Source organism: Nicotiana sylvestris, chromosome 9 (genome assembly GCF_000393655.2).
Source record: "Nicotiana sylvestris chromosome 9, ASM39365v2, whole genome shotgun sequence".
Lineage (NCBI taxonomy): Eukaryota > Viridiplantae > Streptophyta > Magnoliopsida > Solanales > Solanaceae > Nicotiana > Nicotiana sylvestris.
The window spans coordinates 104,472,745-104,544,833 of record NC_091065.1 but is presented as its reverse complement, the minus strand read 5'-3'; the positions used below and the strand labels follow the sequence as shown (position 1 = coordinate 104,544,833).

General features: G+C 40.8%; 1 pseudogene; it reads right to left on the bottom strand.

Moving 5' to 3' along the window:
* Window positions 1-22,368: 22,368 nt before the first annotated feature.
* On the bottom strand, window positions 22,369-65,216 carry LOC138877995 (uncharacterized; annotated as a pseudogene).
* Window positions 65,217-72,089: the final 6,873 nt, after the last annotated feature.

The window sequence follows — 72,089 nt, the reverse complement described above, 5'->3', positions numbered from 1 at the left end:
TTGCGACACGAAAATTCGTTAAGTTTTGAATGTATGTGTAAAGAGCCAAAAATCCACCTATTCTCCGCCCAATATGTCAAACATCTACAAGCGACTCTCCTTACCACAAGAAAGTGGAGATACGACTGACGTTTAATAAATGTCGTACAAAGCTGTTTAAATATAACAAATTTATTTACCGACATTTAATTTATATTTACATCAAATATCGTTAATTTTAATGTCGGTAATTTTCCAATATTTAAGTAAATGTCGGTAAGAAATTATGACACTTATTTTATGACATTTAGGTAAATGTCGATAAAACATTTACGATACTTATTTTACGACATCTAGGTAAATGTCAATAAGAAATTTATGACATTTAATTTACGATATTTAGGTAAATATAGGTAAGAATGTTATGACATTTAGTTCACGACATCTAGGAAATGTCACTTAAAATTTTCGACATTTAGATTAATGTTACTAAAAAATATGACATTTACATATGATCTTCACAAAATGTCATATTAAATTTTTGACATGTTGGTAAATGTTAATAAGAAAATTCGCAACATATACAAAATGTCGTATCCACTTTACGTAAATGTCATTAAAAATTATTGATATATCTTTTACAACATATCAAAATGTCACATTAAATGTTTGACATTTAAATTAATGTCAGGATCATATTTAATTAGAACGTAAATAATAATGCTCTGTTTAGTTTTATCATGAACACATTTACGTTCACAAATGTCAACTTTTATAACAAACATGAAATAAATGTAAAGCAAATATCTTTTTGTGATTACCCGATAGGTTATCTTATGATTTAAAACCAAATTTTGCGTTCCGAGGCCTTTGAAATCTCATTTTATCCCTTTTGGATTTGCTTGTGCAGTTCGGACATATTTCCGAAAAGCTTTTGTGTTGAAAGTTGATAAAAATAAGGATTTTTGCTTAAAAATTCATTTGAGTTGACTTCGGTCAACATTTTTGGTAAATGGACTCGGATTCGTATTTTGACAGTCCTGGTGGTCCGTATCGAAATATGGGACTTGGGAATATGCCCGGAATCGGATTCGGAGGTTCCTAGCTCGAGTTATGATTTTTTGGCAAAAATTGAAATCTGAAAAAATTATTGGTTTTTAAGAAATTTCTAATGTTTGATCTTGTTGGTATCAGTTCCGTATTTTGGTTCCGGAGCCCGGTACAAGTTCATTATAATATTTAAGACATATTTGTAAAATTTGGTGAGAAATTGGTTTGACGTGATTTAGACGTCCAGTTGTGAAAATAGAAATTTCAAAGTGTTCTTGAGAATTTCATTTGATTTGGTGCTAAATTCGTAGTTCTAAGTGTTATTTTGGCAATTTGATCGCGCGAGCAAATTCGTATGATATTATTAGACTTGTGTGCATATTTGTTTTGGAGCTCCGAGGACTCGGGTGAGCTTCGGATAGGCTACAGAGTGACTTGAACTTGGAAAAAAATTGATGTTGTAACTAAGGTTGTTGCAGGCCTCTGATATCGCAATTGCGAGATCAGGCATCACAATTGCGAGATCAGGCATCGCAATTGCAACCTCTGAGGGGTTGGCATTTGCGAGTTTCTCATCACAATTGCGAAGAGAAGTTGGGTCATACAGTCTTCGCAATTGCGAAGAATTCTTCTCATTTACAAAGTAAAGTTGGGAGGGGCAGTGATCGCAAATGCGGTCATTTTGTCATATTTGCGGAGATTCACGTTCACAATTGCGAAGGCAGCAAAGATGTGAAGGACCTCACGTTTGCGATGGTCCCTTCGCCTTTGCGAGCTTCGTAATTGCGAAGCTCAGGTTGCAAATGCAACATCTGCAGCTGATGAAAAGGAACTTAGACGGGATTTTTCTCCCATTCTTCAAATTTTCAAAACCTAAAACACAAGAGGCGATTTTTCAAAGAGCTTTTCTTTCCCAAATCATAGGTAAGTGATTCTAAACTAGTTTCTTTCAATCTTTCACTTCATTTTACAAGATTTCAACCTACAATCTAAGGTTTTTATGGTGGAATTGGGGATTTTTGGGTAGAAACTAAGAATTTGAAAATTTGGAGATTGAGACCTCAAATTGAGGTAGGATTCCAAAATCAATTACATATCCGGGCTCGGGGGTGAATGGTTAATCGAGTTTTGATTCAAATTTCGGGTTTAGACCAAGCGGTTCCGGGTGTTAACTTTTGTTGACTTTTTTCATAATGGCCTAAATTTAATTATTATTGATTGCGGGTGATTCCTAAGGCTTATTTTGAAATGTTTGATCGGTATTTGCTAGATATTATTGGTTCGGAAGCTAATTTGAAAGGCAAAGTTGCGATTGAGCTTTGAGTGGCCTTTGGAGTGAGGTAAGTGTTGTATCTAACCTTGACTTGAGGGAATTAGGAACCTTTGGACTTTGTGTTATGTGAATTCTATGTGAACGGTGTATGTACAAGGTGACGAGTGCTTATACGCCGCCGAATTATTTATTTTCTCTGATTTATCGTTTTTCATTAATTGTGTTTCCTCCTATCTTAATTGTTAGATGTTGTAAATGCTTTCCATGCTTAATTTCTACGTGTTAATCAATATTTTCTTTTGTTAATCACGTTATTTCTCTTCATAGTTTCCCCTAATCCCTGCTATTTGTTTAATTTAACATGTTTGTACCTTTTAGCTATAAATTGCTGGTTTGGTCTTGCTGTGTAGTATTATTTGTGTAGATTTTATATTGAACAAGATTCCTTTTCTTGGTTCAGTTTGGTATTTATTTATCGTAAAGGCCTTGTGATTTAGCCTATTGATTTGACTGTGTAGATTGACTTTTTGGTACTGATATGGTGGGATTGGGCTGCACGCCATAGCATGTGTAATGAAGGATGATTGACATAGTGGAATAAGGGTGAATATGTGTATACGGTATGATCGGGTTGCACGTCACAACAGGTGGAATAAGGGTGGATTGATATGGTGAAATATGGTAAATTATGATATTGATATTGATAAATAATGGGATCGGGTTACGTGCTGCAACAAATATATATATTATTTACTGTTATTAATATTGTTATGGTGGAATAAGGGAGGATTAAGTGTTGTCTAGTGGGATCGGGTTGCATGCCGCAACAACCTGTATGTTTCTATTTCTTAAGCTGCGTTGTTTTTCCGATATTTTTATTTGAGCTAGTAGAGATTGGTAATCTTGAATGACTTTGGTTTATTTTCGAACTTGTGGTTATCATTTCCTGTTGGCTGTTTAATTCTGTAAATTATTTCAAATATTTTGTCATTATTATAGACTATATACAGGTTTCAGTGTAGGTGACCTGCCTTAGCCTCATCACTACTTTGTCGAGGTTAGGCTCAGTATTTACCCGTACATGGGGTCCGTTGTACTGATAATGCACTCTGCACACTGTGCAGATTTTGGAGACGGTCCTAGCAACGGTTATTAGCTAGCTCAAATCGGACATTCACGGAGACTTGAGGTACGATTGTTCAGCACCCACAGCTCCTAGAGTCCCCATTCTCTATCTATTTAGTTGTGTACTTTCATTCGAACAATAAGTTATTTATTCTAGACCCTTATGTGTATTACTCTAGTAGTTTGTGTACTTGTGACACCAGGTTTAGGGAATGGTAATAGATATTTGGCTAGTTCAGCTTCTGCATTGTTACTTTAAATTTATTCAGTTACCCCAGTTCCTCTTTAATATCTAACTTAAACTGTTAAAAGAAGTAGATTGTTCTAACGTTGGCTTTCCTTGCAATGAAATGTTAGGCGCCATCACTGTCCCAATGGTGGGAATTTCGGGTCGTGACAGTTGGTATCAGAGCCCTAGGTTTTATAGGTCTCATGAGTTATGATCAAACTTAGTAGAGTCTGGCAGATCGGTACAGAGACGTTTCTACTTATCTTCCGGAGGCTATGGAGTTAGGAACTGTTTCACTATATTCTTCTATGTTGTGTGATTTTATTCTATCATTGCTGATTGAACTTTTCTATTTTTTTCTCACGCAGATGGCGAGAACGCATACCGCATTTTCAGCTGAGCAGCAGCCAGAGCCCCCAACAGCAGCTCCTATGAGGTGTAGGGGTCGAGGCTAAGGTCGTGCCAAAGGCTGAGGCAGGGGAAGAGCTCAGCCACGAGCTAGAGCAGCAGCACCTGCGGCGGAGCCTCACGTAGAGTTTAATGAGGAGGCTCTAGCCCAGACCGTTCCGGCAGGACCAACTCAGGTCCTAGAGGGGTTCATCGCCACCCCGGTACTTCAGGATACCTTGGTCTATCTAGTGGGCCTTATGGAGAGTGTGGCACATGCCGGCACATTTCTTGTAGCACTAACCGTCTCTCAGGCTGGGGGAGAAGCACAAACTCTTGCTACTCACACTCCGGAGCAGATGTCTCCTCAATTTCAGACTCCAGCAACTCAACCTTTTGGGGTAGTTTAGCCGGGTTTTGTGGCACAGACCGGTGATGGATCAACTATGTCCTCTGAGGCTTTATGGAGATTGGATAGGTTTACCAAGCTTTTTCTAGCTCACTTCAGCGGTGCATTTTCAGAGGATCCCCAGGACTATTTGGACAGCTATCATGAGGTGCTACGAATTATGGGATAGTGGAGACCAATGGGGTCGACTTTACTGCATTTCATTTGTTGGGTTCCGCCAAGAGATGGTGGAGGGATTATATGTTGACCAGACCAGCTGGGTCGCCTGCTCTTACTTAGGACCAGTTCTCTCAATTATTCCTTGAGAAGTTCCTTCCTATCACTTAGAGGGAGGGCTATTAGAGGTAGTTCGAGCGTCTTCAGCAGGGCTCTATGACTGTCACTCAGTACGAGACTCGATTTGTAGATTTGGTCCATCATTCTATTCTTCTGCTTCCTACTGGGAGAGAGAAAGAGAGAGAGAGAGAGAGAGAGAGAGAGGGTGATGAGGTTTATTGAGAGACATGCCCAACCTATCAGATTATAGATGGCTAAGGAGACTGGGAGTGAGATTTCTTCTCAGACGGCCGCCAATGTTGCCAGGAAAGTCGAGATGGTTCTATCCTAGGGATGAGGTTAGGGGTCTGACAAGAGACCTCGTCATTTTGGTAGGTTCAGTGGTGCCTCATGTAGAGGCAGGGGTACTTTTGGTAGAGGTCATCCTCCCAGGTCATATCAGTTAGCACTTCAGGTATCTCACAACACTTCAGGGAGTCATGGTCCTTATGTGCCTCATTCTTGCTAGCCAACCTACAATGCACCGTCAGCTCCTATCAGCGCACCTCTTTTTTAGAGTTATTACCATGGTCAGCCAGCCTATTTGGGTCAGTCTTAGTTTCAGCAGCCAAAGTACCAAGATGGATGTTTTGAGTGTGGTGGTTATGGGTATAATAGGAAGAATTGTAAGAGATTATTGGGTGGCACGCCACAGCAAAGTTCTCGTGCTATAATTCCGGCACCGGTTGCATCACCGCCCGCTCAGCCAGCCAGAGTTAGGTATCAGTGAGCTAGAGGTAGAGGTTAGGCTGCTAAAGGTAGAGGTCAGGCCGTTAGAGGTGGAGGCCAGCTATTAGGAGGCCATCCTAGAGATATGGTTCAGAGTGGTGCGGCGTAGCCCCGATCCTATGCTATTCTAGCCAGGCTTGAGGTTGTCTTCTAATGTGATTATCACAGGTACGGTTTTAGTTTGCAGTAGAGATGCCTCATTTCTATTTATCCAGGTTCTAAATATTCATACGTGTCGTCTTATTTTGCTTCATATTTGGTTATGCCTCGTGATTCTTTGAGTGCTTCTGTATATGTGTCCACCCTTGTGGCAGATTCTATTGTTGTAGATCGTGTCTATCGTTTGTGTGTGGTTACTATTAGAGGTCTTGAGACTAGTGTAGATCTTCTACTTCTCGATATGGTTGATTTTGATGTCATTTTGGGTATGGATTTGTTGTCACCTTATCATGATATATTGGATTGTCATGCCAAGACGGTAACTTTAGCATTGCTGGGGTTGCCTCGATTAGAGTGGAGGGGGGACCCTGGCCATTCTACTAGCAGGATTATCTCTTATATGAAGGCTCGACACATGGTCGAGAAGGGGTGTCTAGCTTATTTGGTATATGTTCGTGATTCTAGTGCGGAGGTTCCTTCTATGAATTATCTGCCCGTTGTTCGTGAGCTTCCTAAGGTATTTCCTGCAGATCTGTCGGGGATGCCACTCGATAGAGATATTGACTTCTGTATTGATTTGGCTTCGGGCACTCGACCCATTTCTATTCCGCCATACCGCATGGCCCCGCCTGAGTTGAAAGAATTGAAAGAGCAGTTGTAATATTTGCTTGATAAGGGCATTATTAGACCTAGTGTCTTGCCCTGGGGTGTGCCTGTGTTGTTTTTGAAGAAGAAGGATGGAACAATGAGGATTTGAATAGATTATCGGCAGTTGAACAAAGTCTCTATTAAGAACAAGTATCCATTGCCGAGGATTGATGATTTATTTGTTTAGCTTCAGGGTGCTAAATTGTTTTCGAAGATCGATTTGAGGTCTGACTACCATCAGTTAAGGATTAGGGCATCCAATGTCCCTAAGACAGCATTTCAGACTCGGTATTGGCATTATGAGTTTCTAGTGATGTCATTTGGGCTGACAAACGCCCCAACAACATTCATGGATTTGATGAACCGGGTGTTCAAGCCCTATCTGGATTCCTTTGTGATTGTCTTTATTGATGATATCTTGATCTACTCCCGCAGTCATGAGGAGTATGAGCAGTACCTTCGGATCGTTCTTCAAACTCTAAGAGACAACCACTTATATGCTAAGTTTTCAAAATGCGAGTTTTAGTAGAGTTCAGTTGCTTTCTTGGGTCACGTTGTATCAGTAGAGGGTATTCAGGTGGATCCTAAGAAGATTGAGGCAGTCAAGAACTGGCCTAGACCCACATCAGCTACGGAGATCCAGAGTTTCTTGGAATTGTCGGGCTATTATTGTCGGTTTGTGGAGGGGTTCTCATCTATAGTAGCCCTGTTGACCAGGTTGACCCAAAAGGATGCCCCGTTCAAATGGCTAGATGAGTGTGAGGGCTCAAGACTACTTTGACTATGGCGCCAGTGTTGGTGTTACCCACATGATCAGGGCCTTATATAGTATATTGTAATGCATATCATATTAGACTTGGTGTGGTATTGATGCAGGGTTGCAAGGTTATAGCATATGCCTCACAGCAGCTAAAGGTTCAAGAGAAGAATTACCATGTTCATGACTTAGAGTGGCAGCCATTGTTCATGCACAGAAGATTTAGAGGCACTACCTTTATGGCATGTTGTGTGAGGTGTTCACGGATCATCAGAATTTGCAGTATTTGTTCAAGCAAAAGGAGCTCAATTTGAGTCAAAGAGGATGGTTAGAGATATTGAAAGACTATGATATTACCATCTTTTATCATCCCAGGAAGGGCAATATGGTGGTCGATACTTAAAGTAGGTAAGTCAACTAATATGGGCAGTCTTGCGTACATTTTAGTAGGTGAGAGACCGCTTTCATTAGATGTTCAGGCTTTGGCCAATCAGTTCGTGAGGTTGGATGTTTCTGCACCCATTCGTGTTCTAGCTTGTATGGCCGCTCGGTTTTCATTGTTCGAGCATATCAGGGAGCGGTAGTATGATGACCCTCATTTTCTTGTCCTTAGGGACACGGTTAGGCACAGAGATGCCAAGCAGTTCATGGTTGGAGATGATGGGGTTTTGAGGATGCAGGGTCATGTTTGTGTGCCTAATGTGGATGGACTTCGTGAGTTGATTCTAAAGGAGGCCCACAGTTCCTGGTATTCTATTATCCGGGCGTCGCCAAGATGTATCAGGACTTGCGGCAACATTATTGGTGGAGGAGAATGAAGAAAGATATAGTAGCATATGTGGCTCGGTGTCTAAATTGACAGCAAGTAAAGTACGAGCATCAGAGACCTGGTAGTTTGCTTCAGAAGATAGAGATTCTTGAGTGGAAGTGGGAGCGTATCACTATGGATTTCGTTGTTGGACTCCCACAGACTCAGAGGAAGTTCGATGTAGTTTGGGTTATTGTGGAGAGACTGACCAAGTCAGCTCATTTCATTCTTGTGGCAGTTACCTATTCTTCATAGCAGTTGGCAGGGATTTATATCCGTGAGATCATTCATCTTCACGGTGTGCTCATGTCTATCATTTCTGATCGAGATACGCAGTTCACCTCGCATTTCTAGAGGGCAGTATAGCATGAGTTGGGCACACAAGTTGAGTTGAGTACAACATTTCACCCTCAAACGGACGAACAGTCCGAGCGCACTATTCAGATATTAGAGGATATGCTCCGCGCGTGTGTTATTGACTTCGAAGGCTCTTTGGATTAGTTCTTGCCATTTGTAGAGTTTTCTTACAACAACAGTTACCAGTCGAGCATTCAAATGGCCCTATATGAGGCATTATATGGTAAACTGTGTCGATCACCTATTGAATGGTTTGAGCCGGTGAAGGCTCGGTTATTGGGTAAAGATTTGGTAGAGGATTCCTTGGATAAGGTTAAGATCATTCAGGATAGACTTCACGCAGCTCAGTCCAGGCAGAAGAGTTATGCCGACAGTAAGGTCCGTGATGTTGCATTCATGGTCGGAGAGAGAGTGTTGCTCCGTGTGTCACCCATGAAAGGTGTAATAAGGTTTGGAAAGAAGGGCAAGTTGAGCCCTAGGTACATCGTGCCTTTTGAGATTCTTTGTCACGACCCGGTTCGCCCTCCGTGAACCATTGTGACGACACATAGTCTCTACGACTAGATAAGCCTAAATTGCGGAAGAAAAACCAAAATTTCCGTAAGTAAAACAATTTAAAACACGAATAAAGTAAAAATAGTGTTTAAATAGGCCGATCGACATACACCATGTTTAACTCTCAATACCAATACGTAAATCCAAGACCCGGAAACCCACGAATCACAAGCTAAGAAAATACTACATATCTCTAACTCCGGAATGTCTAATAAGAACAGAAAAATACAGAAGGGCTAAATACTAAAAGCAGGAATAGAAAGGGACTCCTCGGTCTGCGGATACGGTAGATGTACCTCGAAGTCTCTAAAACAGTTGCCTCCCTCAAGGATGGTAGGCCTGAGTAGCGGTACCAAGATCTGCACATGAAAAACATACGCAGAAGGGGCATGAGTACACCACAGTGGTACTCAGTAAGTGCCAAGTCTAACCTCGATCGGGTAGTGACAAGGAAAGTCAGGGCCTTACAGAGGTTAAATAAATAATAAGATGATAGGATAAGATAAATAGTACAATTGAGAATCTACAGTAAGAATCTACATAGGATAACAAGGAGTACAATAACAGAAACAGAAATAAAGGCAAACATCAGGAAGTATTACTCATAACAAGGATGATAGTCGAGGATCTCTTGGTATCCCGAGGATCTCATGGTATCCTCAATATATGCTTGGGATCTCTTGGTATCCCGAGGATCTCTTGGTATCCTCAATATACGTGCTAGGAATCTCTTGGTATCCCGCACCTCAGTTCAGATCATAAATACGTACAGGGGATCTCCCGGGATGCTGTCCTGTAGTCCCAAAGTAAAAACACACAGCAGCAACACAAGAATACCCAATTAAGCTAAATTTCGTACCAAGTAAACAACTAATTCTATCCTAACATGCTTCACGTAATGCAATTAAGGCAGTTTAAGCAAATAGGCAATTAAGTCAACTAAACATGCTTTTCTAAACTAGCAAAGAGCTCAATTTGCAAGTAGAATAAAACATGAAAAAGAACTCAATTGAAATACTTAAGGAAAAACCGGATTTTTCACTAATTAGCTCAAGTACGCGCTCGTCACCTCACGTACAAGGCATTTCAATTATCAAATATATCATATCCTAAGGCGAAGGTCCCCCCACAAGGTTCGACAAGCCACTTAACACAAACCGGCTCAATAATCAATCTGAAACCACGCTCTTGCCACGAGTACTCGACTCCAAATGGCCCAAGTCTATTCAATTCAATTGCATAATGTAAATAACACTTCAAGTAATTGATTCTACAATTAAATTCTAAACTAATACGCAAAATTATGTAAAATGTCCAAAATGCCCCTCGGGCCTACATCTTGGAATCGGGCAAAATTTATATTTCCAGAATTCTCACACTCTCACGAGTTCATTCATACCAAAAGCATCAAAATCGAACCTCAAATGTTCCCTCAAATCATCACTCAAAGGCCTCCAATTAGTCAAGCCCTAACCCCCCAATTACCACTGATTTTCCTTAATGTTTCATGCTTAAATTGATAAAAATCATTCCAATAACGAGTTTAGGGACCAAAGATCTTACCCCAATGAACTCCTCTGAAAGTCCCTCTTGAAAAGTGCTCCCCAAGCTTCTTCTCGTTTTGAAAAAGATGAAAAATGGCTAAATTTCACGAAGGCAAGAATTTATATGTTCTGCCCAGCGATTTCTGCATTTGCGGCCCTGGGACCGCAACTGTGGTCCCGCTTCTACGGAGCCTAGGTCGCATCTGCGACATTCACTTAAAGGGCCATTTTCCGCATCTGCGGTTACCATCCCGCAGGTGCGGTACTGCTTCTGCGGTGAACTACCCGCATCTGCGGTTCCTGAAGAGATAGCCAAATTTTGCTTCTGCAGTGCCGCACCTGCGGAACCCAAACCGCAGGTGCGGTTATGACAGAACCAGCAGCTGAAGCTGCAACTTAAATTCCAAAATCTTTTCGTCAACCATCCTAATTCATCTCGAGGCCTCCGGGACCTTAACCAAAGGCACCAACAAGTCACAAACCACTATCCAAACTTGTACCAATCCTTAAAACACCTAAAACAACATCGAAACTTTTGAATTAACCATGGATTCAAGCCTAAGAACTCCAAAATTCTCAAAATACACTTTCAATCAAAAAGTCTATTAAACCTTGTCCGAATGACATGAAATTTTGCACATACGTCACATTCAACACTACGGAGCTATTCCAACTTCCGAAATTTCATTCCGACCCTCGGATCAAAATCTCACTATCGGACCGGAAACTTCAAAAATTCAACTTTCGGTATTTGAAGCCTAAATTAGCTACGGACCTCCAAAACAAAATCCGAACACGCCCCTAAGCCCGAAATAAACTCGGGGAAAGCAATTAATAGGGGATCGGGGCGTTAATTCTTAAGACGATCGGTCGGGTCGTCACATCCTCCTACACTTAAACATATATTCATCCTCGAACGAGCATAGAGACATACCTGAAGTAGTGAAAATGAGGGTAACGGCTGCGCATATCCTGCTCGGTCTCCTAGATCGCCTCCTCGACCGGCTGACCCCACCACTGAACCTTTACTGATGCAATGTTCTTTGACCTCAGCTTTCTAACCTGCCTGTCCAATATTGCCACTGGATCCTCAACATAGGATAGATCCTTGTCCAATTAGACTGAGCTGAAATCCAACACGTGCAACGGATCACCGTGATACCTTCAGAGCATCGAAACATGGATTACCAGATGAACTCCGGCCAAGCTGGGAGGTAACGCAAGCTCATAAGCAACCTCCCCAATACGCCTCAATATCTCAAAAGGGCCAATAAACCTCGGACTCAACTTCCCTTTCTTCAAAAATCTCATAATGCCCTTCATAGGCGAAACCCGAAGCAGAACCCGCTCTCCAACCATATAGGAAACATCAAGAACCTTCCGGTCCACATAACTCTTCTGTCTGGACTGCGCTATATGGAGTCTATCCTGAATCACCTTAACCTTCTCCAAAGCATCCTGAACTAAGTCTGTGCCCAATAAGCTAGCCTCACCCGGCTCAAACCAGCCCACTGGGGATCTACACCACATACATATAAAGCCTCATACGGTGCCATCTGAATACTGGACTAATAGTTTTTGTTGTAAGCAAACTCCGCAAATGGAAAGAACTAATCCCAAGACCCTCCAAACCCGATCACACACGCACGGAGCATATCCTCAAGAATCTGAATAGTACATTTGGACTGTCCGTCCATCTGAGGGTGAAATATTGTACTCAACTCCACCTGAGTACCCAACTCATGCTGAACGGACCTCCACAACCATGATGTGAACTAAGTATCTCTGTCTGAAATAATGGAAACTAGAATACCATGCAGACGAACAATCTCCCGGATATAAATCTCTGCCAATCGCTCCAAGGAATAAGTAGTACGCACAAGAATGAAATGAGCGGACTTGGTCAGTCGATCCACAGTCACCCAAATAGCATCAAACTTTCTCAAGGTCTGTGGGAGGCCAACTATAAAGTCCATGGTGATCCGCTCCCACTTCCACTCTGGAATCTCTATCTGCTGAAGTAACCCACCCGGTCTCTAGTGCTCATACTTCACCTGCTGGCAGTTGAGACAACGAGCTACGAATCCAACTATATCTTTCTTCATCTGCCTCTACCAATAGTGCTATCTCAAATCCTGATACATCTTCGCGGCACTCAGATGGATGGAATACTGCGAACTATGGGCCTTCTCTAGAATCAATTCTCGAAGCCCATCAACATTGGGTACACAAATTCGACCCTGCATCCTCAATACCCCATCATCACCAATAGTCACATCTCAGGCATCGTCGTGCTGAAATTTGTCCTTGAGGACAAGAAAATGAGAGTCATCATACTGCCACTCCCTGATACGATCAAATAAGGAAGACCGAGAACCCACGCAAGCTAGAACCTGACTAGGCTCCGAAAGATCCAATCTCACAAACTCGTTGGCTAAGGCTTGAACATCCATTGCCATAGACCTCTCCAATGCTGGTAAATAAGCCAAACTACCAAAACTCTCTGCCCAGCGACTCAAAGCATCGGCCACCACATTGGCCTTGCCCGGGTAATACAAAATAGTGATGTCATAGTCCTTCAACAACTCTAACCACCTCCTCTGGTGCAAATTTAGATCCTTTTGCTTGATTAGGTGCTGCAAGCTCCGATGGTCAGTATAAATCTCACAAGGCACACCGTATAAGTAATGGCGCCAAATCTTCAAGGTGTGAACAATGGCAGCTAACTCAAGGTCGTGAACAGGGTAGTTCTTCTCATGTATCTTCAACTTTCTAGACGCGTAGGCAATCACCCTACCGTCCTGCATCAACACTGCTCCGAGGCCAACCCTCGAGGCATCACAATAGACCGTATAAGACCCTGAACATGTAGGCATTATCAAAATTGGGGTTGTGTTCAAAGCTGTCTTGAGCTTCTGAAAGCTCGCCTCACACTCCTCCGTCCACTGAAACACAACACCTTTCTAGGTCAACCTGGTCATAGGGGCTGAAATCGATGAAAACCCCTCCACAAAATGACGGTAGTAGCCCGCCAAACCAAGGAAATTGCGGATCTCGGAAGCTGAGGATGGTTTGGGCCAACTCTGCATGGCCTCTATCTTCTTCGGATCCACCTGAATACCCTCACTCGATACCACGTGGCCTAAGAATACCACTGAATCCAACCAAAACTCACATTTCAAGAACTTAGCATATAACTTCTTCTCCTTTAGAGTCTGAAGCATAGTCCTCGGGTGCTGCTCATGATCTTCTCGACTACGGGAATACAATAGAATATTATCAATAATGACAATGATGAACGAGTCAAGATACGGCCGAAACACACTATGCATCAAATGCATAAAGGCTGTTGGGGCATTGGTCAGCCCAAATGACATAACAAGGAAATCGTAATGACCATACCGAGTCCTGAAAGTAGTCTTCGGGAAATCCGGCTCCCGAATCTTCAACTGATGGTAACCTGAGCACAAGTCAATTTTAGAAAACACCCGTACGCCCTGAAGCTGGTCAAACAGATCATCAATACGAGGCAAAGGATAAAGGTTCTTCACTGTAACCTTGTTCAACTAGAGATAATTAATACACATACGCCTAGAACCATCCTTTTTCTTCACAAATAAGATAGGAGAACACCAAGGCGATACACTGGGCCGAATATAACCCTTATCAAGCAATTCTTGTAATTGATCCTTCAACACCTTCAACTCAAAAAGAGTTATATGATACGGAGGAATGGAAATGGGCTGAGTGCCAGGCAACAGATCAATGCCAAAATCAATATCTCTATCAGGTGGCATGCCCGGAAGGTCAGCTAGAAACACATTGGGAAAATCTCGTACTATTGGGACTGAATCAACTAAAGGGGTATCAATACTGACATCTCTCATATAAGCTAAATACGCATCACATCCCTTCTCAACCATACATTGAGCTTTAAGAAAAGAAATGACTTTACTGGGAGTGTGATCTAAAGTGCCCCTCCACTCAACACGCGGTACATCTTACATAGCCAATGTCACAGTTTTGGCGTGACAATCAAGAATAGAATAATGGGGCGACAACTAGTCCACGCCCAAGATAATATCAAAATCTACCATGCTGAGCAACAATAAATCAACTATGGTCTCAAAACCACTAAGAGCAACCAAACATAACCGATAGATGCGGTCCACAACAAGAGAATCTCCCACAGGAGTAGAAACATAAATAGGGGAACTTAAAGAATCCCGAGATACGCCGAAATATGGAGCAAATTAAGAAGAAACATAAGAGTAAGTAGAGCCTGGATCGAATAGAACTAATGCATCTCTATGACAAACTAATATAATACCTGTGATGACATAATCGAAGGCAACATGCTCGGTACGGGTAGGAAAGGCATAGTATCGGGCTTCGAATCCCCCTCTATGGTGACCTCTACCTCCCCGACCTCAGCCTCTAGCTGGCTGAGCAGGTGGGGTAGCAACTGGAGCTGTAATAATAGCCTGAGAACTCTGCGGGGCACGCTGTGGCTGAGAAGTCTATGGAGGTGCACTCCTTCCAAGTTTAGGGAAATCCCTCACCAAATGGCGTGTGTCACCACACTCAAAACAAACTCCGAGAGGATGTGACTGGCTCGGACCAGGTCTACTGGACTGACCTCTAAAAGCACCCCGCACAGGAGCCGCGCTAGATACTAGAGGTGCATAATAATGCTCCTGAGGTCTAGGAGGAGCTGGAGCACTACTGGCTGCTTGAAGAGCTGAATGAACAGGGCGAATCATATAATCCCTACCATGACAACCTGTTGTTGGGCACGGGCACTAGAGAAATAGCCCGACTCTCGAGACCTCTTGGCCTCCCTCTCCTCTCTCTCCCTAGCATGCATGCCCTCAATCCTCCTAGTAATGCTCACCACCCGCTGATAAGAAATATCCATCTCTAACTCACAAGCCATGCTAGACCTGATGCTGGGAATAAGGTCCTCAATAAATTGGCGAACCATCTCGCGAACAGTAGAAACCAAGGCTGGTGCATGCCTAGCCAAACTGGTGTAACGGACAGCATACTCTGAGACAGTCATAGCACCCTAGTGTAAATGCTCAAACTCGGTACACCATGTGTCCCTGAGGCTCTGAGGAACATACTCTCTCAGGAACAGATCTGAAAACTGAGTCCAAGTAAGTGAAGCAGCCTCATCCGGACTGTCTAACACATAGGTACGTCACCACTCATAGGCGGCTCCTTGAAGCTGGAAGGTAGTGAAGGAAACCCCGCTTGATCCTAATATACCCATGGTACGGAGAATGTGGTAACTCTTATCTAGAAATCCCAGAGCATCCTCTGATGCTAGACCGCTGAATATAGAAGGCTTGTACCTCTTGAACCTCTCAAGCCTCAGTTGCTCCTCCTCGGAAGTCGCTTCCCTTTCCTCGGGCTGAACTAGCACTGCAGGCGATACAAGAATAATCTCAGGTACCTACTCAACATGCACTCGCTGCTCAGGAGTGTGGGCGGCGGGAGTCTATGCTCCTCCCCTGGCCCGAGATATAGCTGCAGCAAGGGGAAGCAACCCTGCTTGAGCCAGAGTGGTGTACATGCTCATGAACTATGCCAAAGTCTCCTGAAGAGCTGGAGTAGTTATAGCAGTAGGCGTGTCAGGTGCTTGGATTACGGCTAGAACTACTGGTGGTACCTCGGCAGCAGCTCGCGCAGGTGCTCTGGCTACACCACGTGCGCATCCTCGGCCTCTACCCCGGCCCCAGCCTTTGACGGCTGCAGTAGAGGGCGCGGGTTCCTGATCATCTCGGGTAGCACGTGTCCTCACAATCTGTGAGAGAATAGAAGATAGAAGTTTATAATTCTGATGTCAAAATATCGCACGACAAGGAAATCAAATAAAGTGAAATTTTCCTAACAGTTACATAGCCTCTCGTAGATAAATACAGATGTTTTCGTACCGATCAACGAGACTCTAATAAACCGGCTTGTGATTCATGACTCCTATGAACCTAGAGCTCTGATACCAACTTGTCACGACCCTAGTTCGCCCTCCATGAACCATTGTGACGGCACATAGTCTCTACGACTAGGTAAGCCTAAATTGCGGAAGAAAAACCAAAATTTTCGTAAGTAAAACAATTTAAAACAGGAATAAAGTAAAAATAGTGTTTAAATAGGCCGCTCATCATACACCATGTTTAAATATCAATACCAATACGTAAATGCAAGACCCGGAAACCCACGAATCACAAGATAAGAAAATACTACATAGCTCTAACTCCGGAATGTTTACTAAGAACAGAAAAATACAGAAGGGCTAAATACTAAAAGCAGGAATAGAAATGGACTCCTCGGTCTGCGGATGCGGCAGATGTACCTCAAAGTCTCTAAAATACTCGCCTCCCTCAAGGATGGTAGGCCTGAATAGCGGTACTTGGATCTACACATGAAAAACATGCGTAAAAGGGGCATGAGTACACCACAGTGGTACTTAGTAAGTGCCAAGCCTAACCTTGGTCAGATAGTGACGAGGAAAGTCAGGGCCCTACTAAGGTTAAATAAATAATAAGATTACAGGATAAGATAAATAGTACAATTGAGAATCTACAGTAAGAAATAAAGGCAAACACCAGGAAGTATCACTCATAACAAGGATGATATCCGGGAATCTCTTGGTATCCTCAATATATTCTAGAGATCTCCTGGTATCATCAATATATGCTAGGGATCTCTTGGTATCCCGAGGATCTCTTGGTATCCTCAATATACGTGTCAGGGATCTCTTGGTATCCCGCACCTCAATTCAGATCATAAATATGTATAGGGGATATCTCGGGATGTCGTCCCGTAGTCCCAAAGTAAAAACACACAGCAGCAATACAAGAATACCCAATTAAGCTAAATTTCGTACCAAGTAAACAGTTAATTCTAGCCTAACATGCTTCACGTAATGCAATTAAGGCAGTTTAGGCAAATAGGCAATTAAGTCAACTAAACATGCTTTTCTAAACTAGCAACAGGCTAAATTCGCAAGTAGAATAAAACAGGAAAAAGAACTTAATTGAAATACTTAAGGAAAAACTGGACTTTTCAACAATTAGCTCAAATACGCGCTCGTTACCTCACATACAAGGCATTTCAATTATCAAATATAACATATCCTAAGGGGAAGGTCCCCCACACAAGGTTAGACAAGTCACTTACCTCGAACCGGCTCAATAATCAATCTGAAACCACGCTCTTGCCACGAGTACTCGACTCCAAATGGCCCAAATCTATTCAATTCAATTGCATAATGTAAATAACACTTCAAGTAACTGATTCTACAATTAAATTCTAAGCTAATACACAAAATTATGTAAAATGAACAAAACTCCCCTCGGGCCCACGTCTCGGAACTAGGCAAAATTTATATTTCCAGAATCCTCAAACTCTCACGAGTTCAGTCATACCAAAGCATCAAAATCGGACGTCAAATGGTCCCTCAAATCATCACTCAAAGGACTCCAATTAGTCAAGGCCTACCCCCCCCCCCAATTACCACTGATTTTCATTAATTTTTCATGCTTAAATTGATAAAAAAACATTCCAATAACGAGTTTAGGGAACAAAGACCTTACCCCAATGAACTCCTCTGAAAGTCTCTCTTGAAAAGTGCTCCCCAAGCTTCTTCCCGTTTTGAAAAAGATGAAAAATTGGCTAAATTTTGTGAAGGCAAGAATTTATATGTTTTGCCCAGCGATTTCCGCATTTGTGAGCCTAGGTCATATCTGCGACTTTCACTTAAAGGGCCATTTTCCACATTTTTGGTTACCCTACCGCAGGTGCGGTACCACTTCTACGGTGAACTACCCGCATCTGCGGTTCCTGAAGAAATGGCCAAATTCAACTTCTGCGGCGACTTAGCCGCTTCTGCAGTGCCGCACCTGCAGAGCCCAAATTGCAGGTGCGGTTATGGCAGAACCAGCAGCTGAAGCTGCAACTTAAATTCCAAAAGCTTTCCGTCAACCATCCGAATTCATTCCGAGGCCTCCGAGACCTCAACCAAAGGCACCAACAAGTCACAAACGGCTATCCAAACTTGTACCAATCCTTAAAACACCTAAAACAACATCGAAACCTCGAATTAACCTTGGATTCAAGCCTAAGAACTCCAAAATTCTCAAAATACGCTTTCGATCAAAAAGTCTATCAAACCTCGTCCGAATGACCTAAAATTTTGCTTACACGTCACATTCAAAACTACGGAGTTAGTCCAACATCCGGAATTCCATTCCAACCCTCAGATCAAAATCTCACTATCGGACCGGAAACTTCAAAAATTCAACTTTCGGCATTTCAAGCCTAAATTAGCTACGGACCTCCAAAACAAAATCCGAACACGCCCCTAAGCCCGAAATAAACTTGGGGAAAGCAGTTAATAGGGGATCGGGGCATTAATTCTTAAGACGACCGGTTGGGTCCTCACATTTTTTATCGAGTGGGAGAGGTGGCTTACAGACTTGCGTTGCCACTTGGTTTATCAGCAGGTCCATCTAGTATTCCATGTGTCCATGCTTCGGAAATATCACGGCGATCCATCTCACGTGTTAGACTTTAGCACTATCCAATTGGACAAGGATTTGACCTACGAGGAGGAGCTGGTAGATATTCTAGACCAACAGGTTCATCAGTTGAGATCGAAGAGTTTTCCTTCATTTCGAGTGTAGTGGAGAGGTCAGCCTACTGAGGTAGCTACCTGGGATTTCGAGTCCAATAAGCGGAGTAGATGTCCCCACCTTTTTCCCAGCTCATGTACTTTTCTATGTGCATTCGAGGATGAACGGTTGTTTTAGAGGTGGAGAATATGATGACCCGATAGGTCATCTTATGATTTTAAACCAAATTTCGTGTTCTGAGGCCTTTAAAACCTCATATTATCCCTCTTCGATTTGTGTGGACAGTCCGAACGTATTTTCAGAATACTTTTGTGTTGAAAGTTGATAAAAATAAGGATTTTTGCTTAAAACCTTCATTTCAGTTGTCTTCGGTCAATATTTTTGGTAAATGAACCTGGATTCATGTTTTGATAGTCTCGGTAGCTCCGTATCGAAATATGGGACCTGTGCATATGCCCGAAATCGGATTCGGAGGTCCCTAGCCGGAGTTATGAATTTTTTTAAAAAATGGAATCTTAAAAAATTATTGGTTTTTAAGAAATTGCTAATGTTTGATCTTGTTGGTATCGGGTCCGTATTTTAGTTCCGGAGAACAGTACAGGTTCATTATAATATGTAAGACATGTCTATGAAATTTGGTATTCGGACGTCCGGTTGTGAAAATAGAAATTTCAAAGTGTTCTTGAGAATTTCGTTTGATTTGGTACTAAATTCGTAGTTCTCGGTGTTATTTTGGCGATATAATCGTGCGAGAAAGTTCGTATGTTCTTTATAGACTTTTGTGCATGTTTGGTTTGGAGCCCCGAGGGCTCGAGTGAATTTCTGATAGGCTACAGAGTGATTTAAACTTAGAAAAAATTTGTTGGTGTAACTGAGGTTGTTGCAGGCCTCTGATCTCGTAATTGCAAGATCAGGCATCGCAATTGCAATCTCTGAGAGGTTGGTATTTGCGAGAATCTCATCGCAGATGCGAAGAGAAACTAGGCCATACAGACTTGCAATTGTGAAGAATTCTTCGCATTTGCGAAGTAAAGACGGGAGGGGCAGTGATCGCAAATGCGATCATTTTTTCGCATTTGCGGAGATTCAAGTTCGCAATTGCGAAGGAAACAGAGATGTGAAGGACCTCGCATTTGCGATGGTCCCTTTGTATTTGCGAGCTTCAATTGTGAAGCTCAAGTCGCAAATGCGACATCTGCAGCTGATGAAAAGGGACTTAGACAGGATTTTTCTCCCATTCTTCAAATTTTCAAAACCTAAAACAAAAGAGGCGATTTTTCAAAGATCTTTTCTTCCCCAAATCATACGTAAGGGATTGTAAACTAATTTCTTTCAATCTTTCACTTCATTTTACAGGATTTTATCCTAGAATCTAAGGTTTTCATGGTGGAATTAGAAATTTTTGGGTAGAAACTAGGGATTTCGAAATTTTGGGATTTAGACCTCAAATTGAGGTCAGATTCCAAAAGTAATTACATATCCGGGCTCGGGGTGAATGGGTAATCATGTTTTGGTTAGAATTTCAGGCTTGGACCAAATATGCCCGGGTGTTAACTTTTGTTGACTTTTTCAATAATAGCCTAAATTGAATGCTTATTGATCGTGGGTGATTTCTAAGTCTTATTTTGAAATATTTGGTTGGTAATTTACTAGATATTGTTGGTTCGAAGGCTAGTTTGAAAGGCAAAGCTGCGATTGAGCTTTGAGTGGCCTTTGGAGCAAGGTAAGTGTTGTTTCTAACTTGACTTGAGGGAATTATGAACCCTCGGACTGTGCTATGTGAATTCCATATGAGCGGTGTGTATGCAAGGTGACGAGTGTTTATACGCCGCCGAATTATTTATTTTTCCTGATTTATCATTTTTTCTTAATTGTTTTTCCTCCGATCTTAATTGTTAAATGATCTAAATGCTTTACATGCTTAATTGCTACATGTTAATCAATATTTTCTTTTGTTAATCATGTTAGCTCTTTTCATAGTTTTCCCTAATCCCTGATATTTGCTTAATTTGACTTGTTTGTACCTTTTAGTTGTAAACTGCTGGTTTGGTCTCGTTGTATAGTATTATTTGTGTAGATTCTATGTTGAACAACGTTCCTTTTCTTGGTTCAGTTTGTTATTTATTTATAATAAAGGCCTTGTGATTTAGCATAGTTATTTGACTGTGTACATTGACTGTTTGGTATTGGTATGGTGGGATCAAGCTGCACGCCGCAACAGGTGTAATAAGGGAGGAATGATATGATGGAATAAGGGTGATATATATATACAGTAAGATTGGATTGCACGCCGCAACATGTGGAATATGGGTGAATTGATATGGTGAAATAAGGATGAATTATGATATTTATATTGATATATGGTGGGATTGCGTTGCACGCGCAACAAATATATATATTATTTACTGTTATTAATAATGTTATGGTGGAATAAGGGAGGATTAACTGTTGTCTGGTGGGATCGGATTGCACGCTGCAACAACCTATATGTTTCTATTTCTTCAGCTGCATTGTTTTTTTGGTATTTTTATTTGAGCTGGTAGAGAATGGTAAGTTTGGGTGATAGTGGTTTATTTTCGAAGGTGTGATTATCATTTCCTATTGGCTATTTAATTCTTTACTGTATTTCAATTATTCTGTCATTATTATAGACTACGTACAGGTTTCAGCATAGGTGACCCGCCTTAGCCTCACCACTACTTCGTCGAGGTTAGGCTTGGCACTTACCAGTACATGGGGTCAGTTGTACTGATACTGTACTCTGAACACTATGCAGATTGTGAAGACGGTCCCAGCTGCGGTTATTAACGAGCTTGGATCGGACATTTGCGGAGACTTGAGGTCCGACTGTTCAGTGCCCGCAACTCCTGGAGTCTCTATCTTCTGGCTATTTAGTTGAGTACTTTCATTTGAATAGCTTGCTATTTATTCCAGACCCTTATGTGTATTGGTCTAGTAGTTCATGCACTCGTGACATCAGGTTCAGGAAATTGTAATAGATATTTGGTTAGTTCAGCTTCTTCATTGTTACTTTAAATTTATTCACTTACTTTAGTTCCACTTTAATATCTAATTTGATATGTTAAAAAGATTATATTATTCTAACGTTGGCTTGCCTAGCAAGTGAATTATTAGGCGTCATCACGGTCTTGATGGTGGAAATTCCGGATCGTGATACTTTTAATACTCTAACCAAAAAATAAAGTAGCAATATAAAATGTACTTAGTACATTATAGATAATATCAAATCAAATGATTTGTTTTCACATAAAACCCAAATCTAACTAAATCATAAAAGAAAATAACTTCAGCCTGTAATTACGTTAAGATCACTCCTAATTCGAATTAATTTCCTTAACTTCTAGACTAAATCTTATAAAACCAACTCTCCACAAGTCAAGCTTTTCATTGCCAGTAATTGACATGCATCACTTCCTTCAAAAATGTTGCACAAGAAGTCACAAAAAAAAAAGAATCATAACTTTATAATAAAGTGAATTCTTTCCTCCTCTAAAATAATTGGAATACCAAAAATAATAACCGATTAAGGTTCTAAAAGAGAAACAAATTGATAATGAATGCAATAATAGCAGCTGAAGAGAGAGATAAATAGATAACATAAAGCAAAAAATCTAACAAAGTGAACGCAACCGCCCAAACCCAACAACAACTAAAATAATATTATTTGGTTGTGGGGGAATGTGGGAGAGGGGAGAGTTGAATTTTAAAATATTAGTTTTGGTAAATGGTATAGTGAGTTGAAAACTAATGAATGTTATATAAGTTTTGCAAACTAACATGAAGGATTTCTCCCTTTGAAAAGAAAGAACAAAAATCTTGTAATTATTTCAAACTTACATGCTTCTTTTTCTTTGTGCCAACTTCACTAACTTCAGTTTTCTTGATTATATTATCCTGAGAAGAAAACTCTGGTAACTTCTCAATCAAATCCCTTTATAATATGTTTCATATTAGTAATAACAACTCCAAAATCACTCAAGATACTTCTATTAATTGCATTTGGAAGATGAGGTCGCTAAATAAGATAAAGTTAATTTGACTTCTATGCCAGGTAAAACAACCCATTAATTATCTCTTAAGTAAGAGATCAATTTATCTAGCTGAAATGAACTATACATCGATCAGAATATACCCTTCAAATTGTTTTACTCTCAAGCAGCACATAATAGCTACATATCCAAAAAAAGAGAAAAAGCAGACATTAGAATTTTAAACCTTATAAGAAATATGCAAGAGAAGAAACCAAATAACTTATAAATCAAACATCATATGATGCTAAAAAATAATCCAACATTCTATGTGAATAAAGAATACCTGAATCAAATATACGAGCAAAATTAAACTTGCAAAACTTACAGTGTGACCTATTTTATACGACCAATCAGCCGCACTCCAACCACAAATATAAGCAAATAACTTCTACATAATCCAATACAACATTTAATCCTTAAGCCCTTGGTAAAGTAATTTTTCTTTTCCATGGCAGAGATAAATCAAATTGTGCAACTAAATGTGGCAAACATAAACCACCTTTTAGATTTGATTGTTGCATTAGCTTCTTTAGGTCACAGGATTACATGGAATTGTCCTAAAAAAAGCTCCCTATAAATAAAAGTTACTTGAAATTAGAGGGAGATAAACCCATGTCCCTACAAAAGACCACCGAGTGAATAAGATGGACATAATTCAGTTGAGAAGAAGGGAAAAATGGTAAGGAATTGGCTAGAGAGAAACAATGAAGATGATAACCCAGTCTACTAAAACTAGATCCACTCTGACTTCCCCCTGCTGGCTTAAGGCCGACTGCTAGCCTCTATGATCATTACAACGCCACAAACTTTAGCCACTATCACTTACCACCTACGTTTATTACAGATTGAATTTTAATCAAATGCACATATGCAAGAAAAGGAGAAATATTCGGTCACTGTAAAGTTTTTACCAATAACTTAAATCGACTATATGTACTTAAAAAAGCATTGTTATTTTGAAATTATCGGAGCCCATCTGGTTAAAGTGCAACCAGCACAATTAAACCCTTAGCCAATAACTCCAATATAATGTAGACATATAAATGATTATAATTAAATCTTTCCCAAAATAGCACAAGCTACAAATCCAGGATTCTTTAAAATGGGAATGCAACTATCCCTGAACCCATGTGAGGTACATACCCAAAAAACATATACATAACTTTTTTAAGTTGAAATTAGACACGAACAGAAAGTAAAAGCAATAAACGAAGGCTACATCCATAGTAACATCAATTCGTAATTTATAGTTAAAAGGGTATAGTTAAAATGAGTTTATGAACTCACCTTCTTTGTGTGAACAACTGAAATATGTGATAGTGATAGTTGGTGATCGTCCATTGAGTTATTAGAAACCTCTTACAAAAGAGGAAGATTACTACAATTAAAAGAAAACTAAATTACAAGATTATCTTAAAAACAATAATTTTTTGCTAAAGAGCACAATATTTTTTACCTGCTCATTACCAAATAATTTCCTATTTGAGCCAATAGTAATACCCAAAGACTCTAGATATGCACCTATACCCAACTTTACTTTATTGTCTAAGTTTGCTTCCATATTCTTTGTTTCTTCAAATATTTTTTCCCCGTCGTTTTTATTTCTTCTTTTGCTTCAAATAACTTTTGCTCCTTCACTTCTATTTCTTCTTTTGCTTCAGACAAATTTTCTTCCATCTCAATTCTTATAGCGGAGGTAGATTTTTCAACTTCTATCTCAACCCTTCTATCAAATTTTCTTTGCTCGACCTGGGATCTTTTATATGCAGGGCCATAAACAAAATTTGGAGCTGCTCCTTTTCCTAGAGTTCGAACATTTTCATGAGTGTCTGGCCCCATAATGTCACGACCCAAATTTCATTATAGGTCATGATGGCGCCCAACATCATTATTAGGCAAGCCAACACTAATCAACTAGTGAATTCCCATTTTTTATTTAAGCAATCTGTCACGACACAAACCGATGGATCGCGACGGGTGACGAGTCCTACCTGTCGAATACCTTTAAGCATGCGTCTAAGATATAAACATGAATAAAATCTGCAGAACCAGTAGAATAGCGTACGTGAGGAAACCTGTCCAAAAGACATATATACATACACGTGCGAAATACGTAGGGCGAACCGACAAGGCTGCTATAGAAAACTACATATCCAAAACTAAAAGTCGGCAAGGCCACATACTATACGACCATACATATTGTCTACAGACCTCTAATAGAAATATAATTGTACAAAGATGGGACTAAGCCACATCATACCCATATATATATATATACACAAACATATCGTACCAAAATCAAAAACAACTCTGGATCAAGTGGAGCACGCTAATTCTCATTGATCAAGTGTCACGACCTCGATTCTCCCTCCATGAACCATCGTAATGGCACCTAGTCTCTACGACAAGGTAATCCTAAACTTGCGGAAGATAACCAAAACTTGCGAAAAATAACCAAAACTTGCGAAAGTAAAACAATTTAAAACAGAAATAAGGCAATAACAGTGTTAAATGTGCCGCTCGGCATACACCATATTCATATAGATCTCAAAACCAATATCTAAATCTAAGACCCGAAAACCCACGAGTCACAAGCTAAGAAAAAGAAATTAACTCTAACTCCGAAATTTGTCTAATAAGAACAAAAAGTACAGAAGGGCTAAATACAAAAAGGCAAGAATAAAAAGGGACTCCTCGGTCTGCAGACGCGGCAGATGTACCTCGAAGTCTCTAAGTAGTCGCCTCCCTCAAAGATGGTAGGTCTGAGTAGGAGTACCTGGACATACACATGAAAAATATGCGCAAAAGGGGCATGAGTAAACCAAAGCGGTACTCAGTAAGTGCCAAGTCTAACCTCAGTTGGGTAGTGACGAGGAAGGTCAGGGCCCTACTGAGATAAAATAAAGAATATGAGACATGACAGTATAAGATAAGTAGAACAGTTGAAAATCTACAATAAGAATCTACACAGGAAAATAAGGAATACAATAACGGAAACAGAAATAATGGCAAACACTAGGAAGCACCACTCATAACAAGTATAATAATTGGGGATCTCTTAGTATCCCGAGGATCTCTTAGTACCCCCAATATATGCCAGGGATATCTTGGTATCCCGAGGATCTCTCGGTATCCTCAATGTATGCTAGGGATCTCTTGGTATCCCGAGGATCTCTTGGTATCCTCAATATATGTTAGGGATCTCTTGGTATCCTCAATATATGTTAGGGATCTCTTGGTATCCTCAATATATGCTAGGGATCTCTTGGTATCCTCAATGTATGCTAGAGATATCTTGGTATCCTTAATATATGTGCCAGGGATCTCTTGATATCCCGCACCTCAGTCCAGATCATAAATACATACAGGAGATCTCCCGAGATGCCGTCCTGTTGTCCCAAAGTAAAAACACACAGCAACAACATAAGAATACCCAATTAACCTAAATTTCGTACCAAGTAAACAGTTAATCCTAGCCTACATACTTCACGTAATGCAAGTGAGGCAGTTTAAGCAAATAGACAATTAAGTCAACTAAACATGCTTTTCTAAACTAGCGACAAGCTAAATTCACAAGTAGAATAAAACAGGAAAAGAACTCAACTGAAATACTTAAGGAAAAAACCGGATTATCAACAATTAGCTCAAGTACGCGCTCGGCACCTCACGTACAAGACATTTCAATTATCAAATATATCATATCCTAAGGGGAAGGTCCCCCACACAAGGTTAGACAAGTCACTTACATCGAACCGGCTCAAAGTCAACTCGAAACCACTCTTTTGCCATGAGTACTCAACTACAATGGCCCAAATCTATTCAATTCAATCGCATAATGTAAATAACTCTTCAAGTAACTGATTTTACAATTAAATTCTAAGCTAATACACGAAATTATATAAAATGACCAAAACGCCCCTCGGGCCCATGTCTCGGAATCGGGTGAAATTTACATTTTTAGAAACCTCGTACTCTCACAAGTCTATACATAATTAGAACACTGAAATCTGAGTCCAAATGACCCCTCAAATCCTCACTTAATGTCCTCTTAAACTCAAGCGCTAATTAACCATTTTTCTCAAATTTCTCACCACTAATTAAGTCTTTAATCACATAAAAACGAGTTATGAAGTCAAGGATATTACCTCCAAGTGATTCCCCTTTGTTTTCCTCAAAAATCTCTCTTAAAAGTTTCAAACCAGGATGAAAATGGTGAAAGAATCACTCAAATTCGCGAAGGCAACTATTTATATGTTCTGCCCAGCGATTTTCGCATTTGCGTATGCGGAAACTACGTCGCATCTGCGACTTTCATTAAATGACCAGAAACCACATCTGTGATCACCCTTTTGCAGATGCGCTACCGCTTCTGCGGTATTCTTTCCGCATCTGCGGATCCTGAAAAAAGGACCAAAATTCGCTTCTGCGATCTCCTTAGCCGCTTCTGCGGTCCCCAAATCGCAAATGAGAAAATACCAGAAGCAGCAAAAACACAGCAGCTGCAACATTTCCTCAATTTCTTGTTAACCATCCGAAATCACCCCGAGGTCCCCGAAACCTCAACCAAAGGCATCAACATATCCTAAAACCTTATTCAAACGTATACCAATCTTCAAAAAAACTTCAAACAACATCAAAACACATCAGATTCAAGCCCAAGTTTCTAAAATCTTCCGAATTCTGCTTTTGATAAAAAAAACTCAATCAAACCACATCCGAATGACCTGAAATTTTTCACACACATCCCAAATGACACAATGGAACTACTGCAACTCTCGGTATTCCTTTCCATCCCTCGGATAAATATCTCGCTTTCGAACCAGAAACTTCAAAAATTCAACCTTCGGCATTTCAAGCCTAAATTATCTACGGACCTCCAAAATACAATCTGAACACACTTCTAACCCCAAAATCACCCAACGGAGCTGACGGAACCATTGATTTTCCATTCTGAGGTCGTCTTCACACTATTCTGACTACGATCAATTTTCTAACACTTAAGCTCTCATTTTGGGACTAAGTGTCCCATAACTCTCCGAACATAAAACCGAACATCCCGGCAAATCAAAATAGTAGAAATAAACTCGGGGAAAGCAGTTAATAGGGGATTGGGGCGTAAATTCTTGAGATGACCGGCCGGGTCGTCACATCCTCCTACACTTAAACTTTCATTCATCCTCAAACGAGCATAGAGACATACCTGAAGTAGTGAGAAGATGAGGGTAACGACTGTGCATATCCTACTCGGTCTCCCAGGTCGCCTCCTCGACCGGCTGGCCCCGCCATTGGACCTTCACTGATGCAATGTTCTTTGACCTCAGCTTTCTAACATGCCTGCCCAATATTGCCACTGGCTCCTCAATATAAGATAGATCCTTGTCCAACTAGACTGAACTGAAATCCAACACGTGCGATGGATCTCCGTGATACCTCCAGAGCATCGAAACATGAAGCACCGGATGAACTCCTACCAAGTTGGGAGGTAAGGCAAGCTCATAAGCAACCTCCCCAACATGCCTCAATATCTCAAAAGGGCCAATAAACCTCGGAATCAACTTCCCCTTCTTCCAGAATCTCATAACACCCTTCATAGGCAAAACCCGAAGCAGAACCCGCTCTCCAACCATATAGGAAATGTTACGAACCTTTCGGTCCGCGTAACTCTTCTGTCTGGACTGGGCTGTATGAAGTCTATCCTGAATCACCTTAACTTTCTCCAAAGCATCCTGAACCAAATCTATGCCCAATAGTCTAGCCTCACCCAGCTCAAACCAACCCACCGAAGATCTACACTGCCTACCATATAAAGCCTCATGCGGTGCCATCTGAATGCTAGACTGGTAACTGTTGTTGTAAGCAAACTCCGCCAATGGCAAGAACTGATCCCAAGACCCTCCAAACTCAATCACACACGCACGGAGCATATTCTCAAGAATCTCAATAGTTCGCTCGGACTGTCCGTCCGTCTGAGGGTGAAAAGTTGTACTCAACTCTACCCAAGTACCCAACTCACGCTGAATGGCCCTCCAAAACCGTGATATGAACTGAGTACCTCTATCCGAAATTATGGAAACTAGAATACCATGCAAACAAACAATCTCTCAGATATAATCTCCGCCAACCGCTCCGAAGAATAAGTAGTACACATAGGAATGAAATGAGAAAACTTGGTCAGCCGATCCACAATCACCCAAATAGCATCAAACTTCTTCAAAGTCCGTGGGAGTCCAACTACAAAGTCCATGGTGATCCGCTCCCACATCCACTCCGGAATCTCTATCTGCTGAAGCAACCCACCCAGCCTCTGGTGCTTATACTTCACCTACTGACAGTTGAGGAACCGAGCTACAAATCCAACTATATCTTTCTTCATCCGCCTCCACCAATAGTACTGCCTCAAATCCTGATACATCTTCACGACACCCAGATGAATGGAATTCCGCGAGCTATGGGCATCCTCTAGAATCAACTCTCAAAGCCCATCGACATTGGGTACTCTGACCCTACATCCTCAATACCGCATCATCACCAATAGTCGCATCCCTAGCATCACCATGCTGAACATTGTCCTTGAGGACAAGCAAATGAGGGTCATCATACTGTCGCTCCCTGATACGATCAAATAACGAAGACCGAGAAACCACGCAAGCTAGAACCCGACTGGGCTCCGAAAGATCCAATCTCACAAACTGGCTGGCTAAAGCCTGAACATCCATCGCCATAGGCCTCTCTGATGCTGGTAAATAAACCAAACTCCCCAAACTCTCTGCTCGGTGACTCAAAGCATCGGCCACCACATTGGCCTTGCCCGAGTGATACAAAATAGTGATATCACAGTCCTTCAGAAACTCCAACCATCTCCTCTAGCGCAAATTTAGATCATTTTGCTTGAACAAATGCTGCAAGCTCCGATGGTCAATATAAATCTCACAGGGAATCCCGTATAAATAGTGGTGCCAAATCTTCAGGGTGTGAATAATGGCAGCCAACTCAAGGTCGTGAATAGGGTAATTCTTCTCATGTATCTTCAACTATCTAGACGCATAGGCAATCACCCTACCATCCTGCATCAACACCGCTCTGAGTCTAACCCTCGAGGCATCACAATAGACCATATAAGACCCCGAACCTGTAGGTAGTATTAAAATTGGGGTTGTGGTCAAAGCTGCCTTGAGCTTCTGAAAGCTCGCCTCACACTCATTCGCCCATTAAAATGGAGCACCCTTCTAGGTCAACCTGGTCAAAGGGGCTGCAATCGATGAAAACCATTCCACAAAGCGACGGTAATAACCCGCCAAACCAAGGAAACTACAGATCTCTTTAGTTAAGGATGGTCTGGGCCAACTCTGCACGACATCTATCTTCTTCGGATCTACCTGAATACCTTCACTCGATACCATGTGGCCTAAGAATGCCACTAAATCCAACCAAAACTCACATTTCGAGAATTTAGCATATAGCTTCTTCTCTCTCAAAGTCTAAAGCACGATCCTCAGGTGCTGCTTATGATCTTCCCGACTTCAGGAATACACCAGAATATCATCAATAAAGGCAATGATGAACGAGCCAAGATACGGCCGGAACACACTGTGCATCAGATGCATAAAGGCTGTTGGGGCATTGGTCAACCCAAATGACATCTTGTAATGACCATACCGAGTCCTGAAAGCAGTCTTCGAGATATCGGGCTCCTGAATCTTCAACTGATGGTAACCTAAGCGCAAATCAATCTTATAAAACACCCGCCCGCCGTGAAGCTGGTCAAATAGATGATCGATACGAGGCAACGGATAACGGTTCTTCACTGTAACCTTGTTCAACTGGCGGTAATCAATACACATACGCATAGAACCAACATTTTTCTTTACAAACAAGACAGGAGCACCCCAAGATGAAACACGGGGTCGAATAAAACCCTTATCAAGCAATTACTGCAACTGATCCTTCAACTCCTTCAAGGAGCCATACGATACAGAGGAATAGAAATGGGCTGAGTCCCCGACAGTAGATCAATGCCAAAATCAATATCTCTGTCAGGCGATATGCCTAGAAGATCAGTTGGAAACACATCGGAAAAATCCCGTACTACTGGAACTGAATCAACTAAAGGGGTATCAATACTGACAACTATTACATAAGCTAAATATGTGTCACACCCCTTCTCAACCATACATTGAGCTCTAAGGAAAGAAATAACTATACTGGGAGTGTAATCTAAAGTACCCCTCCACTCAACACGCAGTACACCTGGCATAGCCAACATCACTGTTTTGGCGTGACAATCAAGAATAGCATAATGGGGTGACAACAAGTCCATGCCCAAGATAATATCAAAGTCAAACATACTGAGTAACAATAAATCGGCTCTAGTCTCAAAACCAGTAAGAGCAACCAAACACGACTGATAAACACAGTCCACAATGAGAGAATCTCCCACATGTGTAGAAACATAAACAGGGGAACTCAAAGAATCCCAAGGTACACCAAAATACGAAGCAAAATAAGAAGACACATAAGAGTAAGTAGATCCTGGATCGAATAGAATCGATGTATCTCTATGGAAAACCAATATAATACTTGTAATGACAGAATCAGAGGTAATAGCCTCGGTACAGGCAGGAAGGGCATAGTATCTGGCTTGACGTCCCCCTCGAGGGCGACCTCTACCTCCCCGACCTCCACATCTAGCTGGCTGAGCAGGTGGGGTAGCAACTGGAGCTATAACCATGGCCTGTGAACTCTGCAGGGCACATTGTGGCTAAGACGTCTATGGAGGCGCACTCCTCCCAAGTCTAGGGCAATCCCTCACCACATGGCGTGTGTCACCACACTCAAAACAAGCCCTGGGAGGACATGGCGGCTATGACTGGCTCAAGCCAGGTCTACTAGACTGACCTCTGAAAGCACCCCGCATAGGAGGCGCGCTAGATACCGGTGGTGCATATAAGGATCATGAGGTCTAGGAGGATCTAGGGCACTACTGGCTGCTAGAAGAGCTGAATGAACAGGGCAACTCTTATAACCCCTACCATGACGACTTGCAGTTAGGGTACGAGCACCAGAATAATGGCCCGACTCTCGAGACCTCTTGGCCTCCCTCTCCTCTCTCTCCCTAGCATGCATACCCTCAATCCTCCTAGCAATTCTCACCACCTGCTGATAAGAAATATCCTTCTCCAACTCACAAGCCATGCTAGATTTGATGTTAGGAATAAGGCCCTCAATAAATAGGTGAACTCTCTCGCGAACAGTAGAAACCAAGGCTGGTGCATGCCTAGACAAACTGGTGTAACTGACAGCATACTCTGAAATAGTCATAGCGCCCTAGTGCAAATGCTCAAACTCTGCGCGCCATGCGTCCCTAAGGCTCTAAGGAACATACTCCCTCAGGAACAGATCTGAAAAATTGAGCCCAAGTCAGTGAAGCAGCCTCATCTGAACTATCTAACTCATAGGTGCGCACCACTCATAGGCGGCTCCTCGAAGCTGGAAGGTAGTGAAAGAAACCCCGCTCAATCCTGAGATACCCATGGTACGGAGAATGCGGTAACACTCATCAATAAATCCCAGAGCATCCTCCGATGCTAGACCACTGAATACAGGAAGCTTGTACTTCTTGAACCTTTCAAGCCTTAACTGCTCATCCTTGAAAGCCACTGCCCTGTCCTCGGGCTGAACTGGCACTACAGGCGGCACAGGAATAATCTTAGGGACCTGATCAACATGCACTCGCTACTCAGGAGTGCGGGCGGCGGGAGTCTGTGCTCCTCCCCCGGCCTGAGATGTAGCTGCAGCAAGGGGAATCAACCCTGCCTGAGCCAAGCTAGTGTACATGCTCATGAACTATGCAAAAGTCTCCTGAAGAGATGGAGTAGTAGTAGCAGTAGGCGTGTCAGGTGCCTGAACTCTGGTTGGATCTGTTGGTAGTACCTCGACGGCAGCTCGCATAGGTTCTCTGGCTGCATCCCGTGCGCGTCTTCGGTCTCTACCCCAGCCCCGGCCTCTGACAGCAGTAGTAGGGGATGCGGGTGCCTAATCATCCAAGTAGCACGTGTCCTCACCATCTGTGAGAGAATAGAAGACATAAGTTTAGAATTGTGAAGTCAAAATATCACACAACAAGGAAATCAAATGAAGTGGAATTTTCATAACAGTTACATAGCCTCTCGTAGATAAGTACAGACGTCTCCGTACCAATCAGTGAGACTATAATAAACCGGCTTGTGATCCATGACTCCTATACACCTAGAGCTCTGATACCAACTTGTCACGACCACGATTCACCCTCCGTGAACCAGCGTGACGGCACCTAGTCTCTACGACTAGGTAAGCCTAAACTTGTAGAAGATAACCAAAACTTGCAGAAAATAACCAAAACTTGCAGAAGTAAAACAATTTAAAATAGAAATAAGGCAATAATAGTGTTAAATGTGCCGCTCGGCATGCACCATATTCATATAGATCTGAAAACCAATATCTATATCACAAGCTAAGAAAAAGAAATACTACATAGCTCTAACTCCGGAATTTGTCTAATAAGAACAGAAAGTACTGAAGGGCTAAATACAAAAAGGCAGGAATAGAAAGGGACTCCTCAGTCTGCAGACACGACAGATGTACCTCAAAGTCTCTAAGTAGTCGCCTCCCTCAAAGATGGTAGGTCTGAGTAGGAGTACCTGGACATACACATGAAAAATATGCGCAAAAGGGGCATGAGTAAACCACAACGGTACTCAGTAAGTGCCAAGCCTAACCTCAGTTGGGTAGTGACGAGGAAGGTCAGGGCCCTACTAAGATAAAATAAAGAATATGAGACATGACAGTATAAGATAAGTAGAACAGTTGAAAATCTACAATAAGAATCTACACAGAAAAATAAGGAATACAATAACGGAAACAGAAATAATGGCAAACACCAGGAAGTACCACTCATAACAAGGATGATAACCGGGGATCTCTCAGTATCCCGAGTATCTATTAGTACCCTCAACATATACCAGGGATCTCTTGGTATCCCGAGGATCTCTCGGTATCCTCAATATATGTTAGGGATCTCTTGGTATCCTCAATATTTGCTAGGGATCTATTGGTATCCCGAGGATCTCTCGGTATCCTCAATGTATGCTAGGGATCTCTTGGTATCCCGAGGATCTCTTAGTATACTAAATATACGTGCCAAGGATCTCTTGGTATCTTGCACCTCAGTCCAGATCATAAATACATACAAGGGATCTCCCGGGATGCCGTCATGTAGTCCCAAAGTAAAAACACACAACAGCAACACAAGAATACCCAATTAAGCTAAATTTCATACCAAGTAAACAGTTAATCCTAGCCTAACATACTTCACGTAATACAAGTAAGCAGTTTAAGCAAATAGGCAATTAAGTCAACTAAATATGCTTTTCTAAACTAGCAACAAGCTAAATTCACAAGTAGAATAAAACAGGAAAAGAACTTAACTGAAATACTTAAGGAAAAATCAGATTATCAACAATTAGCTCAAGTACGCACTCGTCACCTCACGTACAAGACATTTCAATTATCAAATATATCATATCCTAAGGGGAAGGTCCCCCACACAAGGTTAGACAAGCCACTTACCTTGAACCGGCTCAAAGTCAACCCGAAACCATGCTTTTGCCACGAGTACTCGACTCCAAATGGCCCAAATCTATTCAATTCAATCTCATAATGTAAATAACACTTCAAATAACTGATTCTACAAATAAATTCTATGTTGATACACGAAATTATATAAAATGTCCAAAATGCCCCTTGAGCCCAGGTCTCGGAATCGGCTGAAATTTACATTTCAAAAACCTCGTACTCTCACGAGTCAATACATAACAAGAACACAGAAATCAGAGTCCAAATGACCCCTCAAATCCTCATTTAAAGGCCTCTTAAACTCAAGCCCTAATTAACCATTTTTTCCAAATTTCTCACAACTAATTAGGACTTTAATCACACAAAAACGAGTTATGAAGTCATGGATATTACCTCCAAGTAATTCCCCTTTGTTTTCCTCAAAAATCTCTCTGAAAATCTTCAAACCCTGATGAAAATGGTGAAAGAATCCCTCAAATTCACGAAGGAAACTATTTATATGTTCTGAACAACGATTTCCGCATTTGCGACCCTGGGACCACATCTGCGGTCCCACGTCTGCGGAAACTACTTCGCATCTGTGACTTTCATTAAATGACTAGAAACCACATCTGCAATCACCCTTTCGCAGATGCACTATCGCTTCTGCGGTATTCCTTTTACATCTGCGGAACCTGAAGAAAGGACCAAAATTCACTTCTGCGATCTCCTTAGCCGCTTCTGCAGTCTGCAAACCGCAGATGCGAAAATACCAGAAGCAGCAAAAACACATCAGCTGCAACATTTCCTTAACTTCTCGTTAACCATCTGAAATCACCCCGAGGCCCTCGGGACCTTAACCAAAGGCATCAACATATCCTAAAACCTTATTCAAACTTATACCAATCTTCAAAACACCTCAAACAACATCAAAACACATCGGATTCAAGCCTAAGTTTCTAAAATCTTTCGAATTCTGCTTTTGATCAAAAACTCAACCAAACCACGTCTGAATGACCTGAAATTTTTCACACACATTCCAAATGACACAACGGAACTACTACAACTCTCGGAATTCCATTCCAACCCTCAGATAAAAATCTCGCTATCGAACCGGAAACTTCAAAAATTCAACCTTCGGCATTTCAAGCTTACATTAGCTATGGACCTTCAAAATACAATCTGAACATGCTCCTAACCCCAAAATCACCCAACAGAGCTGACAGAACCATCGGATTTCCATTCCAAGACCGTTTTCATACTGTTCCGACTACAGTCAACTTTCCAACAGTTAAGTTCTCATTTAGGGACTAAGTGTCCCAAAACTCTCCCAACTTAAAACCGAACATCCCGACAAATCAAAATAGCAGAAATAAACTTGGGGAATGCAGTTAATAGGGTATCGGAACATAAATTCTTAAGACGGCCGACCGGGTCGTCACATCAAGGATCTTAAGAAGAGGGATCATCAACTTTCCTACCTGCACCCGCATGCATGAAATGCAAGCCCCAGGAAATAGGGCGTCAGTACGAATAATGTACTGAGTATGTAAAGCATGAAAATTAGTACATAAAAGACATAGATGAAACATGGAATGAAGAAATTCATCTGTAAGTTTGAATAACTTTGTAAATTTTGAAACATTTATAATGTCATGCACATATATATAAATGTCGTGCCATGCATGGGTATAGATGTACATAACATCATCAAGCCTCCAAGGGCATCCCATCATGTCATCTCGGCCACTCTGGGTAACATCATCAATATATACCAACTGATCAGGTGGTGGTGCGTATATAACACCGTAACCTTTTTCTCGTATTCCATATAAATATAATATACATATATACGTGTATATAATGCCATCTGGTCATGGGTCAATGTATATGTATAAATGCATGAAATGCATAAGAAATACGTTAATAAGATTTTCTGGGAATGCCATAAAACTCAATATGGCTTTCTGATAAACTTTATCAAATACGTATTTTTTTGAGACCCATGAACAGATGATAGAATAATAAGACTTGTGAGAAAATAAGAATATACACATCTCTAGCATTTTTACGAATAGAGTAGTTTATAGAAGTTGTGCATTTGCTCGTTTCGTTTGTGTCGTATAGATCATGCCAAAAGAAAGAAGGGATGGCCTTAACATACATGGAGTAAAGAAAAATTCGTATAATATTCTTGAAAAAGATTGCACTGTACTCCTTTAGAACCGCAAAATATTACGTTGCTATGGTTCTAATAATTCTCGTTGGAATTGTTTGGTTGCAAGAATTTCATTGGAAGCTTTTTCAGATGGAGTTTAGCTTATGTTCTTGAAGTACTTTGAACTTAGGAAGAAAGATATATGATTCTTACTTTTTTATTCTCTGTCCAAATGAACCAAACTTTTTATAACATTGAATGTTTTACACATTAATGATGTATTCACTTTAGGTAGCCACCTAAGCTCATATGACTACTTAGTCATATGTCTTAATCGTGGCCTACTGTCATATGGGGGGGTGGGGTGGGGGGGGGATTTTAAATCTTTATCAACTAATTTATTAATTAATTAGGTAATTTTCTGTTACCTAATAATTAACCAATTACCCGCATAATTAAGAATTGCCTCAAATTACTTAAATTACTACTCATTTTTAATACCCTTTACGTACCCTACAATCGTGGTCATGGGGTACCTTGTATGGCTCTAGTCGCTAAATACCAGGTATTATGGCTCGGACCGTAATTTATCTCAAATTGACAACCTTCAATGAAACTCATTTTCTTAGATTCATTTACCCTTTATCATTCACGGCACTTACTTATCGCTTGTTGTAAATAGCATAAATACGTTAACCTTAAGATAATTTTATCCCTGAGTCTACGTCAATTAACTGAAGATGAAACTGTAACGTATGAAAATGCGGTACGTAACATAATCCCAATATTTAACTTTACTTAAAATTAACGCATTTGATAAATAACGGATTTTTAAGGCATGTAAAACGGTAACAACTAGAAGAAGTCATAATTATAGAAATACAATCCAAAAATCAAGTCTACTAATATGTGCCAAGATCTAGTGTTACAAGTGTGTGGGCAACTAGCAGAATATAAAAGATGACTATCCTACTGTCTGAAATAGAATAGATAGATACAACAAAAGAGAAACTCCGGCATGCTGCTGAATGGCTCAGATGGGGGCAGCTCACGGTGAGGTCTCAGTCCAAGATCAAGTATGCGCGCCGGGCGGGCAACTAGATGCACCTGCCTCAGATCCTGTATAATTAAGTACAGAAACATAGTATGAGTACATAAATTATATGTACCTAGTAAGTATCTAGTCTAACCTCGAAGAAGTAGTAACGAGGGGTCGACTTGACACTTACTAGGGCCAACAATAATATAATTAAAGTGTTATGCTAAGCATGGATATCATGAACAATATTGACAGTTTAATAACAGGAAGTGATAAGTTCTTCTTTCATAAATGAGATTTTAAATTTCAGTCATATCATTTAACCACTTACATTCCAAGGCATTTAGGCAGTGTAAATCATAGAGAAATTCCAAATAATTAACATGCGCAATTATATCGAGGTCGTACGGCCCGATCCAACATCATATTAAAATGTGCACTGCTAAAGGGTCGAATGACGCGAACCATAGATTCACCTATTTACTACCGAGGCGCTCGACCCGATTCACAAATAATAATTTTTTTTCAAGAAAGCACACATTTCTCATTTACAATCAAGTATTTAATATATATCCTCAAGTAAGTGAGTATAACCTTCTATAATTATTTTACCAATTTTCAGCATGACTTAAGTGATTATAATAGCAAGTAAGGACGCAAGCATTTTAAATATAGCGTGATACAGGTCCTAAACTACCCGGACAATAACATGATAGTAGCTACGTACGACCTCTCGTCACCATGTACGTACGTATCCCCCACAGATAGGTACAAATATTTATTTAATTCACCTATGGGGTTAATTCCCTCTTACAAGGTTAGAAAGAAGACTTACCTCGTCTCAAAGCCTACTTCCCAATTCAAGAACACGTTCAAACCTCCAAATTTGACGAGAAATGACTTAAAACTAGTCAAACATTACATAAACTAATCAATCTATGCTCAAACGTTTACAATTCCACCATTTAAGTGATTTTCCGACCTAAATTACAAGATTCCTAAAATTCACCCCCGAGCCCACATGATCGGATTCCGGAAATTTTTAAAGGAAGTTGTTACCCATAACCTTAGAAACATAAATATATGATTTCTACTAAATTCCATAACAAATTTCGTGGATAAATCTCATTTTTATCAAAACCTTAGGTTTTCATCTAAACCCATGATTTTCACTAATTTACATGTTATAATCTACCCATAAACTATGTATTTAACTCACACTGTATAGAATTTACTTACCTAAAAGTGCTAAGTCGAAATCCCCTCTTTGAGAGCTCCCCAATCGCCCAAATATGTACAGAATGGGAGAAAAATGCCTAACTCCCCGATTAAATGAAGGCCACTGCCTCCAGCTTTTTTGCACCTGCGGATCCACTTCTACGGACCAGGGGTCCGCTTCTGCAGATATGGGTGGGCCGGCTGGGGTCGCTTCTACGGATGGGCTCTCACTTTTGCGGTCCCATTTTTGCAAAAAAGGAATTGCATATGCGAAACCTGGGATCCTCTCCTTGGTCCACATCTGCGAGGCGTTGACCGCTCCTACGAGCTCGCACCTGCGGCTGACCAACCGCAGGTGCGGTTATGAAAGCACTTGGAGCTTCAGCTCTTGCCCCAAACTTTCAACTTGTTTTGAGCCTCGTCTGATTGACGCTCGGGGACTCTAGAGCCCCGCCCGAGCGTACCAACAAGTTTGGAATCATAAGACGGACTTGCTTGAACTCTCAGAATACCCGAAACAACATCAAAAGTAAAAATCACACCCTAAAACAATTGAATCAAACTTAAGAACTTCAAGTTCTTCAATTTACTCTAATGCGCAGAAACGTACGCATACTACTCGGAATGATACCAAATTTTTCTTGAAAGTCTTAAATGACACTACGGAACTATTTCCAATTTCAAAATTTCGTTTGGACCTCGATATCACCAAAAATCACTCCAAACTAAATTTAAAGAACTTCTAAAAGTCTTCAAGAACCAACTTTCACTATTAGGTGCTAAAATGCTCCCGGGACATTCAAAACCCGATTTGAACCTAAGTCCAAAATCATCATACGAACTTGTTGGAATCTTCAAATCCTGATTCCGATGTCGTTTACTCAAAATGTTGACCGAAGTCATACTTGACTTTTTATGCCAACCTTAAGGAACCAAGTGTTCCGATTTTAATCCAAACTCTTCCAAATCTCGAACCAACTATCCCCGCAAGTTATAAATCAGTAAAAGCAAGTATGAGAAGTATTATTTATGGGAACGGGGTTTTAGAAAGCAAAACGACCAGTCAGGTCGTTATACATAACATGTGCATACACATTATTGGGAGCACTTCCAGGGGCATTTAACTCAGGATACACCTTAGCAAGTTCATTCATTTCTTTCTTTTAGAAAGAAAAGGTAATACAATAAAAGTTAATAAAAAAGTAATTTATATTCATAAAGAATTAGAATTTACCATAGTTTCATCAGCTATCTCATTTACTGGTTGTTTTTTCTTTCTCGTATATGTTTCTTTTAACACCTCGATACGACTTGGTTTTACACCATTCTTCTTTGTCATCTATTTAAATAGTAAAAAATGTGTTGCAAATATATTTAGGAAAATAAGTATTGATATATAAATTACAACAAGCTTATAGTGAACATGGCATACATTATCTATAATTTAAGAATGACTTTTTCTTCCTGATGTGTGTGGCATAATCAACTTCCTTCGACTTTATTTGTTCCTCTCGCTTTTTTCCTAGAAAAGTTACACATAATATTATATATTAGAGATAATTCATGGCCAGATAATTTTTAAAAGAAAAAGATAAAAAGTAAGAAGAATGACAGAGGAAAAGCATAAAATATTTAAAGGAAAAAGTATGATTGATAAGTACGGATTTTAACGAGTTTCATGCTCCTTTTGCCTATTCTTTGATTATAAATTATTACAAAATAGTCCCAAAAGGCTCATAAGTTGTGCTTGATTGCAGGTTTGATCGACAAAGTGACGAAATGTCAAAGATCGGCTCAAAAGGAGTGAAACCTGCTCAAGTATCAAAGACAAAATAACCTGAGGGAAAACAAGCCTAGTGCGGACCGCACAAAGTCGAATGCGGCCGCACTAGGTGATTCAGAGAGATGGCAAAACCAGGATTCAGGCAACACAACCACAATGCACATTGCGCGATCCGCGGTGAAGGTTCAGTGGCTACACTACCTTTTTGTGCGGTCCGCGGAAGAGAGATTCAGAGAGATGAAAAATGCCAAAGTTCAAGCAATGCGGTCCGCGGTCATGATTGTGCGGACCGCTCCAGCTGCCTCCGCAGTCGCGGTCAGCGGAGCCCAAGTTTAGAGAGCCCAGAATTGAGGTCCAAGAGCCTAGTGCGGCCGCAGTCCATTTTATGCAGCCCGCACTGACCCCGCAGGGTTATTTTTGTCCAGTTTTTCCAGCCTAGTATAAATAGAACATTTTACCATTTTTAGGTTATCTGATATATCTAGAACTGAGCTGCGCTCCTGGGATTCTCATCTGTATCCATTTTTGGCATCTTAGCTTCAAATTAACGATAGATTCTTGTATTTAAATTTACATTTAATTAATATGCTTGTTCTTCATCTATTTCTCTATTTTCTCCTTCAAGCATGAGTAGCTAAACCCATTAGCTAGGGTTGTGGCTCAACTCTAGTGTGGATAATTGATAGGTGTTGCCATCTATTGTTAGATTGACTATGGGTGTTTGTTATTTGGGACAATTTTATGGTTTAATCTATGAATTGGTGGTTGCGAACACTGGTTGTGGTAAGTTGACTTGACTCTTCTTGAGAAAAAGAGCCTAAGTCTCCAAAATTGACCCAACAAGGAACTAGGATAGACTCAAGAGAATTGATAGTCCTAATTAAAGGATTAAACCTCGAGAGAGTAATTACCTAACTTGAACCCTAGTTGCTTGAGCTAATTTGCCTATCCATTTTGTCTCAAGAGAGTCAATTGGGCAAAACCACTCTCTCTACCGAGAGGTGTGAGAGTGGGTAAAATTGTGCAACGATTATAGCATAAGCCCCAATTATGTCAATCGAACCTTAGTAACAGCTACCCGTCAATTAGCCACCTAGGTAATGTCACGACCCTAGTGCACTTTTTCCCATTAGATACAACTTAGCAATTATCTCGTAGCATAATCTAGTTTCAATTAATAGTTTGATAATAGTAGTTTATAATCAAAAACCCAAAAAAGTATGGAAGTGACATTTGGAACAATTACACAACTCTAGTCTAGATAGATACTCGACTCCATTCCTAGCTCTCTGTGGAAATCGATCCCGACCCTCATATCGGGTAAAAGCTATTGCGACCCTCTCTTCCTACTTTTTAGTAGTGTGGAGTTGGCAGCGATCACTTTTTGGCGCTGTTGCCGGGGAGCTAACAACTTTGGTTATCTATTTAGTTAGTTTCGTGTATTGTTCTTCTTTCCTTCTTTATTACTTACTTGTTTGTGTCATTACTCAGGTACCAACATGGATTTAAACAACGGTAATGATCCTCTTGGAAACGTGATAGCGGTGGAGGAGGTAGATGATCTTGAGCAAGATGAGGTGCCTCTTGCACCTCAAGGTCAACGGAGAGGCCGGAATGCCAATTCTAATCCAATTGACAATATTCCAGACCCTCCCCCGGTTCCTCTAAGAGTGGCTCCCAGAGTATTACCGAACCAAGGCTACGCAAGTTCTATTATCCCACCCCGAATCTGGGCGGGCAATGTTCCGATAACCAATGTGATGTTGACCTTACTTGAGCAGCGTGGGTACTTCACGGGCTCTGCAAATCAAAATTCCTCCAAACATCTCAAGGGGTTCGTAGATACATGTCAGGGGAGCAAACATATGAATGTATCTGAGGATGCGTTGAGATTGAGACTTTTCCCGTTCTCACTTCAGGGAAAGGCATTGGATTGGCTCGAGAGACTCCCCAACCATTCCATCACAACTTGGGATGAGTTGGCGGATAAGTTTATTGCCAAATTCTTCTCTCCTAGTCATATGGCGGCACTTCGAGATGAAATATTAGCCTTCAAGCAAGAGCCAATGGAACCTTTGCATGAGATTTGGGAGCGGTATAGAACGATGGTGAAGGAGTGCCCAAATAATGATATGACCGAGGCCATGATCCAACAAACTTTCTACCAGGGCATAAATACTACAAATCAATGCATTGTTAACCAATTGGTCGGGGGCAATTTTATGAAGCTTTCTTATGAGGGGCATGTGATGTACTTGATAAAATGGCGGACACTTCTTCAGCATGGCAGAGTAGAGCAAATGTGCCTCAAGGTGACCCTACAGTTATCCATTTGCACAAGGAATTACATGATCACGGGCAAGCGATAGCTGAGCTTACTACTACGATGAATCAATTGGATAAGGCACAGATGCAACAAGTTCAGAATCCTCGCCAAATGAATGCCATGGAGGGTGTTAGTATACTTGTCAACAAGAGAAGGCAAAAGAGGCAACAAAATCAAGGAAATTCTGAGCAATTTGTTGATGAATATGATGGGTGTCAAAATGATGGTTATGATGACCAAAGTGAAGAGTACAATATGTTAACAACTTTCAAAGCAATAGAGGCAACTTTTCAAACCAACAATGGCGACCCCAAGGAAATTGGTGCAATCAACAACAAAGTGGTGGCAATTGGAACAACAACCAAAACAACAATTGGGGTAATCAGAACAACAACCAAGACAATTGAAATGGAAATAAAAACAAATGGGGCAACAAAAACAATCAAGGTGGGTGGAACAACAATGGAAACCAAGGCATCCGGGGGCAAGGATTTCAAAGGCCCCCAATGTACCAACAACCGAACAATCCACTCCCTTTCCCTTCTCAAGGTCCTAGTTCTTCTGGTAATGATATGGGTAGAATTGAAATGATGTTCGAGTAGATGATGAAGAGGAATGTGGATTCAGATGCACAGTTAGCTTCTCATAACACCTCTATCCGAAACTTGGAGGTGCAATTAGGCCAAATCTCTCAGTCATTAAATACTCGCCCAAATGGTGCTCTACCAAGTGATATGGTAGTGAACCCAAAGGGTGGGAACAATCATGTTATGACGATCACAACAAGAAGTGGGAGAGGCGGTGATGTTAATACCTCTAAGCAAAAACAAGTCATGGATGATGATGTTGAGTTGCAAGATGACGAAGTCCCTTTGGTAGTTGAAGATGTGGTTGATGAAAATATGAACAATGAAGTGAGGATTGATATTCAAGAAGTCGAGGTGGAAACCCAAAATGATGTGAACCCGTGAAGGGATCACATAATTGACATGTAGGAGCTGGTTGTGCCAAAAACCAAGGCTCCTTTGCCAAGACCACCTCCACCTTATCCTCAAAGCTCGCGAAGCAGAATAATGATAATCAGTTTAAAAAGTTCATTGACAAGATGAAGAGCTTATCTATTAATGTGCCTCTGGTGGAGGCACTTGAACAAATGCCAGGTTATGCAAAATTCATGAAAGACTTGGTTACAAAGAAGCATTCTATGGACTGTAAAACTATAAAGATGACTCACCAAGTTAGTGCTATAGTGCATTCAATGGCCCCGAAGCTTGAAGATCCCGGTTCTTTCACCATTCCTTGCACCATTGGGAGTGCGGATTTTGCCAAAGCTCTTTGTGACTTGGGAGCTAGTATCAATTTGATGCCCTACTCGGCTTTGGTTATCGGGCAACCTAGGCCAACTTCAATGAGACTTCAAATGGCAGATCGATCGATGAAGCGACCTTTGGGCATTATTGATGATGTGCATGTCTGGGTGGAGAAATTCATATTGCCAGCCGACTTTGTTATTTTAGATTATGAAGTGGACTACGAGGTTCCTATTATCTTGGGAAAACCATTCCTTGCAACGGGGAAGGCATTGGTTGATGTTGAAGCGGGTGAGCTCACTTTCCGAGTGGGAGATGAAAAGGTCATTTTCCACGTTTGCAAATCTATGAAGCAACCCAATAGCACCGAGGTGTGCTCATTTGTAGACCTTGTCACAGCTGTGATTGTGGATGACACCAGTGATATGATCAATGTGGAATATCCTCTTGAAGCAGTGCTCTTAAGCATGGATGTCAATGATGATGCTAGTAGAGTGGAGTGCGTGAATGCCATACATGGGATGGGCTCTTATTCTTATGAGCCAAGAAAATTATCTTTGGATCTTGAAAATCGGAAAACTCCACCAACAAAGCCATCAATTGAGGAGCCACCGGTGTTGGAGTTGAAACCACTTCCTCCACACCTCAGGTATGAATTCTTAGGCTCAAGTTCTACTTTACCAGTTATTCTTTCTTCTTGCCTTACTAACATGCAGGTTGAGGCCACTTTGGCAGTGCTTCAAAAGCGAAAAAGGGCAATTGGATGGACTCTAACTGACATTCAGGGAATAAGCCCTGCATTTTGCATGCACAAAATCATCTTGGAGGAGGATGCAAATCCTTCCTTGGAGCATCAAAGAATATTAAATGAGGCGATTCAAGAAGTGGTGAAGAAAGAGGTTATCAAGTGGTTAGACGCCGGTGTGGTTTATCCTATTTCTGACAGTTCTTGGACTTCTCCGGTGCAATGTGTGCCAAAGAAGGGTGGTATGACTGTGGTGACCAATGACAACAATGAACTCATTCCTACTCGCACGGTCACCTGGTGGAGAGTATGTATGGATTATTGGAAGCTAAACAAGGTGACCCGAAAAGATCATTTCCCATTGCCATTCCTTGACCAAATGCTAGATCGTCTTGTGGGGCGTGCTTTCAATTGCTTTTTGGATGGTTACTCAGGGTACAATCAAATTTTAATTGCCCCGGAGGACCAAGAGAAGACAACTTTTACATGTCCTTATGGCACATTCGCTTTCTCTCGAATGTCGTTCGGATTGTGTAATGCTCCGGCGACCTTCCAACGTTGCATGATGGCTATTTTCACCGACATGGTGGAAGATATCTTGGAGGTTTTCATGGGTGATTTCAGCATGGTTGGGGATTCTTTTGATGAGTGTCTGAAAAATTTGGATAGAGTATTGGTCCGGTGTGATGACACCAACCTTGTTCTCAATTGGGAAAAGTATCATTTCATGGTAGAAGAGGGTATAGTTTTGGGTCACAAAATCTCGAAGCAAGGAATTGAAGTGGATAAATCCAAGATAGAGGTGATTTCGAGGCTTCCTACCCCTACTTCTATCAAAGGGGTGAGGAGTTTTCTTGGGCACATAGGTTTTTACCGGAGGTTCATAAATGATTTTTCTAAGGTGGTACACCCTTTGTGCAAGTTGCTAGAGAAAGATGCGAAGTTCTTGTTCGATGAGAGTTGTATGCAAGCATTCGAGCATCTCAAGTTCAAGTTGACTTCTACCCCCATCATTACCACACCAAATTGGAGCTTACATTTCGAGCTCATGTGTGATGCTAGTGATGTTGCGGTTGGGGCTGTTTTGGGCCAAAGGATCAACAAGATATTTCATCCGGTGCACTACGCAAGCAAGACCATGAATGAGGCTCAAAGGAACTATATAGTCACCGAGAAAGAGTTGTTGGATATTGTGTTTGCTATGGAAAAGTTTTGACCTTACCTTATGGGGGCCAAAGTTATAGTTCACACCGATCATGCCACCCTTAGGTACTTAATGACAAAGAAAGACTCCAAGGCAAGATTGATTAGATGGGTGCTACTACTCCAAGAGTTTGATCTAGAAATTGTGGACCGGAAAGGTAGTGAGTATCATGTGGCGGACCACTTGTCCCGTTTGGATGAGTAGGGGAGGCCTTGTGATAGCCTTGAGATCAATGATTCATTTCCCGACGAACAACTCCTTGTGGTGTCAATGAAGGCCATGGTTTGACGATGTTGCCAATTACCTTGTGACCGGAATAATCCCGTATGAGCTCTCTTCTAACCAAAGGACGAAGCTCAAGCGGGATAGTTTGGATTTCTATTGGGATGCGCCATACCTGTTCAAGATTTGCACGAATGGTGTGATTCGTAGATGTGTTCCGGAGGAAGAACAATTGAGTATCTTAGAGGCTTGTCATTCTTCACCCTATGGTGGCCATCATGGTGGGGTGAGGATCGCCTCGAAAGTGCTTAGTTGTGGATTCTATTGGCCGACCTTGTTCAAAGATGCGGGCGATTTTGTCAAGAGATGTGACGAATGCCAAAGAGCGGGCAAAATTTCAAAAAGGGATAAGATGCTTCTCAATACAATTCTAGAAGTGGATATCTTTGATGTTTGGGGCATCAATTTCATGGGTCCATTTGTTATCTCTTGTGGGAACACTTACATTCTCGTGGCGGTTGATTATGTCTCGAAATGGGTTGAAGTCATGGCTTTGCCTAACAATGAAGCCCGGAGTGTTGTGGCATTTCTTAAAAAGAGCATCTTCACAGGGTTTGGCACTCCTTGTGCGATTATCAGTGATGGGGGTCTCACTTTTGCAACAAGGCTTTCGACACATTGCTTTCGAAGTACGGTGTCAATCATAAGGTTTCTACCCTCTATCATCCTCATGCTAGTAGTCAAGTGGAAGTCTCCAACTGATAAATTAAGAGCATCTTGTCAAAAACTGTCAATGCCAATAGGACCGATTGGTCGAAAAGTTGGATGACGCTCTATGGGCTTATCGGACGGCTTACAAAACTCCGATTGGTATGTCTCTGTATCGGTTGGTGTTTGGAAAAGCTTGTCATCTTCCGGTTTAGAGAACAAGGCCATGTAGGCTTTGAGGAAGTTGAATTGGAATGGGATGTTGTTGTAAATCTTCGTGTTGAACAACTCAATGAGCTCCATGAGTTTAGATTCCATGCCTACTCAAGTGCATCCTTGTATAAGGACAAAATAAAGTACCTTCAAGACAAATATGCTCGGGGTAAGGAGTTCAAGGTTGGAGATATGGTTCTCTTGTTCAATTCCCGGTTATGTCTGTTTCCGGATAAGCTCAAGTCAAAGTGGATGGGCCATTTGAAGTGGTGATTGTGACCCCATTTGGTGCTCTTGATCTAAGGAACAAAAATGGTGAAGTTTTCAGAGTTAATGGCACCGAGTCAAGAATTACCTTGGGAAGTTTGATGACAGCCACATGGTGGCGCTTCTTCATCTAAAGTGATGTAATGGTAACATGCATCGTGCTGCGACGTTAAATCAGGCGCTTCTTGGGAGGCAACTCATGTCTTTTTCTTCTTGTTTTCCTTGATTTTCTTTGTAGTTTAGGTTTTATTTTTGGGACCAATTGGTTGTGAGATGTTGCAGGGATTGTGTTGATACAGTGCAAAACATGATGAACAAATTGAATAGTCTCTGAAGTTGCCAGTGCGGCCACATTGCACTTTGTGCGGCCCGCACTGGTATGAACCAAGTGAGGAACTCTCTGAAATTTACCACCGCGGACGCATTCCATTTAGTGCGGACCGCGGTGGACCTCCACGATCGTGGTCTGTTTTGTGCGGACCGCGGAGGTTACCTTCTCAAGCTTCTTCTGAACAAACCCAGCACGGTCCGCGGTCCGTTTTGTGCGGCCGCGCTGGTAGGTAAGACTGGGTCCCATATGTTTTTCTATAAAGAGACCACAGGGGTCACCGGTTACCCTTTTGGAAAAATTGATTCTTAGAGACCTAAAAATTACTATTCATCTTCCCTCTTCTTCGTGCTAGCTTGTTTGCATTGTGTTTCTTCACTTCTTCTCAATATCTGGCAACAATTCAACCACTTCTTGCTATTTTAATTATTTAATTTCATTTTATGTCCTTTTCTATTAACTGTGTAATCCCCCCTGTAATTCTTCAATTTTGATGTTAGTTTAGTTTAACTGTTAAGTTTTGTTTGCCTGAGGAGTATTATTAACTCGGTAAATTGAGTAGGGACAAAGTTAGGTGAAAACTCAAACAAAAAGGCAAAACCCATGAACCCTACCTCAGTGTCTTGACTAAGCACCCTCCGCGGACTGTGGTCCCTGTTGTGCGGTCCGTGGTGCTCTAATGCGGTCTGTTGTACCACTTTGTGCAGACCGCGGTGCTTATGTTCAAAAAGATAGGCATGTTGCCCAGCGCGGACGCACTACATTTTGTACGGTCCGTGCTGGCCCACCATGGCTGCGATGCTACTTTATATGGGCCGCGATGGTTAGATTCAGAGAAGTGGATTTTTAGAACTTTCCACAATGCGGACCGCGGTGCCCCCAGTGCGGCCGCACTCCTTTTTGTGCGATGTGCGATCCGCGATGCACTGTGTCTGCAACATTTTCTGTAACTTTTGGGCTTCTGTTCTTCAATTCATTTTCCACAACTGATTCACTGTTTGTGTTGATACTAACAAATCTAGATATTTGTGCTTGCAGACAATGGTCAAACAAAGAGGTTAAGGCGCAAAACAACACAGCTGAGGTGATTCCTCCCGGGGAGGCAAGGGCAAGAATATGATTCGACGCACTCCCCAAGTGAGATAAAGTATTAAAAGGATGCGGAAAGCAATTAAAGCTGCTAATAGAGCTTGTGACCAGTCGGGGAGTGAGTACATGCCTTCCTAGGATATTTCCTCTGATTTTGTGCCCAAATATGTCCCTGACTGGCCCAGGAGAATGAGATTGACTGATGATACTCCTCCACCCACACCTACTGCCCAAGAAGCAGATCATGTCTCCACTAAATCGTCTGAGGGCTCAGTAGCCGGCAGTGGCGAGTACTCCACCTCCCCCACAGCTTCATTATCCGGGGAGGGTGTAGGCGTAGGTGATGAGAGAGATGAGGAGGTACCTGGGGGTGGTGTGCCTCAGGTTGGGGGTGTTGACCGGACTATAAATCCCGCAGTCTGGGAGGATAGATTTGTTAGCCAGGTGGCATGCCACAAGTTTAGGGAATGGTGGCCACTATGGAAGTTGATTCTTGAGAGGAGTTTTATTGACAGAGACCTGCTGCCCCTACACCTTAATATGCATAGACAGTTTTGAGCTTGAGTGAGTTGGGAGCATTTTCGGGATAATTGTGTGAAGGCGAATGAGCACATGGTCAAGGAGTTCTATAGCAATGTGGCCCACATCTTGAAGGGAACTAAAGTGACCAAAGTGCGAAACAAAAATGTGGCATTTACAGGGAAGGCACTAAATGAATACCTGGGTTTCAATGAAGAAGATGAGTCCCTTTGCAATGAAAAGTTGGCAATGGGCGAGGAGGTTCATCTGTGGTTAGCTTCATACCTGTCAATCCTGGGTACTCTTCCAGAGTGGTTGATAGCAGGGGCCAAAATCCTTCGGAGGACCTTTAACTTTGAGGCTAGGGGGTGGTTGACTTTTGTGTGCAGTCGGCTTGACCCCACTACCCATGATCAGACTATTCCACTTGCTCGGCTGTTCTTATTGCATCTATTATGGTGGGATACCCTATCAACGTGAGCAATGTGATGTCCCGCATCATTTTTTTAGTGGGGGTTGAGCATGACCGGAACTACCCTTTTCCCAACTATGAATTGGGGTAAGTGTTCTCTACTCATTTTTTGTTATATTTCATGAATCTATCTTTGATTTAGCTTTTGGTTGTATTTCTAGGACCTGGAGGTGAAGAAGAGACCTTTTGACATTAAGGTCAAACCTGTGGCTCCGTTTTTGTGATATAGTTTAAAGGGGTCAGACAACCCCAAGGACAAGAATTACAAGCCGCCTGCCCCTGCCCCAACTGGCCAGTCTGAAAAGTCGGTTGCGGTAGAGCCCTCCACTGAGCCTGCCTCCATAGTTGTTGACATGCCTCCCAGACCTTCCACTACTGTTGGTCCCTCTACTTCAGCTGGCCTGGGGATTCCATCTTCCCGGGCCCATCCTATCACTTCCCACCAGCTAAGACAGACACTTCATATCTTGAACAACTGGACGTCAGCTGCATCATCCAAGTTGTCCACCTTGAATTCTACCATTGCGGCTCAGTCGGCACCGCAGCCAGCACAAATTCCACAGTCAATTGAGGATACATTGAAGAAGATCCTGGAGAACCAGGAAAGGATCATCAGTACTCAGGGTGCCTTGGCTAAGGCAGTGGATTCACATGGCAAGTCCCTAAAGGAGCTTGCTAGGGAGCACAAGAAGCTGCACAAAACACGGGCTTCCAGGGAGTCTGTGAAGGAGCTTAGAGCGGATGTGGACAAACTGAAGTCAGACCAGCTGCCTTTAGATTTGCTATTTGAGGATCCAGCTCCAGCAGTAGAGCCACAGCAGGAGCAGACACCGAGGCTTCCAAAGAAGAATAGGAAGCTCCCTAATGCAGATGAGGCGATCATCCATCTGGCGGACCCACTGGAGGCTTCCTCCAGTCAGCCATAGGATGTTCCTGATATTCAGCCCATCCAGGTCCAGGCCCTAGTCCCAGCAGCTGAGCAGTAGGAGACCGGGAACTAGTCAGAGGTTCTCGTGCATACAGAGGTCCCGGGGACCACTGATGATCCCATATAGACAGACACGGCTTAGGGAATCCCCACAATCTTTCCTAATACTTTTTGGTGCTTATTTATTTAGTTGGCATTGGGGACAATGCCAGCTTTTATTTGAGGGGGTGCACCCTAAATTTTTGGATGACTGTATATATTATTACATTTTATGTCTTCTTGATTTTCATCTTTGGTCTGTATATAATTTTACGTTTAGTGTCACGACCCAAACCGAAGGGCCGCGACGGGCACCCGGTGCCTTACTCAACCGAGTACCAACATAACATATCTTTCTTAACATGTTATCATGAGTAAATGAGCTAGAAAACCCGTCATGAGATAACAAGAATAAAACATAAGGGAATACTCAACATATGAAGACCCAACATGATATACAAACTAATATATGTGACATATGGGCCTATAAGGCCGACATGACCATTTGTAAACTCGAAACATAGGCCGACAAGGCCATATGATTATCCATACACCTGACATGTGTCTACAAGCCTTAAAGAGTACATAAAATCATAAAGGTCGGGACAGGGCCCCACCATACCAATCAATACATATCCAAAGTATACTGACCAAATAGGCAACTCCGGAGCAAGTGGAGTGCACCAACACCTTAGTTGAGTTGATAGCCTACTAGGAGGACTATCAACCTATCAATCGGGACCTGCGGGAATGAAACGCAGCATCCCCTAGCAAAAGGGACGTCAGTACGAATAAAGTACCAAGTATGTTAGCCAGGAAAGCATAAACAAGAACAGTAATGTAAAGAGAGAGATAGAGGAGATACAACCTGTAACATCTGAGTACCTCTAGGGGCTATGATATGAAATGCATAATACATATATATACATAAAAAATTTAAAAACATTTGCCTTTGTGGGCATCATCATCATCATATCGTACCCGGCCTCAAAGAGGACTCTGTAAAAGTATACCCGACCATCATAAGGTTCGGTAGAATCGTACTCGGGCACGTGGAGCTCGGTAAACCCAACTGATCAGTGGTTGCACAATATGTGTTGTACCCGGCCGACTATAGCGCGGCTAGGTAGAGTAAAATAGATACATATACATAATGCATGCTCGACTCATAGAATCACATTCTAAACCTTTTGGAGTGACTTAAGAACATTATGGACATCCCTACCATCAATATGAACCTTAGTAGGATTTAAGGATCATACAAACTTGTTTAGAATAATTTTATAAGGAAAGAACAACATGGACAACCTTAGTTGCTAGGAGTAGATCCGTTATGAAGTAGCGTATTCATTTCACTTTAGATCATGCCAAAAGAAAGAAGAAAGTGCCTTAACATACCTTAAACCCGTTGAGTCCTTAATCACTTCCAAGCAACTCTTCAAACAAGTCAACTCAATCTATCATAGTATAAGGAGATTCAAAATCAGTGCTTAGCAAAGGCTAAGTCTATAACTTAAGCTAGTAGCTCGTTTACGTAAATTTTGGCAGCATATCCCTTGTAACAAGGGCCTCCTCCAATACCATATACAAACAACAATGACCAGAGTAATCCATCAATACATAATTATCAATATCAAGACACCATATAACAACAACAAGTCACAACTACATTACGACGAGCGGTTAGCTCAGATTGGAATCCGTATACCCCTTATCAATCCTTATAGACTTCTTACTTCAACATAAAAGTATCATTAATATTATAATGAAGTCATTAATCAATGATTCCAGCCTTAAACCATATATTTATAATAACGAAAATAATCCACAACTTCAACTATCCTCAATTAGCAACTTTATTCACTAGTTCATGTCTAGCCCATCCATTTAACTTAATCAACATCAAGATAACCTTAGGAACAAGAAAGATCACAATATACATACCTTATACAGTAACTTCAAGTCATAATCCAAGTTATATTCAGTTTACAACAACCGTTAATAGCAATACAACGCCATAGAAGTGACTTAAGCTAATCCAAGTATTTTCTTGTAGTTTATCATCCTAATAACTTAACCAACATACAAGCAAGATTAAGCACAATTAGTAGGCTGTTATACTCACCTTAGAAAGCAGAAACAACTTGGAATTTCATCCAAATACAGCCCACAACAATCCTCAATGACAACACAACCTCAAAGAGGTGTTGTTCTTCACTAGAACTAAGTTTTGATGTTGAAATATGGTGTAATCACTTTGGAATCACTTCAAACCCTTGTGGTATATGTTTAGGAGGGTTAGGAGAAGTTTGGAGACGAATTTTAGTTGATAAATGAGCAAAAATAGGCTTCAAAATCGTTTATAAATTGAAGTAGGTCAACCACCGCCTAAGTGGGTCCCATTGGGAGCTACTTGCGCGGTCTCGCGAAAACGCGAATATCTCTCTACTCCGATGTCACATTGACGAACGGTTTTATGTGTTAGAAACAAGACTCGCAGACCTTCAATTTGGTAGGTAGAACACCCCATGATTCCAAGTATATTTGGAGAAATTCTCAGATATATTTGACCTAAATTTCAGCAAATTTATGAATGTAACTTGTGATGACCTTTGCCAACTCTTGTTCCACAACTTGCTTGCCTTCAAAATGTAGAAAATGAATATCATACGACTAAAATAACTCATAGAATAACCTCCTTATCATGTTAATAACCCTAGTCTCACCCCAAAGTACATGTTATAACATTCGAAACTTGTCGACTTTCGACGAAACTTATTTTCTTCAATTGGTTTAGCTTCTAAGATTTCCAACCCTCTTGGTACTCGTTATTCATGATCTTAAATATTTGTAACCTCCAAGGTAACATGATTAACTTACTTTATTTGCTTCCAAATATAATCTCATTTCCGAGCTTACATCAATGACTTACGACGTACTCTCACGTATGAAAACTTGGGGTGTAACATCATTCCCCCCTTTGGAACATTCGTCCTCGAATGTTGACTGATGCGCTTATCAGTTTCATAAACTATGGCTCTTACGAATACTTTAATGCTCATCTTTCCATCTAAGCAATTGTTTTGTGAATAAATCGAAATGCTTGGGCATTCCCCCTTTTAGGCCTCTTTGTCACACCATGACATGTGGTTGGAATTCTTCCAACATCGTAACATTTGATACCTTATGTCATGCAGTATGTACGACTGTGTCCTTGTATGAGCGCCTAGCGACTTTGTATTCTCTTTTTCCTCCATCTTTTAGCCAATCTCTAAGCCTCACTTTATGAACATATATAGAATTATGACAAGCTGTCCCTCTAGGCATCTATAGGTGTACTGATGTCTTTCGCTTGGTACTTTATCGAACTTAAGACTATATTTCTATCTCTTGTTTCATAGCCTTGTATATCTATCCTTATGGATTTACTACATCTAGGTAGGTTATACTATACCATAAAACTTACTTCGGTTTATTATTACCGAGGTTTGCTACCCAACTCCAGGTTACTCTCTCGCTGCTTATCCTATATGTATAAATCTAAGTCCTTTAGTGCTTCCTCATTATTATTCATCTAAGAATAACAAACAAATCTCATCTCGAACTTTGGAACTTGTACCCATCTATTGTTTATTCACCTTAATGTTGATCTATAATCTATCACTGATAACTTGCAACCTCTTACGTAATACACTGTCACTAGGGCTCACATCTTATCGGGGAACATATGAAGTGATTTTCCTGATCCACCTAGGGATAATACTATACTTCAATAACCGTATTTCATTGCATCCCAACGCGATTCATCTTATGGGGGTATTCTAATCCCGTGCAATTAATGAAATCCCTTTCTCGTTAAATCATTACTCAATCAAAGGCCTAAGAATCAGACTCCTCTGTGTTCATTCAGGCTGTACCGAGCTTTTTATTACATATGGAAATCATCAGCTCCCTTGTTTTGATGGGTTTAATCCCGAGGACATACATATTCTCGTCACCTTCTCACTCACCTTTTCATATCCTTACTCCTATCTACCTAAAACCTTGTTGCTCTACAATACTTTACCTTAGGACCTACACCGATCTATTTATACTACTCGCAACCTTCCTTTAACTTGCTAGCACCATAAATTTCCTTTCGTGCCTTCTCAGTTGTCCTTAAATGTAAGCAATTACTTTTGCTGGTCGTTCTATCACTTGTTGCATGAATACTTGGCTTGTCTTTTTGCCCACGAATACTATAATTTCCTGTACCTCATATGATCTCAAACATCACCTTTGATGGCTTTTTTTTACCATTCATTAGCCATGATAGGTGCCACTTTCTTATGGAGTGTATACAATATTGTAGTGAGACTGTTGTTACAGGATAATTTACTCTTTAGCTCACTATGCTTAGGTGGAAACCTTCTTCCTTATTTCCTCAGCTAGTCTTTCATTGTAGTACTTAGGGAGACCTTCTGGCTCTTGTAAAGTTGCGAGCTTGATATATCGTACACCCGAAGGTAATTTTCGTTATTCTTACTCGCCCATAATAATCCTTAGTTACATAAATTTATGCCTTTGTGCTCGTAGGGTTACTTCTAAGCTCAAATTTTTATTGTCTCCTTAGTGGCACTCTCTCTTATTTTTATAAACCTTAAAAATGGTACCTTTAATTGCCTCAACTCCTATCTGAAACTTTTTCAAATGATTGCGATCTCGTATCTGCGAGACTGAACTATGCTGCGGTTCACTACATTTATCTTGCATGATCTATTGATTTATCTGTGACCTCTTGTCTAGCCATAACTGGTCTCTTCCTGAATCAACTACTAATTACTCGTTGGTCCATTCTCATATATATATATATATATATATATATATATATATATATATATATATATATATATATATATATATATTCTACATAATCCTTCTTGGGATATATCCTTTGTCTTAACTTATCTCCCTCCACTAGCTCCTGATGTATCAAGTGTCCATTCACACTTATTTATCAATAACATCCTGGCCGGAAACTTTTACTGCCACTCCCCGGTGTCGTGCTTGTATAATGTTCTAGAGTCGCAACATATCTGCAGGAACTGAATAAATGCAACATCATCCCTTTCTCCTTTTTACCACATTCTACCTTTACCATTCCATAGTTAACTGAACCGCTTAACTCCGACTTAATATCATATCACACCATATTCCCCCCTTCAGTGGAGTACTAAGATTTAGTACTACGACGATCTACCTATAGTTGTTTTACCTCTTCATCTTTGGCGTCTTTTCACATTATCAATGAACCTTAATCACCTTATGGTAACCTTCTGTACTAGGGATAACTAAATTTCTCACGCCCGAAGGTGACACCTACGGTAACTGGCACACTTAGTCCCTTAAGATTAACTCTGCTCAGAGTGCTTGCTTTAGGTAAGCGACTTCCTAAATAACCTTTAAAGGTTATTCGTCTGTTGTCTATTCTATTATTGTTGGAGCACGATCTTTGAAATTCTCACGATGTCGACCATTATCAAATCCTCCGGTCCCTAATTCATGTTCGGTTTTATCTTGTTCACCAGCCCATACTGATTTTTATTACTCTGGGGTCTAACCTTTCCTCCTGGTAATCACGTTGAAGTCACCAACTCATTTCTCGAAATAAGAATATGACTTTATGGCTTATACTCTTTTATTGCCTTAAGGCTTGTCACCTCTTGTATTTTCCTTCACTTGACTATAGACTCTATCATCGTGTCATATTTTGATTTACTGTTATTACCCATATATCACATCTTACTCATGATGCTTCATTTATTTTCTTCTTATTCTCCGGATAATATTTCTTTTGTCTATCACTTTATTCTGAAAACTTCAACAAAAAGTTCTTTCCCTATAAGCTCCCCTAGCTTCATCTCACTAGCTCTTGGGAATGCCTAACATTCTTTTTTTTACTCTGGGCTAGAGTCATACTAAGGTAAATATTTGTCCCTTCTAGGATCCCACTACCTATCTTCTGAAATTTTTGAATATTCCAGTATTCGTATCTGATTGTACTACTCTAGAGTTCACCATCTGGGTGTCTTAGAAGGAGATCTATTACCATATTTGCACCATCTTTCGGAAACGGTAGTTAATGATAACAACCTATCCATAATTTTTGGGTTACTCTAACTCCAACTGGATCTTGATATCCCATCTTTCTCTTAAATAATATTTGTTAGCTCCTATAGAACATAACTGAGATGGGTGTGGCCAATTGTACTTACCTCTGTCATTGATGAAGGTACCAAAATGCTTATATTTCTCTGCCTAATTTGAAAATATTGATAATCTTCATTATCTGGGTGACTCGTACCCCTCTTCACCTTACTTCTTTTACTTGTTAAAACTTGTATCTAGCTTCTGAATTCCTCATAGATTTTCACCATATTCGTGAATAGATATTCGTGCCTTAAGGCTCCTTATTAAGAATCATACACATCTTAGTACACACATGATCTGTTGAAGACCTCATATTTACTCATCATAAGCATGATGTGAAATCGAGTTCCTCTGACTCAACCCTTCCACATCCACATGCAGTCTCTTACCAACTATCTTTGTGGATGTAGGTATCGTTGTATTACGACTAAAGTCGAATTTAGGAGTTTGAATTCTTACAACTGAGCTCTACTGCACGATCTTGAGTAAGAAGAAAGAGTGACAGACCTAAATGCCTTGTAGCCTCCTACTTATAAGTGTGGTGCACAACACACCCATAAACAAGACTCTACTAGACACGGGTTGTAGACTCCCTAAGACAGAACTGCTCTAATACCACTTTTGTCACGACCCAAATCGAAGGGCTGCAACGGGCACCCGGTGCCTTACTCAACCGAGTACCAACGTAACATATCTTTCTTAACATGTTATCATGAGTAAATGAGCCAGAAAACCCGTCATGAGATAACAAGAATAAAACATAAGGGAATACTCAACATATGAAGACCCAACATGATATACAAACTAATATATGTGACATATGGGCCTATAAGGCCGACATGACCATTTGTAAACTCGAAACATAGGCCGACAAGGCCATATGATTATCCATACACCTGACATCTGTCTACAAGCCTCTAAGAGTACATAAAATCATAAAGGTCGGGACAGGGCCCCGCCATATCAATCAATACATATCCAAAGCATACTGACCAAATAGGCAACTCCGGAGCAAGTGGAGTGCACCAACACCTTCGCTGAGCTGATAGCCTACTAGGAGGACTGTCAACCTATCAATCGGGACCTGCGGGCATGAAATGCAGCGTCCCCAGGCAAAAGGGACGTCAGTACGAATAAAGTACCGAGTATGTTAGGCAGGAAAGCATAAACAAGAACAGTAATGTAAAGAGAGAGATAGAGGAGATACAACCTGTAACATCTGAGTGCCTCTAGGGGCTATGATATGAAATGCATAATACACATATATACATAAAAAATTTAAAAACATTCGCCTCTGTGGGCATCATCATCATCATATCGTACTCGGCCTCAAAGAGGACTCGGTAAAAGCGTACCCGACCATAATTAGGTTAGGTATAATCGTACTCGGCCACGTGGAGCTTGGTAAACCCAACTGATCAGTGGTTGCACAATATGTGTCGTACCCGGCCGACTATAGCGCGGCTCGATAGAGTAAAATAGATACATATACACAATGCATGCTCAACTCATGGAATCACATTCTAAACCTTTTGGAGTAACTTAAGAACATTATGGACATCCCTACCATCAATATGAACCTTAGTAGGATTTTAAGGATCATACACACTTGTTTAGAATAATTTTATAAGGAAAGAACAACATGGACAACCTTAGTTGCTAGGAGTAGATCCGTTATGAAGTAGCGTATTCATTTCACTTTAGATCATGCCAAAAGAAAGAAGAAAGTACCTTAACATACCTTAAACCCGTTGAGTCCTTAATCACTTCCAAGCAACTCTTCAAACAAGTCAACTCAATCTATCATAGTATAAGGAGATTCAAAATCAGTGCTGAGCAAAGGCTAAGTCTATAACTTAAGCTAGTAGCTCGTTTACGTAAATTTTGGCAGCATCTCCCTTGTAACAAGGGCCTCCTCCAATACCATATACAAACAACAATGACCAGAGCAATCCATCAATACATAATTATCAATATCAAGACACCATATAACAACAACAAGTCACAACTACATTACGACGAGCGGCAAGCTCCGATTGGAATCCGTATACCCCTTATCAATCCTTATAGACTTCTTACTTCAACATAAAAGTATCATTAACATGATAATGAAGTCATTAATCAATGATTCCAGCCTTAAACCATATATTTATAACAACGAAAATAATCCACAACTTCAACTATCCTCAATTAGCAACTTTATTCACTAGTTCATGTCTAGCCCATCCATTTAACTTAATCAACATCAAGATAACCTTAGGCACAAGCAAGATCACAATATACATACCTTATACAGTAACTTCAAGTCAAAATCCAAGTTATATTCAGTTTACAACAACCCTTAATAGCAATACAACACCATAGAAGTGACTTAAGCTAATCCAAGTATTATCTTGTAGTTTATCATCCTAACAACTTAACCAACATACAAGCAAGCTTAAGCACAATTAGTAGGTTGTTATACTCACCTTAGACAGCAGCAACAACTTGGAATTTCATCCAAATACAGCCCACAACAATCCTCAATGACAACACAACCTCAAAGAGGTGTTGTTCTTCACTAGAACTAAGTTTTGATGTTGAAATATGGTGTAATCACTTTGGAATCACTTCAAACCCTTGTGGTATATGTTTAGGAGGGTTAGGAGAAGTTTGGAGACGAATTTTAGTTGAAAAATGAGCAAAAATAGGCGTCCAAATCGTTTATAAATTGAAGTAGGTCAACCACCGCCTAAGTGGGTCCCATTGGGAGCTGCTTGCGCGGTCTCGCGAAAACGCGAATATCTCTCTACTCCGATGTCGTATTGACAAACGGTTTAATGCGTTAGAAACTAGACTCGTAGACCTTCAATTTGGTAGGTAGAACACCCCATTATTCCAAGTATATTTGGAGAAATTCTCAGATACATTTGACCTAAATTTCAACAAATTTATGAATGTAACTTGTGATGACCTTTGCCAACTCTTGTTCCACAACTTGCTTGCCTTCAAAATGTAGAAAATGAATATCATACGACTAAAATAACTCATAGAATAACCTCCTTATCATGTTAATAACCCTAGTCTTACCCCAAAGTACATGTTATAATATTCAAAACTTGTCGACTTTCGATAAAACTTATTTTCTTCAATTGGTTTAGCTTCTAAGATTTCCAACCCTCTTGGTACTCGTTATTCATGATCTTAAATATTTGTAACCTCCAAGGTAACATGATTAACTTACTTTATTTTCTTCCAAATATAATCTCATTTCCGAGCTTACATCAATGACTTACGACGTACTCTCACGTATGAAAACTTGGGGTGTAACATTTAGTTACTTTTATTGCACTTTTTTATCTTTCATTTGGTCTGTATATAGAGTTACACTATTGTATATACTCATCCCCCGTTGTATATTCAAATCCCCTATTGTACATAATCATTCTATTTTTTATTTTCGTAAAACAATTTCATTTTTAGCTTCTTATATTGGCTCGCAGCTTCTTGTTTCATTTTTGGCGCTTTCAATAAGCCTTTGGTTTTCTTAATTTCACGGTTCTTTCCAAAGGTGGAGTATTGTGTGAACCGGGTGGCTCTTCCTGGTGATGGAGGGTGTGACAACCTTCTTAAGGGTTTGAGTCCATTTTTGTTTTTTATTTTTGGTAGCTTGTAGTTAAGGGTACCTCAAGCAAAGCTTCACTTGGGCGTAACACATTTTCTTTTGATCCCATGGTCAAAGACAAGTTGTTGTATTTAGGATGGTGAAAGACCTTGAGACTCTTGTGTTGACCAAACAATCATCATGTGGTCTTTCGGGACTATTGTGTGCTCAATCGTGTCTAAGGTTGTTGTCAGCCCCCGACTCTATGTCTTTAGCAATACTTGAGCTTGTGTGGTTAGAAATCGAATTGTGAGTCCAAGTCCCGAGCCAATGGTCTAGAACTGCCCTGAATGTCTGTTGAGGCGAAATCTTGAGTGAAATTTGGCTTGAGAAGTGATTATAGGCTCTCCTTGATCCAAATGATAGTTGAACAATTCAATAGCCCACCAATGATATAATTCCTAGTTAACCCTTTTCAACCTTAAACCTTTTTCTTTCAAGAACCAATACTATAAGTCTATACCCGTTCTAAAATATCTTGGCACCTGATATTTCCTTGATCAATGGCAAAACTCTAAGTTTGGAGGGAGAGACGAGAAAGGGAACAAAGTGGTAAAAGGTACAAAAGCAAAAAAAAAGGCAATGAAAAAGAAAAGAAAAGAAAAAAGACAAAAAGAAAGCCCAATGTGAAAAAGAATAAAAAGGGATTCAAGAAAAACAAAAGAGAAAAAGGTGTAGAAAAAGTTGAAAAAGGAGAAACACTTTGAAATGCATAAGAAAGAGTGACATTATGCCTCTCTAACCCCTTAAAAGAAGTGAGATACTCAAAGAGTCAAAAGAATTTTGCCAAATGAATCAAAAGAAGTGCTTAAGGGAAGATGGAACCCATTTACACCAAAAACTTTTCCTACCCTGAACCAAAAGCCTTCACATTGACTCCTCAAAAGCCCTATATGATCTTGAGTTGAATGACGCTTACATTAGTGGATACTTACATGAGCGGCAAGCATATGGTACTTAGAACCAGACTTGTGGCCTTTCCTTGAGAAAGATGAGTGAATTCCCATTAACCTCGGTTTGTGTGCTAATAGTCTAAAAGGTGAGGTTTGCTTAGGGAGAGTTGAGGATGTGTGAGTTTGGGTTCCACAATGACCAAAGTAATTGAGAGAGTTCTTTGATGTAATGAGTCAACTCTTGATGCTCTTGTGTCACACTTGATCCATAGTTTTTCAAAGTTTAAATGTTGTTAATGATTCATTAGTATTGAGGGCAATTATTAGTCCCAATTGATGTTTGTTGAGGTTACTTTAGGATAGTTGGAAATACTTGGATTTTCCCTTAAGGGGTGGGTCTTATTTTGTTTGCTTGAGGACAATCAGAGGCTTAAGTTTGGGGGAGTTGATAAGTAGGGATTTTAATGAGTTTCATGCTCCTTCTTGCCTATGCTTTGATTATAAATTGTTACAAAATAGTCTCAAAAGGCTCATAAGTTATGCTTGATTGTAGGTTTGATCGACAAAGTGACGAAATGTCAAAGATCGGCTCAAAAGGAGTGAAACCTGCTCAAGTATCAAAGACAAAGTAACCTAAGGGCAAACAAGCCTAGTGCGGACCGCACAAAGTTGAATGCGGCCCCACTAGGTGATTCAGAGAGATGGCAAAACTGGGCTTCAGGCAATGCGGCCGCAGTACACGTTGCACAGTCCACGGTGAAGGTTCCGCGTCCGCACTACCTTTTTGTGCGGTCCGCGGAAGAGAGATTCAGAGAGATGAAAAATGCCAAAGTTCAAGCCATGCGGTGCGCGGTCATTATTGTGCGGACCGCGCCAGCTGCCTCCGCGGTCGCGGTCCGTGGAGCCCAAGTTCAGAGAGCCTAGAATTGAAGTCCAAGAGCCTAGTGCGGCCGCGGTCCATTTTATGCAGCCCGCACTGACCCCACAGAGGTATTTTTGTCCAGTTTTCCCAGCCTAGTATAAATAGAATATTTTACCATTTTTTAGGTTATATGATATATCTAGAACTGAGCTGCGCTCGTGGGATCCTCATCTGTAGCCATTTTTGGCATCTTAGCTTCAAATTAACGATAGATTCTTGTATTTTAATTTAGCATTTAATTAATATGCCTTGTTCTTCATCTATTTCTCTATTTTCTCCTTCAAGCATGAGTAGCTAAACCCATTAGCTAGGGTTGTGGCTCAACCCTAGTGTGGGTAATTGATGGGTGTTGCCATCTATTGTTAGATTGACTATGGGTGTTTGTTATTTGGGTCAATTTTATGTTTTAATCTATGAATTGGTAGTTGCAAACACTGGTTTGAGCTAAGTTGACTTGGCTCTTCTTGAGAAAGAGAGCCTAAGTCTCCAAAATTGACCCAACAAGGAATTGAGATGCACTCAAGAGAATTGATAGTCCAAATTAAAGGGTTAAACCTCGAAAGAGTAATTACCTAACTTGAACCCTAGTTACTTGAGCTAATTTGCCTACCCATTTGGTCTCGAGAGAGTCAATTGGGCAAAATCACTCTCTCTATCGAGAGGTGTAAGAGTGGGTAAAATTGTGCAACGGTTATAGCATAAGCCCCAATTATGTCAATAGAATCTTAGTAACATCTACCCGTCAATTAGCCACCTAGGTAATGTCACGACCCTAATGCCCTTCTTCCCATTAGAGACAACTTATCAATTATCTCATAGCATAATCTAGTTTCAATTAATAGTTTGATAATAGTAGTTTATAATCAAAAACCCAAAAATGTATGGAAGTGACATTTGAAATAATTACACAACTGTAGTCTAGATAGATACTCCACTCCATTCCTAGCTCCCTGTGGAAATCGATCCCGACCCTCATATCGGGTAAAAGTTATTGCGACCCTCTCTTCCTACTTTTTAGTAGTGTGGAGTTAGCAGCAATCAATGATCCGCATACGGAATGTGCTAAGAGCAAGAGAAGAAGATGTTTGATGCTTGGAGAATACATTTCCTTCATTAGAGCTCCAATAATGAACTAATGCATGCCATTGGTCTTCTTCTCCCCTATCTGGACGTTTATCTAAGCGCTCAATATCATTGTTGTATGGCTCATAACCGATCATTTTTGCTTCATGCTTCCATTCTTTCCATTTAGATCCAACCGATGTCATCAACATACGCCGCATATCCTCAGTTGCATCAGTATTTTCCTGCAAACATCAACATATAACACATATATAAAAGCATAATATCAATAAGCATATTAGTATATAACATTTTTCTTTATTTTTCCAAGCACCTTAATATGAGCCCATATCCTATTCTTGTATAGTTTAGGCACAAGCCTCCAATCTTGATGATTTAAGGGAACTAAAATTCCATTTCGTGCTATGACACACCAAGTTTTGAACTCAATCTAGTTGCATCAAGCCCAATAGCTTGGCTAAGATCATTGAACTCAACATGTAAAATGCCACCATCTTTTCCCCATCCTGAGTGCATCATAGTAGGACCCCTAGGTCGCTTAGATTACTCTTCACTAGCACTAGAGTCTGCAATAACCAAATATAAAAAAGAGGATGCCTATGAAAAAGTGTACAAATACACGAAATGTAACTATTCAAGAAAGATAAGATATTATACAGAATAAGTACCTAGAGAATTTTCTATTTGATGTAAATCATTTCTTGATTTTCCAGATCGGATAGCTTGTCCTTCATTTTGGGGCCAGTTTTGAGGTGGTTGAGGCATCGCCGCACCTCCTATTTGTTCTTCTTGTTGCTCCGAAAAATCAAGCAGAAACATTTCTTGACTAGAATTTCTGTCTTTTTCTTGCCATCACAACAAAGTTGCTCAAAAACTGTAGTTCCTGTAAAATTGAAAAATATTTTCTACTATCCAAAAGTATAAAATAATATCAAACTAATAAGCCAAACAAAAAGACACATGCACATATGAGATTTGAACAACTAAAAAGCATAGTAAGAAATCTCCAACTCAATGATCTATATATGTTCAATAACAATCTTGACAAAAATAATAAAAGTAACTAAGATATATCGTCTTCTTTATCATATGTCTCATTACTTTCCAAAGTAAGTAGGTGAATTTCTATTCCTGACACACCTTCTCTAACCCATTCAATATCCTCTTCATTTTCAAATACAGTATAATCCAGCTGTTGTTCGGGCCACAATTCCATGTGCTCTTCCATTTGCTCATTTGCTGGTTTGTTTTCACCTAAATTATACAAACCTCTTGGTTTAATTTCAACTACAATCTGTCATTCTTTTGCCATTGGATGATTGACATAAAACACATGTTGAACTTGAGAAGAAAGGATGAAAGGTTCATTTGACGGGTGCTTCCTTTTGTAGAGTAGATGAGAAAAATTAATAAGAGTAAATCCATAATCATCTTCCACAATAAGCCCCTTGTTATTGTCCACCCATTCGCATCCAAATAGAATAAACTTGAGGTTTGCGATATAATACAACTGAATTATGTCCGTGAGAATTCCATAAAAGGTGACTTCTGCTAATATGAGATTTCTGTCTCTTGCGCTTGCATAGCTCTGAGTGGCAACCTTTACCATAACTCCACTATTTTGTGTTTTTAGCTTTGCATCACGAGACTTTGTTAGGTATCTAACTCTATTACTTTTATATTCGTTCATCCTTTTTGCTTCCTTTGAGGGACCAATAGCTAGATTTTGAATTTCTTCTGGTATTTGCTCACCTGCCATATGTATCTTCTCAACCTATCAATTATAAATAAGCAAGAACTAATTAAAAATTGATATTGTATATAGTGTGTGTGCGTGTAAAAGCATTTTAGTTGGCTCACAATTATATGTTTTCTAAATCATATGTGAAATTTTTCATTGTGAATTCAATCCACATCATGTCTAGACGAGAATTTTGCTTCTTGATTTCTTTTATATGCTCACTACAAAAGTAAAATAAATAATAACTTAATAAAAGAAATTATAATTATTATAACTTAATAACTAATTATAACAAAAAATATTATTGATACTTACTCGCGGTATGGAGTTATGGTAGCAGAATTAAATAAAACATATATCTATGCTTGGGCATGGGTAATGTCATCAAGCGTGAACCCGTCAATTTTAGTTTACTGACGACCCTCTTTATTTGGAATCTCATTATACAAACCATAATTTCTTAAAGATGGATTTAACTTTGTTGTCACGACCCTAAATTCGTTAAAGGTCGTGATGGCGCCGGACACCACTGTCAGGCAAGCCAACACTAAATAGTTAATTAAATTCTCATTTTTATATTTCTGAAATTATAAATTTCCTTCAATTTAACTAGTAAAAGATGAACTTTAAGGAATAATAATAATGTTTTCCAATTTCAATACCAAATATCCCATAATTATTCCCAGAACCCGGTGTGACAAGTGCACGAGTATTTACTAGGAAATAAAATAAAATAATATAACTGTCCGGATTTCAAATATGGACAGAAAATAAAATACAAATACTTTAAAGGAGACTCTGCTGGCTTCGAATCGTACATAAGATACAACTCACCTAAGTCCCCGTATCAATCACAATGTTGCATCTACAAGGCCATTAGACATACATGTGCCTGTACAATAAAATGTACAGCAAGTGTAATATGAGTACGAAAATAGCGCGTACCCAATAAGTATCCAGTCTAATCTCAAAAAAGTAGTGACGAGAGGTCGACTCCGACCCTTACTATGGCCAACAATAATATATCGTTAGTATGATAAATCATGGTTTCCATAAGACGACTATAAACTCAATAACGTGAAGCAGGTAAAACATTCTTTTGTTAATAGTAGATTTCCAAATTTATTTTCATATTATTAATAATTCATATCTCCGGCCAATGAGGCCACATCAATCATAAATAACCCCAAAACAGTCAATCAAGTCATGCGCAAATCATGTTGAGGTCGTACGTTCCGATCTAACATAATATTAATTGTGCACTACCGAAGGGTCGAATAGCGGGATCCGTAGATGCATCTATTTACTAGCGAGGCATTCGGCCCGATCCACAAATAGCAATTTATTTTTAAAGGAAAACACAATTTCACATTTACAGTCAACTATTCCATTAAATCTTTCGAGTAAGTGAATTTACCTTTTATACTTCTTTTATCAAGTTTCGATGACTTAAGTAATTGAATTAGCAAGTAAGAGCGCAAACATTTCAATAAAGCACGATACGGGTCCTAAACCACCCAGACAATAGCATAATAGTAGCTACGTATGGACTCTCGTCACCTCATACGTACGTATTCCCAACAAATAGGCACACACATGTCACGACCCCAACCGGACCCAGTCGTGATGGTGCCTCTCGTGAAGACAAGGCTAGCCGACACAAATCCCCAATCCAATCAACAGTTATATTATTTCATAAATAAGTCATTAATAAGCGATAAATCCTAAAATAGAGTATAACAGAACATTTGCGGAAATAAACACAGCTCGACATCGGGGTGTCACCGGTCATGAGCATCTAAAATATCCATCTAAGAGTATGAAGAGTCTACATAGTCTACTACAATTCCAGTACAAATGAAAATATAGACAGGGAGGACAAATATTGGGCTGTGAACGCCGAGCAGCTACCTAGTGGACACTGAATAGGCTAATAGAAGTAATCAACCCTCGTTGGCAGGACCTGAGGCTCCTGAATCTGCACACATGGTGCAGGGAGTAATGTGAGTACGCCAACTCATTGAGTAATAAAAGTAAAAACAACTGAGAGATAAGAAAACACGTAAACCACAACAAAATGCTACAAGGAGGCAGTGTAAAACCAATATAATGCAATAAAACAGTGCAATCTTATAAAAACACCTGAGTTCAGAATAAGCTTCTTTAAAACATCTTTTAACAGTTAAGCTAGTAAATGAAAAGCAGTGAGAAAAGATAAACACATAAAACCAGCCCCTCGGGCAAAGTAGCAACAGATTTAGCCCCTCGGGCTATCTCACAATCACTCGTATCAGCCCCTCGGGCAATAACATGGAACAACATCAGCCCCTCTGGCTATATCACATCTCACACTAGGTACACGTGCTCACTGGGGATGTACAGACTCAGGGAGGGGCTCTTTAAGGCCCAAGCGCAATAACAAGCCATCTCGTGGCATAATCAAACAGGCTCTCAGACTCATATCAATCCACCTTGCGGCGTACAACTCAGACCCTCGGCCTCATAATCATGAATCAGCATAATATCCCTGCGGCGCACAGCCCGATCCCATATTAACCTCACAACAAAGGCCCTTGGCCCTACTCAGTCAGAAATCTCTAAAAGCCACTCGGGTACAGTAAAATATAATGCACAGCTCAAAATATCATTTAAGATGTCAAAATAAAGTAAACATGGCTGAGTTATGAAAAACAGTAGAATATAGCATGACTGAGTTCAAGTATAAAGTCAAAACAGTGAGGAATAGTAGTAAAAATCCCCAAAGGGTTCAAAACAGTTGGCACAAGGCCCAAATATGGCATTCAGCCCAAGACATGATGATAGCAAACAGTTTTCAATCGAATATGCAGTAAAACAGTTATTCGGGATGGACTAAGTCACAATCCCCAACAGTGCACGATCCCACGCTCGTCATCTAGCGTATGTGTCACCTCAAAATAGAACAACAATGTGAAATCTGGGGTTTCATACCCTCTCGACAACATATACAATCATTACCCACCTCTATCCAGTCTAAACTCGAGCCCGTAATGCCTTTGCCTCTCGAATCGGCCTCCAGATGCTCTAAATCTAACCAAAATCAGTACATAGCCATCAAAATATGTTAAGGAAACAAAGCTCACTCAAAAGTAATCAAAATACAACGCAAATCCTGAAATTAACCAAACCCGACCCCCGGGCCCACATCTCGGAATTCGATAAAATTTATATCAACCAACTCCTTATCTCCCCATGAGTTCATAAATACCAAAAGTACCAAAATCCGACTACAAATGACCTCTCAAACCCTTACTCAAAGGTCTCCAATCTCAAGCCCTAATTCCCAATTTTTAACCCTTAATTCCCAATAATTTCAAATTAAATCAGTGAAATAACACCATAGAAACAAGTTTAGGGTCCAAAAACTTTAACTCTATGAAATCCCTCTTCAAATAGCTCCCTCAAGCTCAAACCCGTATGAAAATGGTGAAGAATAGCTCAAAAATCGCGAAGGAAACCTTTTATACTTTCTGGCCCAGGTTTTTTTCACCTGCAGTCCAGATTCCACTTTTGCGTTACCGTTTTTGCGGTCCAAAACACCGCATCTGCGGTTTTCACTTAAAGTCCAAGTCTCGCATCTGCGATCCCTTCCTCGCACCTGCGCTACTGCAGCTGCGGTTCCTTAGCCCCTTCTGTGGTTTTAGCTGACACCCTTCTTGGCCGATTCTGCGGCTTGCTTCCGCATCTGCGGGGTCGCACCTACGGCCTCCCAACCGAAAATGTGGTTATGACAGCAGTCCTAAAACTTCAGCTGCAAAAACCCAACTCAAATCTTCCGTCAACCATCGGAAATCACCTCGAAGCCCCCAGGACCTCAACCAAAAGCACAAACAAAATCATATACCACTATCCAAACTTACACCAATCTTCAAAACACCCCAAACAACATCGAATCAACCAAAACACATCTAATTCAAGCCTAAGGTTCCAAAATCTTCTGAATTCCGCTTTTGATCAAAAAGTCTACCAAACCACGTCCGAATGACCTGAAATTTTGCACACACATCCCAAATGACACAGCGGACCTACTGCAACTCCCAGAATTCCATTCCTACCCCTATATCAAAATTTCACCTATCAACCGGAAAATGCCCAAAATACTAATTTCGCCAATTCAAGCCTAAACCTACTATGGACCTCCAAACATGTTCCGATCACACTCCTAAGTCCCACATCATCTCCCAAAGCTATCTGAACCATCGAAATTCACATCTGAGCCCTTTATTACATAAGTCAACTTTCAGTTAACTTTTCCAACTTAAGCTTACTCAAAAGAGACTAAGTGCCTCAAACCTTACCAATACCTCTCCGAACCCGAGCCAACAAACCCGATAACACATAATATAGTTGAACAAGGCCATAGCAAGCAGAAATGGGGGAAACAGAGCGGTAACTCATAAAATGACCGGCCGGGTCGTTACATCCTCCCCCTCTTAAACAAATGTTTATCCTCGAACGAGTCAAGAAATATACCTGAAGCCTCAAACAAGTGAGAATATCTGCTCCGCATCTCCCGCTCGATCTCCCAGGTAGCCTCCTCCACGGGCCGACCTCTCCACTGCACTTCCACTGAACCGTGCTGAAATCCAAAACATGAGACGGATCTCCAATATACTTCCGGAGCATAGAAACATGAAATTTCGTATGCGCACTAGACAAGCTGGGTGGCAAAGCAAGCTGATAAGCCACATCCCCAATCCTCCGAAGCACCTCAAATGGCCCAATGAACCGAGGACTCAATTTACCCTTCTTCCCAAATCTCATAACACCCTTCATGGGCGAAACCTTCAACAAGACCTTCTCACCAACCATGTAGGACACGTCTCGAACCTTCCTGTCAGCATAACTCTTTTGTCTCGACTGCGCTGTACGAAGCCTCTCCGAATCACCTTCACCTTGTCTAAAGCATCCTGTACCAAGTCTGTACCTAATAGACTAGCCTCACCTGGCTAAAACCGCCCAACTGGAGATCTACACCGCCTCCCACACAAAGCCTCATATGGGGCCATCTGGATACTCGACTGGTAACTATTGTTATAAGCAAACTCTGCGAGAGGTAGAAACTGATCCCATGACCCTCCGAAATCCGTGACATAAGCACGCAACATGTCCTCCAATATCTTAATAGTGCGCTCAGACTGCTCGTCCGTCTAAGGGTGAAACGATGTGCTCAACTCAACTTGAGTACCCAACTCTCGTTACACAGACCTCCAAAACTGTGAAGTAAACTGAGTACCCCTATCTGAAATGATGGAAACTAGGACACCATGCAAACGATCAATCTCCTAGATATATATCTTTGCCAACCGCTCTGAAGAATAGGTAGTACACACAAGAATGAAGTGCGCAGACTTGGTCAGCCGATCCACAATCACCCAAATAGCATCAAACTTCTCTAAAGTCTATGGGAGCCCAACTACAAAGTCCATGGTGATCTGCTCCCACTTCCACTCTGGAATATCCATCTGCTGAAGCAAGCCACCCCGTCTCTTATGCTCATATTTCACCTGCTGACAATTGAGACACCGAGCTACAAATCCCACAATGTCCTTCTTCATTCTCCTCCACCAATAATATTGTCTCAGATCCAGATACATCTTTGCGGCACCCGGATGAATGGAATACCTCAAGTTATGGGCCTCCTCCAGAATCAACTCCCGAAGCCCATCTACATTGGGCACACATATCCGGCCCTTCATCCTTAACACCCCATCATCACCAATGGTCATATCTCTGGCATCATCGTGCTGAACTTTGCCCTTGAGGACAAGAAAATGAGGACATCATACTGGCATTCTCTAATGGGATCAAATAAGGAAGACCAAGAAATCACACAAGCCAATACCCGACTGGGCTCCGAAATATCCAACCTCATAAACCAATTTGCCAAGGCCTGAACATAAACTGCAAGAGGTCTCTCCCCAACTGGAATATATGCCAAACTCCCCATACTCACCGCCTTTCTACTCAAAGCATCGGCCACCACGTTGGCCTTCCCTAGATGGTACAAAATAGTAATATCATAATCCTTTAGCAACTCCAACCATCTTCGCTGCCTCAAATTGAGATCCTTCTATTTGAACAAGTGCTGGAGGCTAAGATGATCAGTAAACACCTCACAAGATACACCATACAAATAATGCCTCCAAACCTTCAACGCGTGAACAATGGCAGCCAACTCCAAATTATGAACATGGTAGTTCTTCTCATGGGGCTTCAACTGAAGAGAATCATAAGTAATAACTCTACTCTCCTGCATCAACACACACCCGATACCAACTCTTGAAGCATCACAATACATGGTGTAAGCACGTGATTTTTGCCCTATATGAGAAATACTCCCAAAGAAATGCAAAATAAAATGATTTTCCTTGGTGTGCAATTTTGAGTATTTTTGTGATATTTTT